Raw genomic sequence first — 72,089 nt, forward strand, 5'->3', positions numbered from 1 at the left:
TTCCGCTTCAAAGTATCAACGCTCATTGGAGGAGATTGTCGATACATGTACATCAGTTTAATGACGAGGGAGCACAACCTAACAGGACATCCCACATTGTTGAGATATTAGATGGGATGGATCGACATATGCGAGAGCATATGATAAACAAGTTTTTGATATGATAGATCTATCTCAAAGTATAGTTCGAGACCCTTCGTACAACACATAACATAGAGGTCGACTTACGGGTAGAGATGAGCAAAGTGGACGCCGCATATCTTCTTTCGGAGAAGCATCCACTTCGGGATCTAGGGTCTCTCAACCGATTGCAACATCTCAAGGGAGAGGAAGACGTGGAAGAGGGTCGAAGGTTTGCAATACTCAAACGACCCATGATCACTCTCCAGTTCCACCCATCCGTGATACTTATATTGAGAAATTACCCGTGCCTCTGCAGCGTTATATTTCTCACACTGTTGATGTTCAACCTGATGGTCATTGTGGATTCAGGGAAATAGCTGCACTAATTGGGTATGGTGAAGAAGGTTGGGTTCAAGTACGATTTGAGCTTATAGAAGAGATTCAACAAAATAAGGATCTATATGATCAACTTTATCCAGATCCAAATTTGATAACCAATCTATTATTCTCATTGAATTATTTCGAGCAGTGGGCACCAGAAATATATTGGATGGACGCTATGCTTTTGGGAATTGTCATCGCATCAAGGTACAATCTTGTACTTCATACATTTGGTGAAAATATTGGGAGTTGTTTTACTCACTTGCCATTAAGAACTCCTCCAGTACCAAACCAAGAGCGTCGAGAAATAGCTATTGCTCATATTGGCAATCACTTCGTACAAGTTTTCTTATATCCTCATTATCCTGTACCACCCATTCCAACTTGGTGGTGGCAACATTCATCGTATGAAGCTAAAGGATGGGTCACTCGTTATAGGACACGCACTCATTTGTGGTACGAAGTAATAGGTGCACCACCACCAAATGTATTGGGAGCAGAATTTGGAGACAATATTGATTAAGATTTTTATTTTTATATGTTTTTATGTTTTTTTTTGTATTATTACATGTACTCTTCATTTGGAAAAAAAATATATTTGTTCCTAAGTTATGAATGTGTTCATTATTAATTGGTAGTATTTTTTTTAGTTTTAAATATAAACTAAAAATAAATAAAAGATTATAAACATATAAAAAAATTATTGAAAAAAATAAAACTGATAAAAAATTAATAAAGAAATTGATTAAAAAAATAAAATTAAAAAAAATCAATTGAAAAATATAAGTATTATGAAAAAAACAATAAATTAAATTAATTAAAAAATAAAAATTAAATAAAATTTATATAAAATTGAAAAATAAAGTATTGATAAAAAATAATAAATTAAATTAATTAAAAAATAAAACTAAATAAAATTAAGGACCTGAAATGAAGGAAAAGACTGACGCGTGACAGTTGTATCGTTGATATGGGAAGGGAATCGAATCAGTTCAGTGACGAATGGCACTCAAATACTTGTTGGATTGTTGGTAACGAGTTCGGATTTTGAATTGATTAACAGGCAATTAATAGGATCGCCCTTTTGTTTTCCTTTTGTGTTAGATTTTTTTTTTCCCAAATTGCCTTTAGCCTTTAATAAACAAGCTAATTTTCGAATCGTAATACCCATTAATTTGACTAGTCATCTATCATACAAAGTAGATGTCCCCAAGAGTTGGTACCATTGATATTTATATGTGGTATTATTGTCATGGGTCATATGATCAAATTCTAGTATGTGAAATATATCACGGATCATCTTCCATGCAAAAGATCATTCTATTGAGAAATTATACGAGATCGTCTTGAAAAAATCTCGAGATGAATGGTTTAAATAATAAATATCTAATTAGTTGTCAATTCAAATAGTACCTCAAACAAAAGATGCAGTCGCGCACGGATAGTCCTATAACTAAATACTGCATTTATATCTTGAGATGCTTGTAAGAGTAGCTGAGTATGTAGGCTACGGCAGTAAAATAGTTGATAATTGAATCTAATAACTAGATATCTATGTTCTTGAATTGTAATTTAGACGGTCTCTTTGGGACGGTGCGATGATTAAGACATGAGGTGTTGTCACATGAGGTCTTGGCGTTGAAATTCGGAGTGACCGAGCATAACCTCTCCCATGTCTTGGCCATTTGCACTAATGGCTAGTAGTCATCCGTGATTTACCTCCTCCGTGTTGACCTAGGGACGGGTTGGCGGGGGCGCTGGGGGCGAGCGAATCGCCTTTTGCCACATGAATTGCAATTTAGACGTCCCCGGGGCATGGTGCTACGGTAGGACATCCAGGTTATCACCCAAATACTCGCGGTTCGATCCCCAGCTATGACGTATTTACAGGAATTTTCCTCCAAATGGGGAGCATAATCAAAGGATGTTGGACGTCTGGGTTGGCTACCGCGCGCGTTTCCCGATTTACCCTGATGATCGATGAAAAATTTCTGTGGAACTGAACTGGTCACTCCGATCATCCTAGAAATAATCAATGAGACATTTCTTTGAAGTGCAATTTAGACATCCAATTATGATTAATAATATTCAGATTAAAATTGAATTTACATAAAATACTGAATACTAATGACCCCATTAATTTGACTAGTTATTTATCATACAAAATAGATATTTAAATAGGACTGGGCAGCCAATATCTAATTAATTATTCATTCAAGTAATACCTTTGAAAATAGCATACACCTACTTGGTGTAAGTATCTAAAAAAAGAGCCAACATAGTATGTTACTGTCAATAAACCTATATCGATTCTCAGTAATATAGAATTCTACTAGTTATTTCAACTCTTTTTTATCATCATTGATGTGGATATGATTTAGGGCAGAAGAGGAATTAGGGAAAAGGGGAGAGATATTATGATCATTTTACTGTAGCAAGCCCTTTTAGGGGGGGGCGGGCGCGGGGCTGCCACCTTCACTCTTCTCCTTTTCCTCCTCACAACGCCGCCGCCCACGACTCCCCTTCTATTCTCTACGACGCCACCACTGACTCGTCGCCTCTCCATTTCCTTTCACCCTCTCGCCGGAGCCAAGCCACCCCTCTTCTCGCTCTCGTGCACGCCGCCGTTGAGGCCTATCGTCGTCGGAACAGAACCCTTCCCTTTTTCCCGACCCTTACGCAGCAGCCCCGCTAGCCGGCAGTCATCGGGCACCGCGGCCTTGCTTGTCGGCGCCTCCTTCGACTCGTCACGCCTCCACACGTTGTAGCCTCTCTGACCAGCAGCCCCCGCGCGCCAACAGTACACGTGCCGATCGTCCTTACGTCGATTTCGTCCCGGCTCCGATTTCGTCTCGTTGTGTGTTGGCCTTCGTGCCGTTATCTCGTTCCAGCTTTGTATGTTGTGGTGTTTCAACTTTTGTGCCTTGGTTATTGTTGGGCGTCACTGATTTGACCGTATTCCGCTCCTGTTGTTATCCCGGTCTGCGTGTCGGTGTCTTATCCTGGCTTGCGCGCCGATGTCCTATCCTGATCTATGTGTCAATAGTGTATTTCGGCCTGCGTGCCGATCTCATTTCCCGGTTTGTGTGTTGATTTCGTGTACCGGCCTGCGTGCCGGTGTCTTATCCCGACCTGCAGCTCATCTTCTGACTTCATGCCGCGTCTGGTTCCGCGTCGTCAGATCCAGCTCTTCATCCTGATCGGGAGTCGTCTACTCTTTCGGGTCGCGACAACTCGAGCCGCGTCCCATCCGAGGGCGCCCCCTAGGCCAGGGTACGTTACCGTACTCACCCCTTATTTATTTCATTATTATATTATTAGTCGGTTACTCATATATTCGTTGGATCCGCCTTGAGACTCGGGGTACCGGGGGCCGGGCCAACCCGGTCGTTGGCTGCAGGTAGCGTTGACCAGAGGACTTCTGACGACTTGGTCAACATAGAAGTCATCTCAGCATACCCCCTCTGGGACGTCGCGATTCGGTCAACATTCTCACCACCTCGCCCGACGGTCCGTCTGACTCAGGTTCCGGACGGGATCAAATTTGGCGCCGTCTGTGAGAATCTCCTTCGCCTGTTCTGGAACGTGAAGATGGACAATGTCGGGAGGTTCTCTGCTATTATCACAATCCCAGAGGATCCCGATGAGCATATTATCTTCTATCCTCACGCCACCGATATTCAAGAGTCGAGGGATCGAGTGGAGCTTCAGCTGGCTGACAGGTTAGTTTTTCCATTATGTTTTTACCCTGGCTCCACGGGTATTCGGGAGTTAAGGGACCGAGACAAACCCTTAGCCGGTTGGCACGGCTCCCCGATCAGGTACGCTACAAGCTCTGCTCCCTTTTTACGATTATAGGAACTGATATAGCTCCCTGATAAGAGAGTAAGATTCTAGTTCCTTGATCAAAGACTAGAGCCTTCGATTTTTGATCGGACACTAGGGGCCCAGCTCCCCACTCATAGACCTGGGACACAACTCCCCGCTCATACACTTAGGACACAGCTCCCCGCTCATACACTAGGGGCACAGCTCCCCGATCATTGACTCGCAGTACCACTTCCCGATCAGGATTTAGGGGCCTCACTTTTTGATTACAGGCTAGGGGTCTTACTCTCCGATCAAGGACCAGGGGCCCAGCTCCCCGATCAGGTGTGTTATAGGCTCTGCACCCTTCGCCATGAGGCTATGCATCCTCTTACTGCTATAGGCTCTGCACCCTTCGCCATGAGGCTCTGTATCCTCTTACTGCTACAGGCTCTGCACCCTTCATCATGGGGCTCTGCACCCTTCACCATGGGGTTCAACATCCTTTTACTTATATAGGCGCTTCACTCTATTATTGTTATATGCTCTACATCCTTCACTTGTTTGGCAGCCTCTTACATCTATAGGTGTTGCTCCCTTCACCCACGGTGTTCTGCTTCCTCATATGGCTATGGGCTTCACTCCCTTTGACGGTCAAGGCTCAGATTATTCTCTCCTTGATTCCGCGGATATTTGGGAGTCGAGGGATCGACACTATTTCTCTCACTGACTGTATGAGCATCTGGGAGTTGAGTCAGTCGGTTGACATCACTTCGCGATCAGGTTGACATCACTTCGCGATCAGGTATGATAAAAGCTCTATCTTTTCATATTGCTACGGACTCTGCTTCTATGAGCTTCAAGGCTTATCCTCCCCCATTCGGGGTCAAGATATCGCCACTGGTCTCGGACCAGAGTATCACCACCGGTCTCGGATCGGAGTATCGATAACGATCTCTCGGTCGAGCTTCCAAACCAATTCCAGGTCGGGCTCCCAGACCAATTCCTGGTCAGGCTTCCAAACCAATTCCCGGTCGGGCTTCCAGATCCAGTCCTGATCAGATCTCTAGATCAATTCCTAGTCAGGCTTCCAGAATGCTTCTTGGTCAGGCCTTCAGATTGTTTCCTGGTCAGGTCTCCAGATCGAGTTCTGGTCGGGTCTCCAAATCAAGTCCTGGTCAGACCTTCAGATCAAGTCCGGGTCAGGCCTCCAGATTGCTTCTTTGTCAGGCCTTCCGATTGTTCTTAGGTCAGGTCTCCAGATCAAGTACTGGTCAGGCCTCCGGATAACCTCCCAGTCGGGATTCCAGACTCTCGCCCCAGTGCGAGTTATAAGTGAGCACTGCTCTCACGCCCAACGACCTTCCCAGTCGGTTGTCCCAGACTCTCGCCTCAATGCGAGTTATAAGTGAGCACTGCTCTCACGCCCAACGACTGTCCAGGTTAGCTGTCCCAGACTCTCGCCCCAATGCGAGTTATAAGTGAGCTCTGCTCTCACGCCTCCAGACTCTCGCCCCAGTGCGAGTTATAAGTGACTCCAGACTCTCGCCCGAATGCGAGTTATAAGTGAGCATGACTCTCACGCCCAACGACCTTCCCGGTCGGTTGTCCCAGACTCTCGCCTTAGTGCGAGTTATAAGTGAGCTCTGCTCTCACGCCCAACGACTTTCCCGGTCGGGTCCCAAACTCTCGCCTCAGTGCGAGTTATAAGTGAGCTCTGCTCTCATGCCTCCAGATTCTCGCCCCAGTGCGAGTTATAAGTGAGCATGACTCTCACGCCCAACGACCTTCTCGGTCTGTTGTCCCAAACTCTCGCCCCAGTGCGAGTTATAAGTGAGCACTGCTCTCACGCCCAACGGCCATCCAGGTCGGCATTCCCAGACTCTCGCCCCAGTGCAAGTTATAAGTGAGCACTGCTCTCACGCCCAACGACCGTCCAGGTCGGTTGTCCCAGAAGTGAGCACTGCTCTCACACCCAACGACCGTCCAGGTCGGTTGTCCCAGACTCTCGCCCCAGTGCGAGTTATAAGTGAGCACTGCTCTCACGCCAAACGACCTTCCAGGTCAGCTGTCCCAGACTCTCGCCCCAGTGCGAGTTATAAGTGAGCATGACTCTCACGCCCAACGACCTACCCAGTCGGTTGTCCCAGACTCTCGCCCCAGCGCGAGTTATAAGTGAGCATGCTCTCACGCCCAACGACCTCTTGGTCGGCACTCATCACTCCACTCACTTGCCGCTCTGCCCGACACTCATCACACTCGCCTCACTTGTCGCTCTGCCCGACACTCACCAAACTCGCCTCACTTGCTACTCGCTCTGCTCGCCGCTCTTCACTTGTCGCTCTGTCCGGCACCCATCACACTTGCTTCACTCGCCACTCTGCTCGGCACTCATCCTTCGCGTTTCGCTCACCACTGTTGCTCGGATGGCACTCACCGCTCACTTGCCGCTCTGCCCCGCACTCATCATACTCGCCCCGCTCGCAGCTATGCCCGGCACTCATTATACTCACCGCTCACTTGTCGCTCTGCCCGGCACTCATCATACTCACCCCGCTCGCCGCTCTGCCCGGCACTCATCATACTCGCTCTGCTCGCCGCTCTGCTCGCCACTCAGCGTTCGTGTTTTGCTCACCGCTGTAGCTCGGTCGATACTCATCGTTCACTTGCCGCTCTGCCCGGCACCCATCATACTGGCTCCGCTCGTCGCCCTGCCCGACACTCGCCATTCACGTTTCGCTCATTGCTGTTGCTTGGCCATTGGCTCGACCACTCACTGGTGCCCCTCGGCTACTCGTTTTACACCGATCGGCCTATCGCTTAAAGGCTTTCTCGTTTGCGCACTCGACATCACTCGCCCATTCTTATTCTGCTCGGTAGGCATTCTCTCTATAGCCCGGTCACGATTTATTGATGCTCGGTCAATATTTTTCTCGATCGCGATCACGGCTCTGCTCATCCATCATTCTCTCTATGACTCTATCACGATTTGCTGTCGCTCGGACGACATCTTCTCGGTCGCGCGTTGAACATCGCTCTCCCATTCTTAGTTCGACTGATCAACATTATATTTGTTTCCTGGTCGGCATTCTCTCTACTGCCTAGTTGACATTTTTGGGTCGTCCGATCGGGATTTACTGTCGCTCGATCGTACGCTTGACATCGCTCGCCCATTGACTTTAGACCTGCTCGGTATTCGCTCAATTCCCTGCTGGGCACTCGCTCGACATTGCTTTTGCTGCTCGGTCAGCACTTATTCTTTTCGTTATAAAACGAGCCCAGTGATAGGAGTTTGCGTTCAACAGTGGTTATATTTTACGTTGGACTTGGTCTAGTCAGTCGGACTTGCGCCTCCTTCGACTAGACTTGAAGGGGAGGCTTGTGATGTGGATATGGCTTAGGGTAGAAGAGGAATTAGGGAAAAGAGGAGGGGTATTATGGTCATTTTACTGTAGCAAGCCCTTTTAGGGCACTGTTCACAGAGAATGGGGGGGGGGGGGGGGCGGCTTCGTTCGAGCTTTTGGGGGGGGTGCTTTCTGCCCGCCGCCAGGGAGAGGGAGCTCTCCTTCCTCCCTCCCACTCATCTCCTTTCCCTCTCCTCAACGTCACCTCCTACTCTCCTCTTTCTGGATTTTTTCCATCGCCTCACACAAGGGGGGTGCTTCATGGAGGAGGTCGCTGCCACCGCCAACAGGAAGAGGACCTTCCTCGTCCTTTGCTCCTCGCCGGCACCGCCGCCGGCTGCCACCTTCACTCTTCTCCTTTTCCTCCTCTCGACGCCGCCGCCCACAACTCCCCTTCTATTCCCTGCGACGCCACCACTAACTCGTCGCCTCTCCATTTCCTTTCACCCTCTCGTCGGAGCCGAGCCACCCCTCTTCTTGCTCTCGTGCACGCCACCGTTGAGGCCTATCGTCGTCGAAACATAACCCTCCCCTTTTTCCCGGTCCTTACGCAGTAGCCCCGCTAGCCGGCAGTCATCGGGCACCGCAGCCTTGCTTGCCGGCGCCTCCTTCGACTCGTCACGCCTCCATGCGTTGTAGCCTCTCTGACCAGCAGCCCCCGCGCGTCAACAATCCACATGCCGGCCGTCCTTACATCAATTTCGTCCCAGCTCTGATTCCTTCTCGTTGTGTGTCGGCCTTCGTGGTGTTATCTCGTTCCAGCTTTGTATGTTGTGGTGTTTCAGCCTTTGTGCCTTGGTTATTGTTGGGTGTTACTGATTTGATCGTATTCCGCTCCTGTTGTTATCCCGGTCTGCGTGCCGGTGTTTTATCCCTGCCTGCGCGCTGATGTCCTATCTTGATCTATGTATCAATAGTGTATCTCGGCCTGCGTGCCGATCTCATTTCCCGGTTTGTGTGTTGATTTCGTGTCCCGGCCTGCGTGTCGGTGTCTTATCCCGACCTGCAGCTCGTCTTCTGACTTCATGTCGCGTCTGGTTCCGCGTCGTCAGATCCAGCTCTTCATCTTGATCGGGAGTCGTCTACTCTTCCGGGTCGCGACAACTCGAGCCGCATCCCATCTGAGGGCGCCCCTGGGCCAGGGTATGTTACCGTACTCACCCCTTATTTATTTCATTATTATATTATTAGTCGGTTATTCATATATTAATTCGTTGGATCCGCCTCGAGACTCGGGGTACCGGGGGTCGGGCCAACCCGGCGTTGGCTGCAGGTAGCGCTGACCAGAGGACTTCTGACGACTTGGTGAACATAGAAGTCATCTCAGCATACCCCCTTCGGAACATCACGATTTGATCAATATTCTCACCACCTCATCTGACGATCCGTCTGAATCAACTTCCGGACGGAATCGGTCATAATTTATCTCTCTTCAAAATAATAAAGAGTCACTTTGAAAGGACTCGAGGTGACAATTTCAAATTTTTTTTTCCGTTGCCAGATTCAAAATCCCAAAAATATAATTATAATAAAGCCACACAAAACCAAACAAAAACATATATAAAAAAGGTGTTTTCATTTAAAAATTAGAAAAGAAAATCAGTTATGATTTGCTTTAAATTTAGGGCGCTTATTAGCCAATCAAATGAAAAGCTAATTGACAATCTTTCTGGTCACAAGCTAATTGTGTATTTGTGCGTGTATATATATTATACATACAGATATAGAATCTAACACTTATTTTATAACTTTTTAGTACCAATCAATTTAAATAAAACCAGTTTGATCTAATTTGAAAGCTTGTCAATTTCAATTTAAAATTTCCATCTATTTTGTTAGTTTTGATTTAAATTATCTGAACAAGCCAATACAGGGAACATTATCAACCGCTAACTGGCAGTCGGTTCTAACTGTTGTTGCACACACAAATATTAAACTTAAACGGAACCATAAAGAGCGAAGGAAACGGCCAAAGGAATTGAGCACAAACCCTTTAGAAACAACAAACACTGGAGGCCTGATTAAACACGAAATTTCTCCAATCAAATGAATCCAAGACATACAAAATATCTATTGAATAAATATCATCTTTTGTCAGAAGATACTCTTCAAAAGGATTTCCAGTCTAGTGTACTAACCATTTTCACTCACATGTGCAATAGCTAGTCTGCAACTGCAAGATCACAGCTTACCTTTTATAAGATTATGGTTCAAACTAATCATAGAACTCTCAAATCTTTAAAATATCTCAAATATTAGTTTATCAAAATTCATTGCCCTCTAAAGGAAACAGCAAGGTAATATAACTTGATAAGATATGATGGCACTTGATAGGATTCACTAAACAAATGATTCATTAAATGCACATTTAATTTGACAAAACTATCTTCAGTGTAAAACCAGAACGGCCTGAGAGTCGGTCGAGTATATGGGATCCAGCTCAGCATACAATTGGCCAGTCTAAGAATTGGTCAGACTTTTGAGAGTAAGTCTCTTTGATGGGCAGTCATAATGTTAGTCGGATTTACAGGGGGAATCCCTACCTCATATATAAGGTAATATACAAGATAATTCTCACTACAAACCCGGTCAGACATATAGCTGACCAGACTTTCAAATCCCTAGTTAGCATTTCAAGGACAAGCTTCGGGACATACAAACAATTGGTCCAAGGTACAGATCACATCTTCAGGGATATGACTCTCCATTCTTCAAAGGCAAGTCTCCTAGTATATGATCGTTCAGTCAAAGAATTAGTCGGACCTATGGGATTACTTTAATATCATATTCCCAGCACCAAGTCATATAAGACATAGCCAAGAGACCCAGGAGTCGGATGACCTTATATGACTTAGTGCCCTACTTATTATATATTGATATGTCAGTATAATATATAGTTGGTCGTCTAAAGATCAAGGAGAGAACATTGTCAGAGAATCACAACAACTCGTTTGAGAGTAACAGTTATTTGTTAGAGAATATTCTTCTATTGAAATATATGCATTCAATGGAACTTTCCTCGGAAGTGACTATACACCTTCCATCATCCGACACATTATGACAACATATTCTCTTAACCATCTCATTAAGGGCGTAAGTTATAAAAGACAATTCAGATATAAGTAACGAAAGATTCCTCGGAGAATGACCGTACATCTCTCAGGTTGTACGCTTTCCATTACTCGACAACTTTTGACACCTAACGTTCTTCGCCACCTCATTATTATGGAGGTTATGAGAGGTGGTATAAAAAATAGTCCTCTTCTTTAGTTAGGTACGTGACACAATATATTTTACATACCGCACGCATCTACTATTTATCTTCTCTACTTTTCGCTCGACCACCGTACTGACTTGAGCGTCGGAATGTCTGCGTCAGAGACCTCTCTAATTCTCGCTCTAATAGTTTCTTTGTTCTCTCTTTAGTGTACGTAGAGAGGAAGGAGGTACCACAAGTCCTTTTTAACCAGTTCAAAGTCTTATTCCGATCAACCTCAAAGTCACTTACTTAGCACGTCTTCTTTTCTGATTTTATATAGGATCAATATTAACGTCAAATCACCGATGATTCGTTCATTGATAGTTCACGCAAGATCAATATCTATCAGTGAGAAATATAATCCTCGTGTGATTGATTATATCATTACAATCCATTCGTCCTTAATGATTATTCATTATTTTACTATTAAAAATATACTTTCTTATTAATACACATGATATATATATATATATATTAAAAATGATATATTTATCGTTGCCACTAATAAAATGTTCACGAATACCAGAATTTATTCAAGTTTCTTAGTAAATATAAAATACATTAATAAGCAATGCTTGACATATTGAGCTTGGCATTTTGAAAAAAAAAATGTTTATGAGCACAATTCACATCAATTTACAATTACATTAACCTATCAAAACTTCAACTATGATCTTAATTTTTATTTAAATACTTTCAAAATAATATTATAATTTAATAAAATAAATAAATAATATTCTCAAAAAAATAGTACCTATAATTTCAACTTTCATTGTTTTCTTTTAATAGCATCGACCCAGATTATGGATAATAATATATCATAGGATAAAAAAAAATATAAATACAGGTTTTTAAGACCTTTAAAAAAAGTAATATATTTAGGGGTTTGCTTTCTTTGATATATATAGGATTTACACGAATTTAATATTTTATATTTATTATAAAACTAATTAGTAGCTTATTTATTACAAAAAACAATATTACTTGCTAGGGAAACACATTGAATCATTATTAATATTTAATTTCTTTTCCCCCACATTTCCAAATAACCTTAAAAGTTACCATTATATTCCCATCTCTATATAACTAAAGTTTTACATTATTTCTACAAGACAAGTTTTTCGTTCTATCCACTACGAAAGTGAAACCATGGCTACGCCAAATATTCATTATTCTTCCATTGCCATTGTTAATCTTTCTCCTTGATAATAATTATTTGTTAAACTCTATGAATCTTTATTATTATTAATATTTCTTTATATTTTTAAATATTTTCAAAATGCTCATGTAATTAATTATTATTTATTAATATGAATTTTGGGCAGGAGTGACTGCTATTGGAGTTTGTTATGGAAGGCTTGGCGATAATTTGCCACCACCTCCAGAGGTACGGTTGTGGCTCTGTTCGAGTCCAACCAAATCGATCACATGAGAATCTATGAACCGTATCATGATGTGCTTGCCGCCTTGGCTGGATCCAACATAGGTCTCATAGTCGGGGCACTCCATCAAGACATGCAACCATTGGCCCTTGATATTTCGGCGGCTCAAACTTGGGTCGGAACCAACATAGTCCCCCACATCAACAATGTCAACTTTCGTTACATCAACGTAGGCAATATAATGAGATCATTCCGAGTGATATGGCTCAATTCGTCCTCCCTGCCATGTCCAATGTCCAGAGTGCGCTCGTCGCGAACAACATTACCACTATCAAAGTTACCACTTCGGTGGCCACCACCGTGCTCGGGGTTTCATATCCACCTTCGGCTGGGGATTTCTCGGACGCGACAAAAGAGATCATCAGCTCCATTGTGCATTTCCTCGCAGTGAATGAGGCTCCGATCCTTGTGAACATGTACCCTTACTTCGCGTACAAGGATAACTCCAATGATATTTCATTGGACTATGCCTTGTTCAATGCAACCGGGGTGATAGTTCAAGATGGACCTTTTGGATACCAAAATCTATTTGATTCAATGTTAGATGCGGTCAATGCGGCATTGGAGAAGGTTGGAGGGGCAAGTGTGGGTGTGGTGGTCTCCGAGAGTGGTTGGCCGTCCGCAGGTGACTTTGGAGCATCAGTTGACAATGCATGCATTTATAATCATAATTTGATCAACCATGTCGTGAAAGGGACACCAAAGAAGCCTGAGGTTGCAATTGAGACCTACTTGTTCTCGATGTTCAACGAGAATCAAAAAGGTCCGGTAGATTTGGAGAAGTTCTTTGGTCTCTTTTTTCCGAACAAGACACCGGTTTATCAGTTGAAATTCGCCTAAATATGAGAGATGAGGAAGTTTAAGTTGTAGAGCATTTGCTTTGCCCATGGCCATGTTTGTGTACTACATTTGATGGACATTAAATAAGATTGATCTTGGATCGAATTGAATTAGTTTTTCATCATAATTTAATTTTTTTATAATTATGTTTGTGTGCTAAATCCATGAATATTAAATATAATTTATCTCAGTGTGGTGTAGACTGAAATGGTTGTTTAATATCCATAATTCAAATGGTTAATGATAATGTTTGTATACTCAAGCTAATGAAAATTAAAGGATATTGTTTTGGATTTGATTGAAAAGGATGTTTAATATTCATAATTCAATTTGTTGATGTTTATGTTTGTGTACTAAATGGATATTAAATATAAAGTGGTATTTAGTTAAATAACTAAAATGAGTATGAATTTAATAGTAAGGTAGAATGAGAATAGAAATTAAATTATAGATTATTATTTTATGAGAAAAAAATATCATGCTCACTCTACTCATATGTATAAATGAATACTTGCTTGATCAATGATTTAATATTTGTGCACTTAAATTATAGAAATTAAATAAGATTGATCTTGGATTCAATTGATCTGATTGTTCAATATCTATAATTAATTACAAATGATTGTATTAGTGTACTAAACCTAATGGATATTAGATAAGGTTGGTCTCTAATTCGACTTAAATAGTTATTAATATATTTGCATACTAAACCTAATGGATACTGATCCGGATGTAGTTTAGGGCATGAGGGAAATTAGGGAGATGAGTGATCCGGTGGCAAGAGCCCGGGACCCCCTAACGAGGGGTCAACGCCACGTGGAGGTCAAATGGCCAAGTAGCCCGCCGGAGAAGGGTGAGCCGACCGGACTTTGAAGAAATGGATAGGGCCGATCGGCCGACCAATGGACATTCGGTAGTAAAAGGCGCCCTGACCGGGTTGGGGTTCCGACGCTCAATGAAACAATGTCTCAGAGCCGAGAGGAAGTCACTCGCCTGGAAGTCTCCCCGGCATCTCAGCACAAGCGACAGGCGAGATGTGAGGGGCGTGCCGTCCGGCCGGCGCAAGGGATGAAGGCCGTCCGGACGATGTTCTCCATCCGGCCGTCCGGACGTACGTCCCGGCCGGCGGTAAAGGAGAACAGGAACATCTCCTGATAGCCGTCAAGTCACATGACTAAGCCATACTCCTAGTCTGACAACGGGGTGTCTTGTTGTTCCATCGAAGGCGCGATGGGACTGTTGCAGTATGGCGTCAGGTAAGTTTTCTGACAGGCACACACCGAGGCATGGGTTGCGGATACGCACGCGCCTCGAAAGGCGTGTAGGAGCTTTTTCATCGCCCTATATAAAGAACCTTAGACTTCGCCGGAGGTACGCATTCTACAAGCATGGGAACTCCTTTTTCCGCTACTTACCTGACTTGAGCGTCGGAGGGTCGCCGCCGGGAACCCCTTCCCGGCCCGACTTCTGTGCAGGATCGCCGGAGCTTCGGAGGCCTGTGCCATCGACTAGGAGAGCGCCACGTGCCCAGCGTCCCTTGGTTCAGCGATTCGGACAGGATCAATTTGGCGCCGTCTGTGGGAACGCTCCTGCATCCTATTGGAAACAATGGACGAGGCTGGACGACAACACGCGGTGACACTTTCGACAGAGGAACTCGACGCTCTGATCGAGATAAGGGCCGCCAAGCTTGTGGAGCAAAAACAGAAGGCAGCAGCCGAGCGGTCGGAGCAGCAAGCAACTTCAGCGTCTGGCGACCGAGCGGAAGCACCACCTGCCACCGTCGCATTTCATCGGGCTCTGTTCCGCACCCCTGAAGCCGTGGCAGCCCACCGGGATAGGGGATCTTCTTCGGATGAAATGCCTAGACGAGATAACAGAAAGGGGAAAACCCCCCGAGCGGACGTGTCGCCCGAGCGAATCAATCGCCAATTTTCAAAGGCTATCCTACGAGACCCTCTGCCAAAGCACTACGCGCCTCCTACGATCGGCGAGTACAATGGAACAACCGACCCGGATGATCATCTGGGTAAGTTCCATAACACAGCTACTCTCTATTAATACACAGATGGAGTAAAGTGCCGAGTTTTTCTTACCACTCTCTCGGGCTCGGCTCAACGGTGGTTTCGGAGATTGCCGGACGGATCCATCACAAGCTTCAAAGATTTCCGAACGGCCTTCCTCCACCATTTTGCGAGCAGTCGACGCTACCAGAAAACGAGCGTGAGCCTGTTCGTCATCAAGCAAGAAGCCCGTGAATCGCTTCGAGCTTACATCCAGCGGTTCAACCAAGTGGCGATGGACATTCCAACGGCCACCTCAGAAACCATGATGAATGCCTTCACACAAGGCCTGGTGGATGGGGATTTCTTCCGATCGCTCATCCGAAAGCCGCCCCGGGACTATGATCACATGCTACACCGGGCGAACGAGTACATCAACGTGGAAGAGGCACAAGCGGCTAGGAAAAAAGAAATTCCAACCGAGCGGGCTCCTCCAGCCGAGCGGAAACAACCCGCAACCCATCAGCCGCCCAGAGGACCAAGGGCCGAAGCAATTCGATCCCCCCATGCCAGATCCCACGTGCAAGAGGTATCCGCCGCTCGGCCCAAGCCAAAGAAGAAATGGACCCCGAGGTTCTGCTCCTTCCACCGGACGGATACGCACAACACAAGGGATTGTCGAAGTCTTCCTTTCGTGTCTCATCCCGTACCCCGGAATGACGGACGGCGGTCTCCCTCAGTCGACAGGCGGCAAAGAATTCATGAAGCCGATCGGCACCGTTCCCCAAGGCAGGAGAATCGCCGAGCGTCCAGAGAACGGTCTCGACCGTCTGCTCGGGAAGAGGAAAATAAAAGCAATACCTCCCGAGGCGAGATTAACGTTATTACTGGCGGGCCAACCGGAGGAGACTCTAACAGAGCAAGAAAGGCGAGCGTCCGACAGCTCCAAATCCATGCCGTTGGCTACAGCCAAGAACGGGCGAGCGGACCGGAAATCAGTTTCGGGCCAGGGGACTTGGAAGGAGTTGAAGTACCCCCACGACGATGCTCTGCTTATCAAAGAGGTAATAGCCAATTACACAATTCACCGCGTATTTGTTGACACAGGGAGCTCAGTCAACATCTTATTCAAGAAGGCGTTCGATCAGCTGCAAATTGATCGAGCCGAGCTGTTACCCATGACAACTCCGCTCTACGGGTTTACGGGTAACGCAGTTCAGCCGGTCGGACAGATCCGGCTGGCTACCTCGTTGGGAGAAGAGCCGCTCAGGAGGACAAGGACAACAAACTTTGTGGTGGTCGACTCTCCCTCGTCCTACAACGTCATTCTGGGATGACCTGCGTTCAGCGAATTCCGAGCGGTCGTATCAACCTTCCATCAGAAGATCAAGTTCCCCGTGGAGGACAAAGTGGGAGAGGTACGAGGAGATCAGTTAGCAGCTCGGCGATGTTACATCGAGATGGTCCAAACAGAAGCCAATTCCGCTCGGAAGGCGCCCCGGATCGAGGTAAACGCCATCACCGAAAAGCCAACCTCTTTAATTTATGAAGAAAAAGAGGAAGCGCAGATTCACCCATCCCGATCGGAGGCCACAACCTTTATTGCGGCCGATCTGGAGGAGAAGCAGAAAGAAGAGCTGATCCAATGCCTCCGAAGAAATCATGATGTCTTCGTCTGGTCGACACATGAGCTGCCCGGAATTTCGCCGAACATAGCGCAACACGAGTTACATGTCCGACCAGACGCTCGGCCGGTAAAGCAAAGAAAAAGAGATTTCAGCGCCGAGCGGAACGTCATCATCCGAGCGGAGGTGGAGAAGCTTCTGGAAGCCAAACCGGGCAACAAATGGAGAGTGTGCATAGATTTCCGGGATCTCAACAAAGCTTGCCCGAAAGATTTTTATCCTCTGCCCCGGATAGACCAGCTGGTGGACTCTATGGCCGGCTGCGAATTAATCTGTATGCTCGACGCTTACCAGGGCTATCACCAAGTGCCGCTCGCCCGTGAAGATCAAGAAAAAGTCAGCTTCGTGACGGCCGACGACACTTGTTGCTATAATGTAATGCCGTTCGGATTGAAGAATGCGGGAGTCACATATCAGTGCTTAATGAATAAAGTATTCAGAGAGCAGATCGGGCGGAACCTAGAAGTTTATGTGGACGACATTCTCATCAAATCCGTCCGAGCGGCAGATCTCTTCAAAGACATGGAGGAAACCTTCCGAACGCTGCGCAAATATGAAGTCAAGCTAAATCCCCAGAAGTGCCTGTTCGGAGCAAAAGGGGGGCGTTTTCTGGGGTACATAGTGACCGAGCGGGGAATCGAAGCAAATCCCAGCAAGGTGAAAGCTCTACAAGATATGCCGCCCCCAAGAAATACAAGGGAAGTGCAGCGTTTGGCCGGTCGGATAACCTCTCTATCCAGATTCATCTCCAAAACCGCCGACCGGAGCCTTCCTTTTTTCAAGATCTTATGCAAAGCTACAAAATTTTACTGGGATGAAGAATGCGACCGGGCGTTCGAAGATTTGAAGGCATATATGAATTCGCTCCCGGTATTAGCCAAGCCGACTATTGGTGAGCCACTTTGTATTTATCTATCCTCGACCAAGCAGGCAGTCGGCTCAGCATTGGTGAGGGCGAGCGGAGAGGAGCCTGTGTATTTCCTTAGTCACATTTTAAAAGATGCTGAATCTCGCTACACTGGGCTCGAAAAGCTAGCTTTCGCTCTGGTCCTCGCCGCTCGGCGCCTTCGTCCATATTTCCTGGCGTATACTATTATTGTCAAAACCAATAGCCCGCTCGGACGTGTTCTACTAAATCCCGAGGCATCCGGACGGCTCATCAAATGGACGACAGAGCTAAGTGAATTTGACATTCAATACCAGCCCCGCTCGGCGATCAAAGCGCAATCCTTGGCCGACTGAGGTGCAAAGGCCGGAGCTGGAAGCTATGTGGAGAATATATGTGGATGGGTCGTCCACTCGGCTCGGAAGCGGAATCGCAATATTGCTGCTCTCCCCACAAGAAGAAAAGATGCACCTATCCGTCCGGCTGGATTATAAAGCTACCAACAATGAGGCGGAGTATGAGGCCCTCATAGCTAGCTTGCAGGCCGCCCGGCATGTGGGAGCCGGTCGGGTGACACTCCACTCGGACTCGCAGTTGGCCGCTCAGCAGCTCTCTGGTACTTTCGAAATCAATAGTGCTCGGCTCAAGCTCTACGCTGAAGCCTTCGAGAAGCTCAAAGCTGATTTTCGAGAAGTTATTGTTCAGAAGATACCCAGAGCAGAAAATCAAGCGGTCGATGAGCTAGCCAAGCTCGCGAGCTCAATAACGTCGGTCGCCATTCAGCAGCCAATTGAAAAAGTACTGTTGGTGGCGCACGTCGACCGGATGGAAGGCCTCACATTTCCAAGCGACTGGCGGACGCCCATCATAGAGTTCCTCCGCTCGGGCGCCACACCATCCAATGAGTATGAAGCCCAGCTGCTAAGGAGGAGAGCAGGTCGGTTCACACTCATCGGCGATCAGCTTTATAAAAAGGCTTTCTCACGCCCGTTGTTGAAATGCGTGAGCTCGGAGGACTCGGCTTACATCCTCCAAGAAGTACATCAAGGATCGTGCGGAGGACATCCGGGCGGACAAGCACTAGCTAAGAAGATCCTGCTGGCTGGATACTTCTGGCTGACTTTACAAGCAGATGCCGCTCGGACAGTGTCAACGTGCCTTTCATGCCAAAAGTACCATAACTTCAACCACCGACCGGCGGAAGAAATGAAGGCATCAACGGTTTCATGTCCGTTCGATCAATGGGGAATGGATATTGTTGGTCCATTCCCGATGGCGACCGGGCAGCGGAAATTTTTGCTAGTGGCGGTTGATTATTTTTCCAAGTGGGTGGAGGCCGAGCCGCTAGCCAAGATCACCGAACAGATGGTCAAAAAATTTATCTGACAACACATCATCTGTCGGTTCGGCATCCCTCGCCGATTGGTCTCAGACAATGGACGGCAATTCACAGGGAAGATGCTAGGGGATTGGTGCAAAAGCTACGGCATCGAGCAACACTTCACGTCCGTGGCTTATCCCCAAAGCAACGGTCAAGCCGAAGTGGCCAATCGGGAAATTCTTCGTATTCTGCGCGCTCGGCTCGACCATTTGGGAGGAAGTTGGCCAGATGAGGTGCCGGGCGTCTTATGGGTCATCCGAACGACTCCGAAGGAAGGGACGGGCGGCACACCGTTCCATTTGGTGTATGGCGGCGAGGCGGTCATTCCGGTTGAAGTCGGTGTTGAGTCCGTCCTGAGGATGAGCTATGATGATGGTAACGCCGAACGGAGGAATATTGAGCTGGATTTGGTCGACGAGGAGCGAGCCAAGGCGTCCGTTCGGCTGATGGCGTACCGGCAGCGGATGAAGCAAAACTACAACCGCCGCGTAATCCCCAGATCATTCCAGGTCGGCGATCTCGTCTGGAAGAAAGTCAAGCCGGTCGGCGACGTCGGCAAACTGGAGGCACCGTGGGCGGGCCCCTTCAAAGTTATTGAAAAGCTCCGCTCGGGCGCATATTATTTGGAGGATGAAGCCGGGCGGCAGCTAGATCGACCGTGGAGTGCAAATCATCTCCAGCCTTATCGAGCTGGATGAAAGGTGCACGAATGTAATTCATTTTTGTGTATATGCTAGTCGCCTGTGTACTTGTAATGCAGGAAGCAAAAAGATGAAAACACATTGAGCATCCTCCGCCGAACGGCTTACTGCGTGAAGACCTCGTGCCGTTCGGCCGGGGCATATAAATATACGAGACGAATGCTCGAGGACGAAGACCCCGCGCCGTTCGGCAAGGGGAATTGTATCCGAGCCAAAGGCTCTATATTGAAGGCCCCGGACCATTAGGCCGGAGGTATATTAAACGAGCCGCACGCTCGATATCGAAGACCCTTCGCCCCTCGGCAAGGCATATATAATCAATTAAAAGTTAACCAGGAAGACCGTCGAGCGCCGACGTTAAAAATCGAGAGACGAGCCGGCGTCTATAAATGTCCGAGCGGAAGACCGTCGAGCTCCGACGTTAAATATCGAGAGACGAGCCGGCGTCTATAAATGTCCGAGCGGAAGGTCGTCGAGCTCCGACGTTAAATATCGAGAGACGAGCCGGCGTCTATAAACGTCCGAGCGGAAGACCGTCGAGCTCCGACGTTAAATATCGAGAGGCGGCCCTATAAGCGTCCGGCGGAAGACCGTCGAGCTCGGCGTTAAATATCGAGAGGCGAGCCGCGTCTATAAATGTCCGAGCGGAAGACCGTCGAGCTCCGACGTTAAATATCGAGAGACGAGCCGGCGTCTATAAACGTCCGAGCGGAAGACCGTCGAGCGCCGACGTTAAATATCGAGAGGCGAGCCGGCGTCTATAAACGTCCGAGCGGAAGACCGTCGAGCTCCGACGTTAAATATCGAGAGACGAGCCGGCGTCTATAAACGTCCGAGCGGAAGACCGTCGAGCTCCGACGTTAAATATCGAGAGACGAGCCGGCGTCTATAAACGTCCGAGCGGAAGACCGTCGAGCTCCGACGTTAAATATCGAGGGACGAGCCGCTATAAACCTCGAGCTGAAGACCGTCGAGCTCCGGCGTTAAATATCGAGGGACGAGCCGTCTATAAGCCGCCGAGCGGAAGATCGTCGAGCTCCGGCGTTAAATATCGAGGGACGAGCGGCGTCTATAAGCGTCGAGCGGAAGACCGTCAAGCTCCGACGTTAAATATCGAGAGACGAGCCGGCGTCTATAAACGTCCGAGGGGAAGACCGTCGAGCTCCGACGTTAAATATCGAGAGACGAGCCGGCGTCTATAAATGTCCGAGCGGAAGACCGTCGAGCTCCGATGTTAAATATGACCGTCGAGCTCCGACGTTAAATATCGAGAGACGAGCCGGCGTATATAAATGTCCGAGCGGAAGACCGTCGAGCTCCGACGTTAAATATCGAGAGACGAGCCGGCGTCTATAAATGTCCGAGCGGAAGACCGTTGAGCTCCGACGTTAAATATCGAGAGACGAGCCGGCGTCTATAAACGTCCGAGCGGAAGACCGTCGAGCTCCGACATTAAAAATCGAGAGACGAGCCGACGTCTATAAACGTCCGAGCGGAAGACCGTCGAGCTCCGACGTTAAAAATCGAGAGACGAGCCGACGTCTATAAACGTCCGAGCGGAAGACCGTCAAGCTCCGACGATAAATATCGAGAGACAAGTCGGCGCCTAAAAACGTCCGAGCGGATAGCCAGTCACATGATGCAATCAACGATAGCCTAGTTATACGGCTGAGCGGCTCGCTTATCAAAGATGTATGGAAAAACCCTTTGGAGGTAAGGCACAAAGAAAAAGTGGGTCAGTGGAAGTTAGGGATATTAGCATGTAAATGCCGAACGTTTACGTTCGAAAGCCTAGCAGCTGCGCGGTCGCATGATAGATGTCATTAAGACGATCGAATTGAGCCGGACAAAAGCGTGGCGCCGAGCGGAAAGGATATAAAGAACACTTTAGCGTGACGACGGAAAAATGCCTTGCTAAAACAGAAGTGAAAGGAGCAGAAGGTCATCTATTACTCATTAGGTGAATCAAATAAGTCATTACAGAGATAAGTTGGGCCAAACGAAGGGAATACAAAAAAGTTCATAAAAACGCTCCTCACACATCAAAATCAAAAAGAGCGTCGAGGATGGCGTCCATCACGCTCGCGAGGTCCTCGGGGGGGATGGTCAGCTCGGCAGGTAGGTGGCCTTTGGTCTTCAGATAGCCCACCGCCGCCTTGATCGCCTCCTCGAAAGTGAGGGATATCTTGTCGGTAAACTTCTCTCCGAAGTCTTCCGAGCAGAGGAACGCCTTCCTCCCTTCTTCGGAGCGAGCCGACTCCCCCTCAATATATTCTTTGAGCGCGGCGTGGGCAGCGTCGCTAGCGGCCTGAAGATCCTTCAAATCTCCATCAAATCTTTGGAGATCGGCCGAGCGGCTCTCCTTCTCGGTGGCTAGCAGGGCGTCCAAATCTTTGATGCGTTGTTCCAGCCCCCTGATCTCCACCTTCATGTGGTCCATATCATTGATGGCCTGTTGCTTCCGAGTGGTCGCCGTTTTGATCTCCTTATCTCGTTGCTTGATCATCGTTTCAAGCCGAACGACCTTGCTCGCCAGATCGGAAGCCCTTTTCCGTTCGGCATCCAGTAGTTTTTTGGCCTTCTCCAGAGCGGTCGTCGACGGCCTGGCACCCCCCACAGCTTTTTGTTTTTTCAACTCGTCCTCCAGTTCGGCCAATCGATCGCTAATGGCGATCTGCTCCACCCAGTTCTGTTAGCAAATGTGGACAGGTTAAAAACATAATTCGAATATGTAAACAAAGAAACAGAGCATACCCCGGTGGCCTGTTGTAGATTGTTGTCGCCGAGTTGCCCGGGAGTCATCTTGGATATTCGACGCCGAGCGTCCACCCAAGCTTGGGCCAGAGGGCCTGTCAAGGTAATCTGCTACTTGGGGACCACAGGCCGATCAGCAGCAGCCATGTACGCCTCCGAAGGAAGGCGCAGAACGGTTTTAATTAAATTTTGGCCGCTCGGCTCGCTCTGGGAAGCGTCGGCCTTACCGGACGGCCCACCGGTGGACGAGGAGGGAAGCTCGCCCAAGCGCCTGATACGGCGCAAAGTTCTTGAAGGGCTGGACGGCGGCACCTCAGAGCTGGCCCTCGGAGAACCATGAGGAGTCGGAGTACTCTCGAGGGAAACCGTCCCGGACAGCACCGGTGCATCCGCGCCCCGCTCGGGCTGTGGCTCATCAAGTGTAGTCGAGGCAGATGCGGATTCCGGTCGTCGGCGTTTCCGAGCGCGTAGCGGCACATCATCGGCCGAACGGCCCTCCACCTCGGCTTCGGTAGGAGGTGCTATGTCACCCGCGGCCTCATCGTGAGAGGCAGGGGCGTCTGAGGCTTCGGGGACAGTTGGTGTCCCCTAACCTTCTTCGCCGGCCGGATCAGTTGGAGTAAGGCCTCGTTCGGCGGCCTCCTTGTTCGTCACCGCCTCAATCTGAGCGGCCTTCAGTTTGAGCTTCTCGGTAGCTTTAGCGCGCCACATAACTTCAGCTGCAGGAGCAAAGAATAAATCAGTTAGAACAAAACAAACGGGAAGATAAGGAAACACTACAAAAAATAAGGCATTTTGGGACGAATTTTACAAAAAAAATTCGTTGCAAAATTTTTTGGGACGAAATCAGGGATGAAAATTTTTTCGTCCCAAAATGTTTGATGCCAACTTTTGGAACGAATTATGATTTGTTGCAAATTCAGCAACGAATTTGGGGACAAAATTGGCAACGAATAAAATTTTCGTCCCCAAATTTGTCGCAAAAAAGGAACGAATAATTTTTTTGTTGCAAACTTAGCAACGAATTTGGGGATGAATTCAGTTTGGAGGAAATAATTTTTTGTTGCCAAATTTGTCCCTATTTTTACAACAAAATTGGGGACGAATTCAGTGACAAATTATTTTTTGTTGCTAAGTTTGTCCCTAATATTGCAACGAATTTGGGGACGAATTCGGTGACAAATTTTTTTTGTTGCCAAATTTGTCCCTAATTTTGCAACGAATAATAAATTTGTTGCAAAATTTTAAGCATTTGCGACAAATTTGGGGACAAAAATACTAGTTTAATTAATAAATAAATTTTCGTCCCAAAATTCGTCCCAGAATCTGGGACGAATTTTGGGACGAATTTGTGGATTCGTCCCAGAATTCGTCCCAAATTCTGGGACGAATCCACATATTCGTCCCAAATTCTATATTCGATACAATTACGATAGAGTGGGAACAAATCGTTTTCGTCGCCAAATTCGTCCCTAATACTAAATTTTTTTTCCAGATTAAATTTCTTTTTGCAATTCAATCCATAGATACATAAACACCAAATTCAAATAACATTTATATACATTCAACACATCTTAATTTCACATACAAGAGTAATAATTGAACTCGATCAACTCATAATTCAACAAATATAAAGATCTCAACAAATTTTACAAGATCTATCTTGTTCAAGCTTCTAGAAAATATTATAAAGTTCAACAATCAAATGTTATATAAGTCCATCATCCATCCAAGGAGGTAAATAAACTAAAAATACATCAAGTCATCTTCGTCTGCCCAAAAGCTTTGCACCCCTTCAAATCTCCTTTGCCTACATAACAACAAACAAATAAACCAGATCATGTGTAACAAGAAAGATTATAAATATAATACGAAATGCCCATGTAACAAGAAAGATTGGAAACAAGACATAACTGTGAAATTCCTTAAACATTCAAATAAATGTCCTATTTACCAACGATATGAACCATCCATGTCATAAAATTATAAGAAGTATCTTGAAGCTAAGTAAAAACATCGTAAATATGATACAACCTAATATAAATGGCACATCAAATTGTTATAATAATACCTATTTCACCATATCAATCAATAGCTACAAATATTCTATGTCCATGTGATCACATGGAGAGCATGAAAGATATTCTTAAAATTTCCTAACATATGAAAATAGCTCAAATGAAGAAAACACAAACTAATTAAACTTAATTTTTTTGTGATACAAGTGTTTTAGTAATCATGGTTACTTGGTTGTTAGGTAAACTCTAATCATAATTTGCAATTTGAACTAATAAAGCAGTAGTAATAAATTTCAATAAATTAAAAGCAATTAGAAAATAAATAAATAAATAAATAAAATTAAAAGTTTAACATGTTACTTAATACTTACTTTTTTCTGGACCTTTAGTTCGCCTCACCAACCCTGTTAAAAACAAATTGACAATATTAATTAAAATAAAAATTAGAAAAGTTAACAAGTCATTGATTAATGTGTAAAACAGTAAACATGAGACAAATAATCATCATACATAATTATGAAAAATTTCTTTAAATAAGCTAACAAAACTTACCCATCGTCAAAAATTAAAGTCATCATTATGATTATCATCATCCTCCTCCTCCTCCTCCTCCTCTTCCTCATTCTGCATTATACTTGAATTCTTGTTATACATCCAACTTCGCTCATTCTGCATTTTACCTGAATTCAGCTATTTAGTTAAACATTATTAACAGAAATAAATCTTATCATTGAAGACAAAACAACAAAGAAAAGCTTATCAAAAAGAAGAAATACAATTAATCAACTATAAAATAATTATTTAAAGCTAACTTTATATACAGATCATTAAATGCATATTAATGAACTTAGAAATACCGAAAAGACGTGAACAAATACAGTTGTCTTCAACTACACTGAGATCATGCCAAATTGAAACCTGCACAAGCAACATTATCAATTATTATAGTATTATTCTAACAATTTTAATAGAGTTGAAGCAATTGTAATTAAATTGAAATAATAATATTTTAATGGAACAAAATTTGGAAAAAAACAAAATTACTCTCTATATTAGAGCAATTGTGGATCAGAATTGACATTTTTTAGATGAAAAATAAAATATTTTGATAAGGATATTTTTGAGATAAAAAATAGAATAGGGTCGCTTCTGTTTTTTCCTTTAAAAGAAAATCTTTTTAACAATAATAATAATAATGAGCACCCTTTGAATTTTGTATCAAAGAAAAAAAACATGTCAACTCTATTGTAATTTGTCCCTCCATTAATTAATTCCAATCTAAAAACTATCCTACAAGTATTTGTAATGATAAAGAGGATCAGTACACAGAAAATCAAAGGTAAATTTATACCTATGGTATACTGGAGCTCCCCATACATTTAGGATTCGAAACCCTAGTATCAAAATTTTGCCCTAGTGTAGTTGAGATTTTATTACTTCCACACCCCTAAACTGTACATCTATATACAAGAAGAACTACAAATCTTTATCCAAAAACAGCCCTAAACCCTATTTCACAGATCATTGGTCATTGACATCTAAGTGATCAAGAGTTGCAGTGCTTTTCTTTGTTAACAAACAAGAATGAAGCCCTAAATTTCACAGATCAGTACTCCACCATTCCAAATCTTGCGACATCAGTGCTAGCAGCGGCGACTCGCGGCCAACTGCCGCCAGCCACGGCCAGGCGCGGCCAGGCGCTGACAGCCGCGGCCAGCCGCGGCCACGCGCGGCCACGCGTGGCCAGGCGAGGCCAGCCGCGGCCTCGCGAGAAGAAGTGGGCAGATGTGGGAGAAAGGAGAGGGAAGAGGGGAGAAGGGAGAAGGGAGAGGGTTACCTGTGCCGCAGCCGATCGGGAAGGAATCAGCCGCCGCAAGAGTTGCAGTGAAGGGATGAGTGAAGGGGCAGATGGGTGGGAGGAGATTTAGGGTTAACTTATAAATTAAAAAATTTCTTTCCATTGCTTATTTTTTGGGACGAATCTAGGAATTCGTCCCCAAATCTGGGACGAATTCCAGAATTCGACCCTAAATCTGGGACGAATTCCAAAATTCGTCCCAGAATATAAAATTTTTTAAAAAAAATAAAAAAATGATTTGGAAACACTAAATATGAACTTAGAGATATCGGATTTCCGTGAAATAAGTTTCTATGGATTTCTAATTTTCTCATGATCTTAAAAATATCTTCATCCATAATTTTAACATACTATATTAAATGCGGCAAATTTTTTTTATTATGAATTAGGTCAAATTCGGGTTAAAAAATCACCATACTAAATATATGAGGTTAAAATTTTGGATGAGGATATTTTTAAGATCATGAGAAAATTAGGAACCCATAGAAACTTGTTTCATGAAATTCCGAGATCGTTAGGTCAATATATAGGCCTTCCAAATAAATTTTCTTTTATTTTTTATTTTTTTAAATTTGGGACGAATTCCAGATTCGTCCCAAAATCTGGGACGAATCTAGAAATAAGTCCCAAATTTTGGGACGAATTCCTGGATTCGTCCCAAATTTTGGGACGAATTCCTGGATTCGTCCCAAATTTTGGGACGAATCCAGGATTCGTCCCAAATTTAAGAAAAATAAAAATTAAAAGAGAAATCATTCGGAAGGCCTAAATATGGACCTAACGATCTCGGAATTTCATGAAACAAGTTTCTTTGGGTTTCTAATTTTCTTATGATCTTAAAAATACCCTCATCCTTAATTTTAATCTCATATATTTAGTGTGGTGATTTTTTAACCCGAATTTGACCTAATTCAGGTTAAAAAACACGAAACACAATATATAATTTTAAAATTAAGGAAGAGGATATATTTATGAATAAGGGAAAATAAGAAACTTATAGACTCTTGTTTCATGAAATTCTGACATTTGTAGATCTATATTTTTAGTTTTAAACACATATTCAAACATGCGTTACACGCTAACATACTTAATTAATACCAAACTATCTATGTTTCACTAAATATGGACCTAACGATCTCGGAATTTCATGAAATAAGTTTCTATAGGTTCCTAATTTTCTTATAATCTTAAAAATATATTCATCCATAATTTTAACATATTATATTGAGTGCGGTGAATTTTTTATTACAAATTAGGTCATATTCATGTTAAAAAATCACCACACTTAATTTATTAGGTTAAAATTCAGATTTAGGATATTTTTATGATCATGAGAAAATTAGGAATCCATAGAAACTTATTTCATGAAATTCCGAGATCATTAGGTACATATTTAGGCCTTCAGAATGTTTTTTCTATTATTTTTTATTTTTTTTAAATCTGGGACGAATCCTGGATTCGTCCCAAAAATCTGGGACGAATCCAAAAATTCGTCCCAGATTTTGGGACGAATTTCTGGATTCGTCCCAGATTTTGGGACGAATTTCTGGATTCGTCCCAGATTTAAGAAAAATAAAATATGAAAGAAAATTTATTTGGAAGGCCTAAATATGGACCTAACGATCTCGGAATTTCATGAAACAAGTTTCTATGGATTTCTAATTTTCTCGTGATCTTAAAAATATCTTTATCCATAATTTTAACATAATATATTAAATGCGGTGAATTTTTTATTATGAATTTGGTCAAATTCGGGTTAAAAAATCACCATACTAAATATATGAGGTTAAAATTTTGGATGAGGATATTTTTAAGATCATGAGAAAATTAGGAACCCATAGAAACTTGTTTCATGAAATTCCGAGATCGTTAGGTCCATATATAGGCCTTCCAAATAAATTTTCTTTTATTTTTTTAAATTTGGGACGAATTCCAGATTCGTCCCAAAATCTGGGATGAATCTAGAAATTCGTCCCAAATTTTGGGACGAATCCAGGATTCGTCCCAAATTTAAGAAAAATAAAAATTAAAAGAAAAATCATTCGGAAGGCCTAAATATGGACCTAACGATCTCGGAATTTCATGAAACAAGTTTCTTTGGGTTTCTAATTTTCTTATGATCTTAAAAATACCCTCATCCGTAATTTTAATCTCATATATTTAGTGTGGTGATTTTTTAACCCGAATTTGACCTAATTCAGGTAAAAAAACACGAAACACAATATATAATTTTAAAATTAAGGAAGAGGATATATTTATGAATAAGGGAAAATAAGAAACTTATAGACTCTTGTTTCATGAAATTCTGACATTTGTAAATCTATATTTTTAGTTTTAAACACATATTCAAACATGCGTTACACGCTAACATACTTAATTAATACTAAACTATCTATGTTTCACTAAATATGGACCTAACGATCTCGGAATTTCATGAAATAAGTTTCTATAGGTTCCTAATTTTCTTATAATCTTAAAAATATATTCATCCATAATTTTAACATATTATATTGAGTGCGGTGAATTTTTTATTACAAATTAGGTCATATTCATGTTAAAAAATCACCACACTTAATTTATTAGGTTAAAATTCAGATTTAGGATATTTTTATGATCATGAGAAAATTAGGAATCCATAGAAACTTGTTTCATGAAATTCCGAGATCATTAGGTACATATTTAAACCTTCCGAATGTTTTTTATTATTATTTTTATTTTTTTAAGAATCCAGGATTCGTCCCAAATTTTAAAAAATAAAATATAAAAGAAAATTTATTTGGAAGGCCTAAATATGAACCTAACGATCTCGGAATTTCATGAAACAAGTTTCTATGGATTTCTAATTTTCTCGTGATCTTAAAAATATCTTTATCCATAATTTTAACATAATATATTAAATGCGGTGAATTTTTTATTATGAATTTGGTCAAATTCGGGTTAAAAAATCACCATACTAAATATATGAGGTTAAAATTTTGGATGAGGATATTTTTAAGATCATGAGAAAATTAGGAACCCATAGAAACTTGTTTCATGAAATTCCGAGATCGTTAGGTCCATATATAGGCCTTCCAAATAAATTTTCTTTTATTTTTTATTTTTTTAAATTTGGGACGAATTCCAGATTCGTCCCAAAATCTGGGACGAATCTAGAAATTCGTCCCAAATTTTGGGATGAATTCCTGGATTCGTCCCAAATTTTGGGACGAATCCAGGATTCGTCCCAAATTTAAGAAAAATAAAAATTAAAAGAAAAATCATTCGGAAGGCCTATATATGGACCTAACGATCTCGAAATTTCATGAAACAAGTTTCTTTGGGTTCCTAATTTTCTCATGATCTTAAAAATACCCTCATCTGTACTTTTAATCTCATATATTTAGCGTGGTGATTTTTTAACTCGAATTTGACCTAATTCAGGTAAAAAAACACGAAACACAATATATTATTTTAAAATTAAGGAAGAGGATATATTTATGAATAAGGGAAAATAAGAAACTTATAGACTCTTGTTTCATGAAATTCTGACATTTGTAGATCTATATTTTTAGTTTTAAACACATATTCAAGCATGTGTTAAACGCTAACATACTTAATTAATACTAAACTATCTATGTTTCACTAAATATGGACCTAACGATCTCGGAATTTCATGAAATAAGTTTCTATAGGTTCCTAATTTTCTTATAATCTTAAAAATATCTTCATCCATAATTTTAACATATTATATTGAGTGCGGTGAATTTTTTATTACAAATTAGGTCATATTCATGTTAAAAAATCACCACACTTAATTTATTAGATTAAATTTCAAATTTAGGATATTTTATGATCATGAGAAAATTAGGAATCCATAGAAACTTGTTTCATGAAATTCCGAGATCATTAGATCCATATTTATGCCTTCCGAATGATTTTTCTATTATTTTTTAATTTTTTTAAATCTGGGACGAATTCTGGATTCGTCCCAAAATCTGGGACGAATTTAGGATTCGTCCCAAAATCTGGGACGAATCCAAGATTCGTCCCAGAATCTGGGACGAATTCTAGATTTGTTCCACAATTTGGGACGAATCCTGGATTTGTCCCAGAATCTGGGACGAATTTTGCAACGAAAATAATGTTCGTTGGGAATTTGCGACGAAAATATTTTGTTGCAGATTTCGTTTCTAATTTGGATCAAATTTTGTGTTTGTCGCCAAAATTGTTGCGATTTTGGGACGAAAATTTTTCGTCCCAAATTTTCGTCCCTAAATTATTGTTTTTTTGTAGTGAAACTTACTCATGCTGCAGGGCAGATCGGCTGTGGTAGAGGACAAGCCGAATATGTGCATTACTCCCGGGAGGAGTAGCTTGTCAATATGATAACGCTGGCCAACTAGCCGTTCGGCTGCATGAAGGTAGGCCGCGTCACCTCTAAATTTGTCGAGCTCCGGTTGCGATGGCATCGCCGTCTGCCACTTGGTGCGAAAGGTTGGCCGCTTGGAAAAACGTATATAGAAAAAATGCTCCTTCCAATGTTTGTTGGAGCTCGGCATATTATCAAAAAGGACGAAGCCTATCCTAGACTGGAAAACAAAGGTGCCCCACTCGGCTTGCTTGGGATAAAAAAAGTAGTGGAAAATTTTTGGTTCTAAGGGGATGCCGTTCAGTTTGAATAAAACTATCACTCCGCTCAGCAGCCTAATAGAGTTGGGAACTACCTGGCCGAGCGGAATGCGAAAATAATTGCAAACTTCTAAGAAAAACTTGGGGGGTGGAAAACGCAGTCCGGCCAGAAATTGGTCTCGGAAGAAAACAATAGTGCTGGGCGGCGGATCGTGAGGCCAATCGGCCGGTGTGGCTAACACTATTTGGTGGTCGATCGGCAGGTCATAGGCTCGAGTGAGGCGCAAGGCGTCCTCCTCGTCGAACCGGCTTTCCATGTTCGAATACCAAAGACCCGGAGCACTGCCGGTCGGCTGCGAGGTGCTAGTCATGGTCGACAGACAAGGATACGGGACCAAAAGGGAAGGTTCAAGCAAGGAATGGAGGAAAACCGACCGAAGAAAACGATTAACAGAAAGAAGAAAACGTTGGGAACGAGAAGGAGGGTCTTACGAGCAAGAAAGATGATCGACGGGGGCCTGGGGGTTGCCGAAGAACTGAGGACCGAGGTCGCCGGAGAAAAAAACGAGCAGAGGAGCGCCGGAGGAAGATGAAGCAACGAGGCGGCGGAAACGGAGTCGCGGGCTTTATATCGCCGCCCGGGAGCAACCTCCACCGTCTGATCCAGGTCGTCGATAACGAGGTCATCATCCAGCCGTCCATTTCAAACGGCGGCTGTCCCATCGAAAGCGACGCCACCGCCATACTCTGACAAACGCATGATCGCCACGTGTCAGCTGGATACTGGCCGCATTTAATGAGCTCCCCTTACCGTGCGCAGTGCACTTGATGAATAGTAGGGGAGAGCATAGGACATGGAGTCCAAGAGACCACAAGGCACGGACCGGATATCGCCGAACGGGCGAGCATCATTAGACCTGGCCGAGCGGCCCAATGCAATTATCGTTGTTCTGCCAGATCGGCAGTCCAGTCAGTCGGACTTCACCTCCTTCGACTAGACTCGAGGGGAAGGCAAGTGATCCGGTGGCAAGAGCCCGGGACCCCCTAACGAGGGGTCAACGCCACGTGGAGGTCAAATGGCCAAGTAGCCCGCCGGAGAAGGGTGAGCCGACCGGACTTTGAAGAAATGGATAGGGCCGATCGACCGACCAATGGACATTCGGTAGTAAAAGGCGCCCTGACCGGGTTGGGGTTCCGACGCTCAATGAAACAATGTCTCAGAGCCGAGAGGAAGTCACTCGCCTGGAAGTCTCCCCGGCATCTCAGCACAAGCGACAGGCGAGATGTGAGGGGCGTGCCGTCCGGCCGGCGCAAGGGATGAAGGCCGTCCGGACGATGTTCTCCATCCGGCCGTCCGGACGTACGTCCCGGCCGGCGGTAAAGGAGAACAGGAACATCTCCTGATAGCCGTCAAGTCACATGACTAAGCCATACTCCTAGTCTGACAACGGGGTGTCTTGTTGTCCCATCGAAGGCGCGATGAGACTGTTGCAGTATGGCGTCAGGTAAGTTTTCTGACAGGCACACACCGAGGCATGGGCTGCGGATACGCACGTGCCTCGAAAGGCGTGTAGGAGCTTTTTCATCTCCCTATATAAAGAACCTTAGACTTCGCCGGAGGTACGCATTCTACAAGCTTGGGAGCTCCTTTTTCCGCTACTTACCTGACTTGAGCGTCGGAGGGTCGCCGCCGGGAACCCCTTCCCGGCCCGACTTCTGTGCAGGATCGCCGGAGCTTCGGAGGCCTGTGCCATCGACTAGGAGAGCGTCACGTGCCCAGCGTCCCTTGGTTCAGCGATTCGGACAGGATCAATGAGGAAGGACACTTTCGTCTTTTGGGCGTACTTAGGGCTTGAGTGCTTATATGGAGCACTGCTCACACGAGTAGAACGGGGTGTGGGGGTTTCGCCGCCACAGTAGAGAGGAAGGAGGTGGAGCGTTCCTCTCTCGCCGCCACTTTCGCGAGGCCGCCGACCAAGCATCTTTCCTATTCCTTCTCCTCTTCTTGAGGTCATGTCTATCGTCGGTCCCTCTTCGCGCCGACGACGTTGACGCCCTCCCTCTCTTCCCGCGGACAGCATTGCCTCCAACCCTCTCGCCGATCGTTGCCGCCAAAGGACCAGACCGCCGCTTCTACTTCTCCTCCTCTCACCGCAACCACCACGAGCAGAGAGGAGGAAGCTCTCCTTTTCCTCGCGCAGCCACAGGGGTCGACTCGCTGCTCACAGGGTCCAACAGTTGCCGCCGCTGCCTACAGGGGTTGTCGCCGCCCCTTCTAGCACTGTCATCGCCGGCTACAGCGGCTGTTGCCGCCTCTTCCGACTCCAGCATCCGATGCCACCTCCAGCCGCTGACGACACCTTCAGCGACTACTACAGTCGTACCGAGTGGGCGGCATCGTCGCTCACTGAGCAGTCGCCGTCCGAGAGCTCAAGTATCGTACTATGTCTATATTCCGGCCTGCGAGCCGAGAGTGTGTTCGGCCTTCGTGCCGCTGTTGCATGCCGGCCCGCGAGCCGAGTCTGTAGTCGGACATTGCATCGTCCTACGGATCCATATCACGTCCGGCTTCGAGTCACCGGAGCTAGCTACTCGCCTAGTGGACATTCAGCTACTATTCAGGGTCGCGACAACTCGGTCAGTATCCCGACCAGCTCACTCATCCGTCCGAGGGCGCCCCCGGGGCTAAGGTATGTCACCGTATTCATTTTGTACTTATTTTATTGTCCTATTATTATGTGGATGCTTATATGTTCGCGGGACCCACCTTAAGCATCGAGGTACCAGGGATCGGGACAACTCGATCACTGGTTGCAGGTGTTGTTGACCAGAAGACATCGGATGACTTGGTCAACATAAAGGACAGATCACCATCCGGGTCATGGAGAGGCGGTCAACATTCCGGACATGACATTCCGACAGGTTCATCTTCTCAGCTTCCCGACATGATCAAATACAAAACAAGACTTGTGTGGATTCTACCGAAATGATCGTCCAATAGTTTGTAAACCTAATGGATATTAAATAAAATTGATCGATAAATAAATTGTTCCACTTGAAGACTTGAACCTTTGTCTCAGACTTGGAGTAGGCAAATAACTTGATATCTACGAAATATGAACACAACCAAAGCTGGGGCGACAACATATTTAGATATATTAACTAACATTATGAAAGAAGTGTGTGCCTGTGAACCTCCTCCTGACGCTTAGCAAGAATATCAATCAATAGCTCCATAATTTTTTTGTACATGGGCATGTAATGATAATTGATCATAGTTCTTGAAAGTCTAATCTTACTATATGTGTATCTGGGGGTTTCATAGATGCCAACATTGTTTTAATCAGGTAAGATACGCTCGGTTTGATCTTCTTCGGGATCTGAAGTTGGCAACAAAACTATGTGCATGATTTTACGAGGGTAAAGCTAGAGGGTCTCCGTAGTGACAATTGTGCTTTGCTGCTTCTCTGCTTGTAACAAGTACTGCATTTTCCTCGTCTATTATTTCTTTAACAAGTACTGATTCTCCGTAGCAATCACTTGGATGATCCACATTCTGATAATCAACAATAGTTGTCCCTAAATTTGTTTCGAATGGGGAATACATGTCCAAGATGACAACGAATATTGGCTCCTTACAACTACCTGAGCAACATATTGAGCGTGTTTTACCACAACTTGTGTAATGGAAAAGCACAAAATGCTAACATCAGCAAACAATTTAAGTGCTTGTATAATAAAAAAAAAGCAAAGGACACATCTATTCACACCTCAATAAAAAAAAATTTACCCATTAATGCATGAAGAAAGATCTAAGCAACATTTGCAGAGATATATAAGTCGAATGAATTGTACTCCTTGTAATCGCTCGTGAGTTATTCGAAGCTCGATTTGATAAAAGCTCGTTTGAGCTCGTTTAATGAGACTCGTTAAGATAAACAAACCAATCTCAAGCTTCACAATATTCGGCTCGTTAACTCGTGAACATATTCGTTAAGTTCATAAATCAACTTTTAAATTAAAAAAATAATAGTTTTGATATTGAATTTATAGATTTTACATTCTACTTATGAAAAATATAGACAAATATATTAAATTTATTTATTAGAATAAAATTATAAATTTTAACAAGAATATTATAATTTTTTAAAAATATATAATTTAGTTTTTAATGAATATTTAAATTTATAATTTATAATTTATATTTATTAAGCTCGTTTAGGTTCGATAAAAGCTCGAATAAGCTCGTGAGCCATGAATATATTCGTTAAATAAAGCTCGAGCTCGGCTCGATTATAAACGAGTCAAACTCAAACATCCAAGAGTTCGGTTCGGCTCGATTACACCCCTACTTGTCTAGAAAAGGTACGAGTTGACACAGCATTGACTGCAGGATCACAAACTAGTTATTTATCCAGATATCCTAGGTACATGACTATATAGCTACAGAACATGTTGCAATATCTTCATTATAGCAATATTACATCTGTTTTGTTGTCTATTGGATGAGCACTCTGTTAAACGTTTGAACACCTTCCATACTAACAACCTTGTCTTACCATCATAATGTGTGACAAAAAATTGTAGTGTATACATCTATATCATCAGTTCAGCATATAAGGTCACTGAAAGACATTCACATTCACATAGCAACAATCATCAAAAGAGGATTCCCAGTCACAAGTCTATTCCTTTCCCCTTTGAATAATAAGATTAAGGACTTTGTTCTTATTAACTTTTATAACTATTTGCATGTTATGAAAAGTGATAAAATTAAAGCATAATGTTCATGTCAAATGTGACCTGAGTTTTACTGGGATCAAGCTAAAGTAGTCCACCGGCACCTGCAACCCTGGCTTTTGCACTAGATATAGATGGCAGACCAGAGCCCAAAGCAATTTGCAGAGCGATAAAGAACATTTAAGAATCGAGTATGTTGCATGCTTTGACGCACATTCTCTCATTCTCTTTGAGTATGTTCTATACTATTACACACTTATTTATATTTTCAGCATAATTATTCTCTTTGTCGGAGATCTGCTCTTTGTTTGTTTTGCTATTGACATGATGCATTTTCAGAGTGAAATGGAGTTAAGATGTGCTTCAAAGCGATCCTAGAAGAACAACGCTCGACCGTGTGGTTTCACACGGTGATGTCCCCTGACCCGAGAGCAAGCATACCCTAGCCGTGTCTCCTGGCACGGTCATGCTCCTTTACCATAAGCTAATCCTGGGCAGGCAGTGTGGAATCCCACGGCCCTATCCCCCATCCAGAGCACAATCAAGGGCAGGTCGTGTGGTTACGACCGTGCCATTTTCTAGAGCTGAATCAAGGTTAGGCCGTGCCAAATGGCATAGTCCCAGGTTTATAAAGGCGAAACAAGGTCAGACCGTGCCATTTTCCAGAGCAACTTCACACCCTGGCCAAAAGGCACGACCGTGACACGGGTCGTATCCTTCTTTATTAAAAGGGAATTCTTACCCTTTTCAAGGGGAGGAAGGTCTTACCTTCAGGAGGACCGATCTTGGTCTAGATTTGATCATTCTTTGCACTCCAATTGAAGATCCGAAGTTGTCTCCGCCCTCTCCTTCGTCTCCGGAAGCATAGGATTGGATCCGAAGATCTCTCGTCGTCTTGGCTAAGCTTTTCTCCCTCTTCTTCGTAAATTGATTTTTTAAGCTTACAATTTCTATATCTTTGGATTCATCTCCTCTGGTTATGCAGTAGATTCGTTTGTTCTAGGATTAAGGTTGTAGTTGATGTGTAATTGATATATACTCTTTGAATTTGTCAATTTCCTATCCGTATGGCATGTTTATATTTTGTATCTATTTGATTGGATGTGTGTGTGAAGAATTTGTGCTTAAATCTCATGTTTGATCAAATGATTGTATTGATTTGTTCACCCTGTAAAGGGGATACCCTACATCGTATGACCGAGGACCCTAGTGACAAGGGTATTTGCATTTTCTTACTGGCATAACAAATCAATTTAAATATAACAATATATATGATATGTGTATATGCAAACCCACACCCCAAAAATAAAAATTGTTGCACATACACCAAGATCAGTCTTTTTTTTTGTACATATACCATATCCTTATAGGGAATCATCGTGTTTTTTTTGTTTTCTATAATACAATAAAAAATAGAAATTATGATATAATGTGATCTAACTTCTATTGCCACAAGCAAAATTGCTATAAAAAAAAGATGAGATGAGCTATATGGATAGGTGGATACAATTGACGTTAACGAATTAATAATATAATTCCATGGTGAATTTTCAAAGTGGATTTTTTGTCATGTCCAAATTCTTGGTAATTACATGAAGCTTATTTATCCAAACTATTTTTGTAGAATTTTCTTTCGAAGTAATTAAATGATTCATAGTTGAAGGAATATCCATATGATCTGATTGATTGCGTAAGCCAGCGGTAGCAATGGAACTAGGGAAAGTATACAGAAAAGATCGTTTCTTTTATAATATTTAGTTTTAGTTAGTGATCTTGGTTCGATGAGTCCTTTCTTTTGTGATGAACTATTGGCATCAATCCTACATTTTGTCTCTATGGATTGAGGAGAAAGGGGGTTCAACGGGAAGAGGGTTGTACCATGAGAGAAGCAAAGAGGTCAACCTGCTTCAAATATACAACATGGAGGCAATACAATGGAGTTGGATTCTCGTGTCGATCCAAATGAATCAGTCTTTCCACAAATGTAAATCTGTGTCTGCTAGGCAAGAGGATAGTAAGTTACAAATTCTATCACGATAGGACATGTATTTCTATTACTATAAAATTAATATTTCTATAACTACGAAATTAATAAATGGCAAGGTGTCCTAACCATCTATATTCCTATAATCTGACATCTAGAGTATTACCTTGAAATGGAGGATAATTCTCCACAATGAATCATTGAATTAGGTTTAATTGGTTATTTCTAATCCTATGTTAGTGCCCTGCGTAATTTAGTGAGCGTATGATCGGAGAGCCCTAGTGACAAGGGTATCCTTTTAACCGGACTTCTTAGGCTACCTCTTCTACTTAGGAGCATTAGATACTAATAGAGATAGCACTCCGACATAACCATTACGGGGTAATGTCGGTATTGAATTAGACTTCATGCGTATGAGGATAGAGGATGGGGATGGCAATTCTTAGTACATTAATTAGCGTCACAACGAAGCCGATTCCTAAAATGCTTCCCTCGACTAAGTTTCCTCAACCAACTCTCTTCTCAAGTTCTCTCTTCTCTTGACTTCTTTCTTGACTTTAGTGCAACAATTCACAACACTCGATCATTTAGCTAATTCATCGTGCAAAGTTTCTAGTGCTTAAACTCAATCCCTGTGTTTGATTTCTTTTATCACTTGACGACAACTGTAATATACGACAAATAAATAATAAGGTTAAATGGATAAATAACCTTAACGAAATTTTTCAGAATTTTTAGAAATTTTCTGAAAATTTTTTGGAGCTCGTACGACGAGTATGAAGGGATGAATCGGTGGGTTCGGAGAAAAACCTGTTTAGGTTACCCCATTTAAGTGAGGAAATATTTTAATATATATATTCTTTTCCTTTTTCTTTCCCCAACCCATCGTCGAACCCGTGTCGACCTCCTTCTTCTTTCCTCTCTCTGTTCTCTCGCAGATGACTCGACGCTAAACTCTTTCTTCTTCCTCTCGCTCTGATCTCTCTCCATCCTCTACCTTCTCATCTCCGGCGATTACCGGCCGTAGGACGCGGGCTGCCACATGAGTTTCTTCATTGTGGATCCCTTGCCGTGTCCATTCTTCTCGATTTGATCTCGTCGAGGTCACGACTGATCGCTTGCTTCTCGCCAGACCTTTTCTTCTTCCCTCAGCATTGCCGGAGTAGATCTATCCTCGGAGCTTCAAGGGTGAGCTATCTTGCTCTTTTCTGATTTCCCGCATGTAGGATCGAAAGAATTTAGATATCTCTACAATAGCATGATATTATCCACTTTGAGCCTAGACCCTCATGGCTTTGCTCTTGGGCTCTCCCCAAAAGGCCTCATGTCAATGGAGATATCTTTTCTCTAATAAACTCATGATCTTTCCCATGTGTTTTCAATATGGGACTATGTTTGCAACCTTGCAACCCCAACAATCCCCCCTCAAACAAAAGACCATAGGCTTCCCACGTCCGATCCTCGACCCACCAGGTCTTCCTGCCCCTCGGTCCACCCGACCTACTAGGACTTCATTGCCTAGTCGCAACTAGGACTTCCTGCCTGGTGTTTGGTCATCTTGATCTGAACATAGGAGCCCCCACTTTCTTTGTTCGATGTCAATATTGTACTCACATGGCTCAATCAGACCATAGCTTTTGTGCACAGTCTTCTGGCAGTCCGGGCTCTGATACCAATTGTAGGATCGAAAAGAATTTAGATATCTCCACAATAGCATGATATTGTCCACTTTGGGCCTAGACCCTCATGGCTTTGCTCTTGGGCTCTTCCCAAAAGGCTTCATGCCAATGGAGATATCTTTTCTCTTATAAATCCATGATCTTTTCCATATGTTTTTAATATGGGACTATGTTTGCAACCTTGCAACCCCAACACCGCAAGCCTCAGCGTCGAACCTTTCCCCGATTTCTCCTTTTCCTCTGGTGGCGTTGTGCCCTAGCAGGATCTTGAAGGTAAGTGTTTTACCTAGGTTGTGATTTGGGCTTATATCTTCCTCTATGCTCACTGTCCCTCCTCTATTCTGCACCCGTGCCATAGGTCTCTTCCTTCAGCTCCGATCAATCATCGCCACACAAAGTTGTGCCCTAGCAGCGATCTTTGAGTGGGAAGGATTCCAGCATGGAGGGTATATTATGTGGTTTCTTTGATCCAGCAACTCATCTTGTTGCTAGCAGCAACAATCCTTGCTGTGGATCAACAATCATAGTTGTGAGGTGAAGTAGTGCTCTGTGGTGTTCTTTGTCCACCAGCAAACAACTTTAATCAACAAAAGGGAGGGTTGTGAATTAAGGTAAGGTGTAGGGCTTTTGATCTTGCTATAGATCATGGTTTTTTGATTATTCTAGATGGTTGATCATGTGTAGATTTATTTAGGTTTAGATTTTTAATCTATTGGAATAATTAGGGCTAAGGTAACTAACCCTAATTAACCGTTGGATTTTATTTAGGTATGCAAATGGTTATGTTGATTAGGGTTTTCCCTAAATTAGTCTTGGGGATTTTATTTAGCTATTTAATTCTATGAATTTTAGCTAAATAAAAATATATGTATATTGATCGATGCAGGACTTTGATTTGAGACGAGTGTCTCGACGCCAGATTTAGCTTGATACTACCTTCTATAGAGGCGGGTACTCTTTGACTTGTCTCTTGATAGTATCTTATGATATGTGTAGTATATATATATATAACTAGGGGTAATTGGTAGATTTATCATTTCCCTAGTTTTAGCTTATTTGATACCTGTTACATGCTTCTACTGTTAGTTGCTATACATTAGACTTGTATGCTCTTATATCCTGCCATATGTATCTATGTTCATAGAGATAGATATATATAGTACTTCTGTATACTGGATTAGTTGTTATACATATTTGATATGTGATCTTGGATTCATGTTACTTATATCATTATTATATATGTGTTTACCTTTTCAGCACATATATTATGGATGAGGATATGTTCATGATTGACATGTTGTAGCATCATGCACCATCCTGCATGATTGCATGCTGGACGATTGTCCACTCCATTATTGTTGAGCACGTCGCCGGCTACATGGCTTGCACACAACGTGACTACTGCATGGGTAGTGGCATAGCACTCAGGATGTGTATGGCAGTTTGCTCTGTCAGGCTCCGTTGATCCGCTCATGAGTAGTGTGACGCAGCATGGTAGCAGGCGGGGATCCCTCCTCTGGATTGTTTCAGGGAGATGAGAGCATTGCGCTCCCTCACTATGTTTGAGGTAGGAGTAGAGGTGTACTCTGACAACATCCCATCCATTTGGTCACTCAGGAGCAGTGATGCCAAAGTGCACAGTTGTCATAGCCCTACCCACTCGGTCTCACCATCGCGTGTGAGATGGCTGACTGGTGTCAGGGGTGACCATGTCATATTGCATCATATGCACAGATTGCATTTATTGTATCTGATTGTTGCATATTGGATGTTGCATTTTGGTGACTGCATATGATTGACATGCATATAGGATACATTCTTATTTGGTCAGACTAACTTTACCTATTGAATGTTCACAGTTATATGCTCAGATAGAACTTGCTGGTGATTATAGTTTATTTCAATTTTGCATTGTTTATTATTGTTTCATGAAATTGTATTACATGCCTATTGTTGGTTTCTACAGTTTATTCAGTTATGCATTTTATTATATGGTTTAGAAGACCGTACTTTAGGTTATTGCTGGTAGTTATATGTTCCTATACATATCTATTGGTTACCTATAAAGTTCATTGAACTCACCCCATTGATATTACCATTTCAAGTTGAGACCGTCGGGAGATTCCAGTCGCTAGCCCCTTTTATCGTGACGGATTATACTTTTTAGACTTTTAGTTTCTTGTTGAGTTTTGTTGTACTGTGGACTGTGTGGTTGTATTTGTGGACTTTATGTCAAGCATTTGGGTTTGCTACTCTTGTTTTCCGCTACGGTATTTACATTACGTCATGGAGTTTGTTTTCCTCGTTGTAGTGGAGTAGGTTATCTGTGATGATTTATATATCGTTGTGTTCTTTTAGTAATATCTGTTGTCAGCCGGAGGTTGCATTATAAAATGCGTGAATTGTTTTCTTATTCTGTATTGTATTGTTCTGGCCGTGTGGGTCGAGTATATGAATATATGTGTCTCAGGATTCATATTATCACTAGTACAAGGGAGATGTTACCGGATTTTCATCTGGCGGAAACTCCTCGGGGCATGACAACAACCGTGCACTTACGGATAGTATAATAAATTTTTAACAACGTTGTCGACGATTGTGCGTTTAACATTAGTTGACGAACACATTGAGCTAGTCTAAACATTGTTTTCTTTTCTACATTTTGATTTTCACTTTTAGTTCTTGTATTTTTCTTATTTTAATTTCATCAAATTATTTTCTACACTTCAATTCTGTATTTTTATTTTTATTTTTTATTTTTGATTTTTTTTTTTACTTTTAATATCTGCACTTGTTTTTCCTGTAATTTAATTTCTACATTTTGATTTGATTAAATCTTGTTCTTATATGCATAGATCTAACATTGTAAGAGATTTATTACCTCTTAAACTTGAGATCAATAGGATTTTACGAAGAAGAAGAAACCTACAGAAGCAACAAGAAGAATAAAAGTGAATAGAAATGGCAAACAACCCTCTCAAAGATTATGCAGCACCTGATGCTCGAGGACTCCGGTCTAGCAATCACAAGACTATCTATCGAAGCCAACAATTTTAAAATAAAGCTAATAACTATGGTGCAGCAACATCAATTTAGAGGACCGCACGAGGATCCTAACCGACACCTAAAAATTTTCTATGAAATATGTGGAACAATAAAGATGAATGGAGTAACAGCGGAAACAGTTAGATTACTCTTATTTGGCTTTTCTTTAAGAGACAAAGCGAAACTATGGCTTTCTTCAATACTTGCAAATAGCATTACATCATGAGAATTGTGTGAGTAACTATTTCATGATAAGTTTTACCCACCTTACCAAATAGCACATATGTGAAATTTAATTGCTAGCTTCAGACTGACATAGAATCACTTTATAAAGCATGAGATATATTTAAAAATATGCTCAGACTATGTCCACATCATGACTTGAAAAAATGATTAGTGATCCACACATTCTAGAATGGAATGAATTATCATATGAAGGTATCTCTTGACTCTACGGCTGGGGAACACTTATGAGCAACAGTCTTGATGAAGCCGAAGAAATAATAAAGAGCGGCCCTTAACCAATATGGCGATGATGCTTTAACTCTTATATTAGCAAAAATGGACTCCTTAATATAGAAGCTTGAGTCTATGGGAACTAGTCCCCAGGGCGTAGCACAGATGGGGAGTGCATGGTTCTGTGGCTGAAAGGTCCAGGGGTCGATCCCCGGGGTGTCACTGCCTGAGGTTAACGTCTCCGCTATACACTTTCCATCTGTGTACCTGCATTTACCTCCCTCCATATCCGTGGGAACGGCTCTAGGGGGGCCGCTGATGTGGCGGTTCCACATTTTTTTTTTTTTTTTTTTTTTTAGTCTATGGGAACTAACAGGGTGAACGCAGTGGTCGAAGTATGTGAATCATGTGGAAGTTCATAACATGCTTAAGAAGCTTGCCCGCTTAGAGCTATTTCTGCTCAATTAGCTCAAATCGAATAATGTGGCGCTATTGACAACTTCAACACACGGCAGAATAAGGTGGCGTTTGATTTATGGGTTTGGGAATGAGGGAATGGATTCATTCCCAAATCTTGTGTTTGGTTGATGAAAATGGAATCAAAATTTTGGAATGAAACCCAAAAATTTGAGTATGGATGAAACCCACCCCCTCCCTTGGGTTTGGATGAAACTCACCTCCACCCTTAAGTTTTGGACAAAAATACCCTTAGTATATTTGTTTAATTTTTTTTAATTTCACACTCTCTCCTTGTTCTCTCTCATCATATTTTCTCTCTCCCTATTTTATCATCACACTTTCTCTCTCAACATACTTTCTCTCTCAACATACTTTCTCTCTCTTCATTCTCTATCATCACACATTATCTATAATTTTCTCTCTATATTCTCTCTCATCATACACTCTCTCCCCTCATTTTCTCTCTCTTCATTCTCTTCCATCACACTTTCTCTCCCATTACACACTTTCTCCTTATTTTTTCATCATACTTTCTCTCTCATCGTACTTTCTCTCTCCTCAATCTCTCTTAGCATACTCTCTCCTCATTTTCTCTCATCACACTTTCTCTCTCATCACTCTCCTTATTATCTCTAATCACAATTTCTCACTCATCATATTTTCTCTCTCCTCAGTCTCTCATTTTCTCTCATCACACTTTTTCTCTCTTCATTTTTTCCCATTACTCTCTCTCTCAAACCACTTTCTCTCTCATCATACTTTCTCTCTCCTCACCCTTTCATTTTCTCTCGTAATACTTTCTCTCTCTTCATTTTTTTCAACACATTTTCTCTCTCATCATACTTTCTCTATCCCTAGTCTTTCATTTTCTCTCATCACACTTTCTCTCTCTTCATTTTTTCCCCATCACTCTATCTCTCTCAACCCACTTTCTCTCTCATCATACTTTCTCTCTCCTCACTCTTTCATTTTCTTTTATCATACTTTCTCTCACTTCATTTTTTCCATCACACTTTCTCTCTCCTAATTTTCTCTTATCATACTTTCTCTCTTTATTTTTTCTCATCACACTCTCTCTCATCATATTTTCTCTCTCATCATTTTCTCTCATCATATGTTTCTCTCACATTCAATTTTCTCTCCCATATAATTTTTTCTCTTATTTTGCTGTAAGGGTAAAAAAAGAAATTTAGGTTCATTCCGATTAAAAATATTTAACTAACCAAACATCATTTTTAAGAATGATACCCAAGCTCATACTCATTCTCATTCCATAATACTATGATACTCATTCCCATTCCGATTCCTAGGAGAGAACCAAACGCCCCCTAACTCATACTTCAATACATATAATCCAGGTTGGAAGAATCATCCAAACTTTTCCTACAAAAAAAACCAAGATGAAGGGAAACCCATTGGGCAATGTCAAAATTATCAATCGGTACAATAACAAACCTATCCACCACAACAGCAACAACCTAGCTATCAACCATCTCGAACAGACAAATTGCTTGAGGAGATTAATAACCTTCGCAAAGAATTTTATCGTACCAGGAAAAGGATCAGACTGGAAACTAATTCAAATACCTGCATATAAAATAAGTAAATGTATGCTATCGGTCAATGTTTCTCGTGTTGAACCTTGAGGTAAAAGCTGTTTCATATGTTGGACATAAAGGGGTTTCAAATGGGTGAAACTTGAATTTCTGAAATATAAAGAAATTAAACATGAACCTAGATGGCAATTTCAGAACTATAAACACAACGTTTCATAAAAGCAAATGCTGACTTAGCATTATTAAGGATGCAGACAGATTACAATGGTTTATAATGGTAAATCATAAATGAATGTCCACATCTAACAAAACATATATTTTAAGATTAATGATACTAAGCCACACAAGTAATTCAACACAATCTTTGAGATTCAAACCAATGCCAATCTTCGGATTCCACTCTAGCTAAAAACCATCTACATCACAGAATGTTAGTGCCAGTAATATGTCCTGCCGTTATATTTACAGTAATATCTTGTGCTAGCCAGACTAGAAAACGTATACCAACCTTGCTACATTAGTCCAACTGGTTACTATCATGAACAGAGTGCATACCAACACTCACAATGAAAGAAGTCATATAAGTGTAAGATTAACCAGTCAATATTAACTTACTGATCCTATCAGTGCAGTTAAGGCTGTATTGTAAAGTAATTACTTGAATAGATTTGCACTATCTCAAAAATGAAGAATTTAATGATAGACCTAGAAATCTGTAAGTACCCAAATGTCTTCTATAATTGCAACGAAGATAACAACGGTCCACAAATTCCTTGTTATCAATCACAATGCAAGAGTGTAGAATTCTTCATCGATAACTTGGTTTGAGTCCCTTAAGGCTTGAGATTCTAGTGATCAAATTGTGGAATCAAACTGATAGATAATGGTGAGGAAAAGGAGAAACACTAAAAAAACAAAAAAGTAACTGAATCAGAATCACCATTGAGAGCATACATGAGCAGTGCACACTTTAAATTTGACAATAGATCAAGGATCAGGATGCAGCGGAAGAACTAGTACTCTCCAACCTATAACAAGTAGTATAACTGAGTAACTAAAAAGAAAAGAAAAAGAAAAAAGATTAACACATGCAGAAAGGAGACAATTTGACCCTTGAAGAATCTATAATTTTGTTACAAATGTTATCTAACATAAACATGCTGATAAAGTTTAGTATAATCTATTCTTCATAGTAAGGTCATATTGAAGACTAATTGGCCGTTCTTGACCAAATGTTCCATCATCAAAATCATCTGTAGAGTTCTCCTGACATACCAATCTTTCCCTCAATGGATTCAACCCTAGACCACCCCAATTATCATGGTCCTTTTTTATAGTGGTGGAATCAATACAAGCATTAGTATTATCTATATTTAGACCAACATCTTCAGAAGAAACTTCAGCTATTCCCCCAGCTCTGATTGGTGATGTGAGAACATTAAAATTATGTTCATCATCCAACCCAGAGCCGCCAACCAAGGCTGCACTATCCACATCATTAACAGGCCCCATGTCTGATTGATCAAGTGAATCTTTTCTTTGTCTTTTCCATTTTTTAGTAGATGAAGTGCCATCATCCTCAAAATCCTCTTCTTCTCTATCCCTGTGTAAATAAACCCACAATTTTCTTTCGCTATCAAATTGCACACAAGGATCACGTTCATAATGCAACCTATCTAGAGCCCCACTCACAACTTGGTTCACTTGTGCATCAGAGATGTTTTCAACAACGTATTGAGAGTCCCTTAATAGGGTACAAACGTCTGCTCTAGTTCCAATTCTACCAGGAAGTCTGGCTGCTGCATCTCGAACAAGACAAAGAATTGTCACATGTGGTGGTCGATCAGGCTTAAGCATGAAATGATCCCGAGCTTTTGAGGTTGGTTTTCCACCGCCCCTTTTTAGTGGAGCAACAATAGATTTTTTCCCATCAGCAGCTGTATAGGAAAAGGCTCTATCTGGAATAGAATACCTTAACAATTCCTCTCTGTGAAAATATGCTCTTACTTCATCAGAGCTGGGGTTAATAGTGTTCAGACTCTTTTGGGCTCTTAGATCTTTGAACCTTGCTTTCTCATCCACGTTCAAAAGTAATGAAGCAGGAGGAGGTGGGAGACTTCCAATCTGCTGAAGTGTAATTTGACTACTTTTAAGCCAATTAGCAAAAGAATCAACCAGCTTTACCAGCATCTTGTGAGGAATTCCCCATGCATCTGCTAAAGTTTCTTCTTCTCCATTATCATTGTGTGAGGAAGAAGCAATAGGACCTACCCATGACCAACTTTTGTTTGATTTCTCATATGATACGAAGGGTTTCCAACCCTTTGCCCCCAAAGGTGCCGTCTTAGATGAAAAAATCTTCAGAACTCCTCGGACTAAATCAGTAAGTGGTTCCTGTGTTTCAAGAATGTATGGATCTCCTGGGTTTAATCTAACTCGATCAACAATCTCTTGAACTGTGAGAGAAAGAAACCCAGTATCCTCTCCAGATCCTGTGGAATGTTTGCCCATATTCTCAAATGATTGCAAAATATGTATGTCAGTTGCTATTTGATGTACTTTGTGCTGACCATCTGTAAAAATTTTAGGTCCACTGTTGTCATGAAGATGGGAGGCTATCCGTGCAGTATCTTCAATAAGAGGAGTAATCATTGCCTTCCTTATAGCTGAAAGAAGATGTACAATAGAGAATGAAAACCCTGTGTGAATAGTTGGGGTGATAATGGTAAATGGTTTCTTCTGTGACTTAACTTTAGCTTCGCCATCTCCTGAAACCTTCCCTGATATTACCAAATCCGGATTAATGTCATTCAGCATCTCAGTTTCAACATCTATTTTCCTTTTACCCTTCCTGGTACCAACACGGTCATCAACCTGTAGGTTTGGACTGTCCTGTAGGTGGACAGATTCATCTTGCTCACTCAAGAGGTGAGCATTAACTGTCAGTTTAGATTTCTTAGACAAAGAGTTACAACCTATAAGGGGCATATCCGATCTCTCTTGAGCAGCATCAATCCTTGGACCATCAGAAACCTCCATCATGTTCACTAACTTGTTGATTAATTTCTTGCTCCCTCGTGACTTGGGCATACCATGTAAACTCTCCTTATGTTCATCCATCACCCCACCACCATAATCATCAGCATACAAGGATTGCTCTGGAGAATGATGCATATCAGCCATTGCTTTATGCCTCTTTTCTGCATTTCTCAGCTTTGCACTTGGGTGCTGTGCCTTTTTTGTAGGTTCTCCATTCTTCCCTTTCACAGCATTTGATTCTGGTGTATGTCCCCTTTTATTCACATCAGGGAAGCCAGCATAGACTTTGTTATCACCTTTCATGAGCTTGTTTGACTTCCTAGTAGCAATCGGGAACCTATCATCCTCAACCTGCTCAGATGAATCAGATTCTGTCTCCTCACTTCCAGATATCATACTGCTGTCTCTCAAATATGTCACACCCTTATTCTCATATTGAGTCTCATTTTTTTTCATCCTCCCTTGTGATATCCTGGATCTAGAATCCTTCTGAATAGGTGAATTAACCATCTGTACTAAAGAATGTTTATAAGATTTATTTTTTAATTCATGACCAGCTCCAGATTTACCAGCCCTGTATTCTTTGCCAATCCTATCTGATTTAGCTGAATGACTCAAGGAAATGGCTTCCTCATGTATCTCATTTAGCTGCATGGAATCGATTAGCTTGTGTTTTCGGTCACTGCGGGTTGAAGGATACACCCAGACTCTGTCAAAATATTTAGCTTTGGTGTGTTCAGAAGAATCATGAATATAAGAAGTTATTTCTTGGCCTGAGTTCCATTTTCCCCCACAACCATGGCTAAAATTGTTATCGATTTCAGGATCTTCATCATTGTGACTGTCTGTATCGTATCTTTTTTGTTGTCCTTGTTTCTTTCCTGATATCAGCATATTAGTTCTGGCTACTGCATGGCTATTTCTTGCAGCCCAGTCCCCTTGTGAAGCCACAAATTCTTCTTCCCTATCATCATGGTCATTGCTAATATGATCTCTAGTTCTTTTGGATGCTTTCACATCATACCCAGCAAATTTATTCTGTTTTGATCCATGCTTCAATGCTGAAGGATATCCATGTGATGATCCAACGCATTCCTGTGCTAAAACCTTAGAAGGGGCAACTTTTAAAACACCCTTTGAGTACTCTTTTGTGTCCCTTACTGACTGGTAAGTCATGTCAATCTTATGGGGCATGATATCAAATGCAGGCTTCACAAACTGCTGGTCTTTCTTAAACCGCTTATTCAAATGCCAATTATCAGAATCCCCACTCTCTGAAGCCATCTCACAACTAACATCATCATTTCCAACATAGCTCAAAGGCCTCTGACTCCTCGGGATATTAAGTAGCCGAAGTCTTTCTTCAATAGCATATCCACTGCACTTCCTCCATGCATCCCTTGTGCGGACAAGAGTTCTTACCATAGAATTATGATATTTACACAGGTGATGGTAGTATTCATGCCGCTGTAAAAAACTAGAACCTCGACGGTAAAGAACAATCCTCGGATCACAGAGCCCTCCTTTCAACTGAATGAATAGAGTATCAAGCGGACTCCCAAAGTGAAAATTTTCCCTTGAAAACAGCTCTTTGAGAGTGCGCCCAAACGTCTCCTGATCCATATCCGGGAGGTACTCAGCCAACAAAAAACGCTCGTCCTCCGAGAGGCATTCATTCCACGTCTCCAAGGACAGCACTGTCCCCAAGGCAGAGAGGTCGTAGAGCTCGAGGGGAACGCTAAAACTCTGGTTCCCCACCTGACACAACTGAGTTCCCGGCTCACCAAGCTCAGCCGGATCAAACTCGTCGGATTCCATGCCGGAGTCCACGTCTGAAATTTCCGAAGCATAAGACACCACCTTCGCACTCCTCGTACAGGCCTCCTCCTCTGTATCCTGGATCGAACCGCTCCCTCTGCTCACGGGTGAGGATTTTCTGTCCCTCCTCGAAACCCTAGAGTCATCTTTCAAAATCGCCATTGATCCCCCGCTCAAGATGCAATCTTCAGCCCGCCAGCAACCGAACAGCACCGGAAACTATCAAAAAGTATCAAGATAACCGAACGGACAAACGAGATGAACCAAAACCAATGAAAAGGAGGCTAAGAAAAAGCAGAGAAGGAAAACGAACACGAGGAAAGAGGGAAATAAGATCAACTCACCGGAGGAGAGGAAGCGAGACAAAGCAAAGGATTTGGATTGCGGCGTTGAAAGTGGAGTGAGAAGGGCGGAGAAGAAACCCTAAAGGAAATAGGAGAAGACGGGTAAGAAGAGAGGGGAGAGGAGGCGAAGCGGTTAGAATAAGGAGAAGGGAGGCGATGGATGGCTCGAGGAAGGGAAAGAGAGCGGTGTGTGTGCTTGGGACGGCGACCCGACACGGAGATGGTTCATGGTAGCGTTTCAGTTAACCCGAAACTACGGGACGTTACAAGATAGTAGCGTTGGAGATTACTTTGATTTCTTTTAAAAAATAATTGATGCGTCTTATCTTATTTATTTATTTATTTATCTATCAATCTATTTATCGAATGCCAAATTAGTTATGTAATTAACGTTCCCATTTCATCATGGGATTGCTTTAGTTTGCACATCGCCCGTTATTCGAGTATAGAAAATTTTTACAGTCTACTAATTTAGGACGTACAGTGCAAGAGTTGCATATATTTATATAAAAGGTGCAACTTATAACAAAAACTATTAATATATAATTCAACTGTAGCGTATATTAAATAGGCATGCATTACAATATAAAACATAAATATTGTACTTATTATCCAAAGTGTACCCTCCTACTTACACAAATATACCTATCTAGTATGCCTGAGTATACTATATCTTATATATATATATATATATATATATATATATATATATATATATATATATATATATATATATATATATATTGAATACCGGTCCGATCAGAATAAAATTTGTTGAAGCGGAACAATCAACATTTTACCATATAAATTTTTTTACTGCTCGTGTAATGGATGCATTAAAAAAAGATTAATGCAATCGAGTGAAATGTTGCCCGTTACATAGACGATCAATAACGCTGCCATTAGTCTGATGTGGCAAAAGGCAATTCGTTCGTCTCCAGCGCCCCCGCCAACCTGTCCCTATGCCAACACGGAGAAAGTAAATCACGGGTGGCTACTAGCCATTAGTGCAAATGGCCAAGACATAGGAGAGGTTATGCTCGGTCACGCCGAGTTTCGACCCCAAGACCTCATGTGGCAACACCCCATGTCTTAACCATCGCACCGTCCCGAGGGGACTACGCTGCCATTAGTCTGAGCTCTTATATAAGGAGGCTGCGACTACAGGAAAAAGGTTACGCGCATAGAAAAGTAGCAAAAGCTCTCCACCTACGTTTCCTCCTCCTCTGTCGTGCAACTTTTGCTCGGCGAATTGCCCGTGATAGTTCGGGTACCACTCAATTCGCCGTGACCACCAGTGCTTGGTGGAATCACAGTTCACCGTTGTATCCTAGGAATAGATGTCCCGAGAAAACCTCAAAGTACAGCCAAAGGTGGGGCAAATCTGTTTCAAGAAAACTGCGTTCGTCACAAGTCTCAGTTTACTCAGTTCACTCGTTCGACCGCTTTCTAGGCTTCGCTCTACTGTTCGGCAGCAACTCGCTCGGCAAAAGCCTACAACTCGCTCAGCAACAACTTGCTCGGCAGAAGCCTGCAATTCGCTCAGTCGGCCTTAAGCTTCGCTCGGTCGGCCTCTTCACTCGGTCGGCCTCTTCGCTCGGTCAGCCTCTTTGCTCGGTTGGTCTTAAGCTTCACTCGGTTAACCTCTTCGCCCGGTCGACCTCCAGTTCGCTCTGTCGCTCGTCCTTTCACTCGGTTGGTCGCTCTGCTGGATCTGCCCAACCGACCACTTGGCTGCTTCGCTCGGTCTATCAGCCCGACCGACCTTGATCTCGCTATCTCGCTCAGCACTTGATCGCCAAGCTCGCTAGGCTAAGCTACTCAGCCGACCTTCAACTCGCTCGATCTCTCTGCTCACCCGATCGACTGTAAGCTCGCTCGGTCACTATGCTCGGCCAGTCTCAAGCTTGCTCGAGAGCTAACCCGCTCGACCACTGTACAGCCTTCATATGGCACTTGGCAGATATCGACCAGACACTCTGAGATTATCAATTGATAAATAAATAAATTTAATTTTATTTAAATTCAACTAATATCGTATAAATCTCCAGTAACATGTTTTCCGCCAATAATATATACGTAGTCTTCCTCTTATTTTATCTACTAGGTAAATTCAAAAGACAACTTATACGCACTCAATACACAATTTCATTATTTGCTAAGGTGTCATTCGACCAATTATTTGGAAGATGGAATGGCACGCATAAAATTAAAGTGTAATGACACTTTCTAGTTTTTGCTTAGAGAGCATGATCTCATCTCCACGGGATTGTATAGTTAGTAAAAGAGTGATAGATTTATTATAATTATAATTAAATAGAAATTAATTTTTGACGGATACATAATTTTTAGAGAAAATTTTTTTTTCACCTTTTAATTATTTGATAGTCAATTATAAACTGACTCTATAATTTACTTTCTTTCATATAATTTAGGGATGGGTTGTAAAAGACATTTAGAATGAATGTAATCATCTTTTATTATAATTTTGTAATATAATTAGAGAGCATGATCACACATAAGTGACAAAGCTTGTAAGTTTTTTTTCCTTTTCCAAATGAGAGAGCATTTAAAGATATCCGAAAGAAGAGCACCAATTGCCTCACACTTATATGTTTAAAGAAGTCTCTCCCGTCTAATGACATTTGGGACCTTAGATATATCCGACCTACAATACCATATGCATTGTGTAAGGTTGTCATATGACCAATCATTTCATATTTAATACTTACGTAATGAGAATGGACAGACACCTATCACTCTATATCCAAGCATGGCTTGACCATGTCGACCACCATGTCTTGAGCAGATAAATTTTCTGCTGAAGATAATTGTCTTTTTTTCCCCCCTATGGATTCTCTGGTACCATGTCTGCTCATTTCTATTTCATTAGATTTTGAGTGACTTAGCATTTAAGAATGAATTTTGAAAATATCATATGTTAACTTTATAAGGAGACAAAGCTATTCACGTCTAGAAGTACTCCGTAAGCTAAACCAACTCATCATGCTAAATCAGTATCTTCTAATCCTAAAGGTGCACTAAACTGAAACTTAGGGCGAATATAACGCTCAATTTAAATTGTCATTGATTTATTTTTGGCTAGTCTTGTGCTTTATTATTTTTTTTAAATCAGGGAAATGTATGAAAAATACCGTCTTAAACCCTAAACCCTACATAAACTCTCTCCCCATTGTCAAATCTCCAACATATACTCGAGGTCTACCACCCATCCCCAAGCCACATCATCTCTGTCGACAAATCACATTTAGTGTGCCATTTGAAATATTGCAATCAAAATGAATATTTTGACAACTATCCACATTTTTTAACTTTTGTTATTCTAGGGGGGGATAATACAATCCAACAATAACTGAAAATAAAAGTTTGCTAATCAAGCAACATCTCAAGCTTATTTCAGGCCTGCTTACAACTCCAGAACGAACTAGAACTAAATGTTCCTATGCAAAATTCCACTCAATGTCCGCATTTACAGATCCGGATTACTTTAGTTTCATAAATATGAAAAACAATGAGAAATCTTCTGGGCAGTTCTTTGTTTGGAAAGGAATACTACAAAATCTGGAAGCAATATCCCTTCACAAGATTCAAGGTAAATAAATATAGGTAATGGACACAAATTCTTGCGACTTACTCGTTCTCCCCGTTACTTTCAGAGCTGACAGGTTCACTGGTTGCCCAAATGTAAAATAACGTCTTCCAAAGGAAGTTAAACAATAACGGTGGTCATCCGTTAATTTTTTGTCAATGGAGTTAGTTTGTGGTGCCCAAGACCAATGCTTTCAGTTCAGGCATTTTGCTTTCTAGTAACTCCTGTTGGCTTAGGATCCTGTCATATGAACAATCGTCTTCCTGCACAGAAGAAACAGGTTAAAAAATAAGATTAATTAGCAAATAATTAAAGAAGATGGCCAACTTTTGTTTATAGCAAATAATTAGCAACAATAGGAATATCATTAAGTCGGAAATGCATGATCATAGGTCAAACCAAATGTTCTCAAAATAGTCGGGAATCTTAATATTTGCATTGTTATCAATCAGATGATAATCAAATTGTAGCCAGTATAAGTTCTTTTCAAAGTAAAATGTGCAATTCAGAGCATAAAAAACCTCATCCCTAATCATGCTTTCTCCGAACTTGTGATGGATCGTTGGCCTGGTGGGGTAAACATGGATTTTTCTCTCAGTTTCGTTAATTTACCTAGTCAAATTAAAAGCAATAAAAAGACTGGTTGCTCCTAGTAAACAATCTTAAGTTGTTTTGATGATTTAAATTAGAAAACACAATCTGAAGTCTAGCCTACCTCCATTCAAGGAATTGTTAAAAAATTGTATTGTGAAATATCATCAAAATAATCTTGAAACAGAAGTACTGTGGTAAGGTAAATAATGGAAATTTTAAATAGACAGCCATGATGAGCGTTAGAAATAGGCCGTTGCAAGAAAATAATAGTGAATATTGATAGTGTCACTTTGCCTTCATGTTACAAAAAAATATATCAGAAAGAGAGTGCAAATTTTAAAACTCTAATTAAGAAACTCACATCTCCAGTAGCAGCAGATTGCAATGCCAATAAAGTCACTGTTATCTTATGATACTCCATCAAGTCCTTGTATGCAGAATCCGGTAACTTCTCCTGCCAAATTTTGGAACACTAATTGAACACCTATAAGCCAAATTATGGAACACTAATTGAACACCTATACAATATACAACTTAGATTGTGATTTATAAAGATAAACATGAATGTTCAAAAACTCAAACGCTGCTTCCTTGGGTTCATTATGATTAAAGGGATGCAGTCAAGACTGAAGAATCATATCTCCATTTCAGTTAAGCGTCTTTTGCTTTTGACAATTTTCAATGCAGAAGTTGGCAGTCTTCTCTCAGCATTTGGCTAAGGATTTAATATGAATACTAGTATACAATATTTCCTTTTTCAAAATTGACCTCTTTGGATATTGAATTGCTTCATGGTCTGAAGGGGAGCCTTGGCGCAACGAAAAGTTGTTGCCACGTGACCAAAAGGTCACGGGTTCGAATCCTAGAAACAGCCTCTTACAAAAAGCAAGGTAAGGCTGCGTATAATGAATCCTTCCCTGGACCCCGCATGACAGAAGCTTCGTGCACCAGGCTATCCTTTTTTTTTTCATGGTCTAAAGGTTCTTTTGAATGTTTAATGTGTTGAAAGGATGAAATTTTAGTTTGTATTTATAACTTTAGGATGAAAACATATGCCTCTGTTTTCAAATAGAATAACCTTGGTTCATAAATTTCTCCAAACATGGCTGCCACGGAAATGAAGCAATAAAGTACGGTTAAGATACTTAATTGACAAATGACACAATGAAAAACATGTACTTTAGTTTTTCTTTCCAGTTGATGAATATAGTCCACGGTTTTCTTACAATAGATGGGTGACTCAATAAAATATGATACATTTGAAAGGGTTGCAAATTTCATAATTGAAATGTTCGCTTGGTTAGAATATGATTGAGTTTGCCTAATTAGGATGCAAATTGTTAGATAAAATATGAAGGCTTAGCCTAGTCCAGGGCATGAAGCTCTCATGCATAAATTTAACTTATGCCAAGAGGCTATAAATATAGTTGTAATCTTATTAGTGCAAACAATGACTAAGAAACCAGTTTGTAACTTCAATGTGTCTTTTGACCTCAACTAAAAATGAAACCAATCCAGAGTTCATGAGTATTATCTGTATATATTAATTACCATATTATCTATATATATTAGTTAATATATATCTGTCAATTAACTAATTGTCAATTAGCGTCAATTAGCCTAATTATAATTTCATAAGGTAGATTCCTAGTTTGTATATAAATATGTCTCACTCTTATGAATTCTTTTATCTCAAATAACATGGTATCAGAGCAACTTCAACATTAGAGTTCCATCTCTACCTCTTTACCTCTCACGTGCTTGTATCTCTGTGGTGCATCACCACTTCACTGTCGCCCACGTGCACACAGCTCCACCGATCGATCACAACCTCCTCACCGGGACTCTTTCCTTCCCTCCTCTGTCCACGCACAAAGTTGGTTGTTGCTCGTCGCCGCAGGTCGCTATGGCGCCTCCCCTTCCTTGGTGTACAACGCATGAGGCCGCTCCTGTGCTGACCTATAGCTACACAAGGCGCCGCCTCTCCTTCCACGATGTCATCAACTCAGATTCAGGCCGCCAAGCAGCCACCATGTCAGCCCTATCCCCGGCGACCGTTGTCGCCGCCGCTCTCTCAATACACGTCATCAGAAGCACTGCCGGTGTAGCCAAATCTCGGCCGCTAGCCTGGACCTATCGCCCTACTTTCCTCAACGCAAGCAACACCTAAGAGCGCTTGGGTTTGTCTATACTTGTTAGTTTGAATATTCCTTCGGATTCTTCTCTTATTTGACTTCCTTTGAGAATAAGTCTTATAGCTGAATAAAAGCCTTCTATTGTGACAGATGTGGTGTCTATAATGTCTAAAATCACAGACTATAAGCTAAATGGTTCGAACTATTTGGATTGGAATAAGATTATTCGTCTTTATCTACAAAGTATTGACAAAGATAGTCATGATTCGAAGCAGACATGGCTCAAAGAGGATGCTCGCTTGTTCTTTCATATTCGCAATTGTATTGATAGTGAGGTAATTGGTTTGATCAATCACTATGGATTTGTTAAAAAACTAATTATTACTTGAAATTTCTATACTCTGGAAAAGAAAATCTCTTCCACATGTATAAGGTTTGCAAAGCATTTTATGGAAAAAAAAACAAGATCAACCTTGATCAATTATTTTATAGAATTCAACATATGAGGAGCTTAATATGTTGCTACCTTTGACGCTGAAATGAAGATTCAACAATGTCAACGAGAGCAGATGACTATCATAAGCATCCTTGCTGGCCTAACTCCTGACTTTAAGTCTACTAAGTCACAAGTTCTCACAAGCTCTCTGGTTCTAAGGTATCATATTTACAAGATGTATTTAGTCGTGTTGTCCGTGCAGAAAGTACTGCACGCGTTCCAATTAGTGGTGCTTTGGTGAGTTGCAATACTAATTATGTACCTGGATGGAAACATAGGAGGTGATTCACAGGACTTTGAAACTCGAACACCGAATTCGGGTGGTATTATGTGCAACAACTGCCCTACGAAGTTTGAGCGTAGAAAGTTTCAGTATAAAAATCAGCAAAAACACTTGGCCCATATTGCAACCACTAATGATGCCTCTGATAAATCGGTTCTTATCTCTGCGGATGAATTTGCAAAATATTAGGGATCACTCAAGTTTTCATCTTATCACTACTATTGCTAATTCAGGTAAACAAAACGTATGTCTTCTGTTCTCATCTTCTAAATAGATCATTGATTCTGGTGTCACAGATCATATGACAAGTAATTCTAGTTTCTTTTCTACTTTTTAGTCCAAAGCTAACACTCCTATTATTACTTTAGTTGATGGGTCTCCATCATGTGTTTATGAGTTTGGCACTATCAATCTTACCCCTTTGCTTCCTCTATCTTCCATTTTATATTTTACCTAATTTATCTTTTAATTTAATCTCTATTAGTCAACTAACTCGTAATCTTAATTGTTGCATCTCATTTTTTCCTGATCATTGTTTATTTTACGATCTTTTGATGAAGAAGTTGATTGGTAAAGGACATGAATCTGCAAGCCTCTATATTCTTGACACATTGCTCTCAAATTCTTTTGCTTGCTCGAGTGTTACTTCTTAGGTTGGGGCATTCATCTCTCCCTTTGCTCAAAAAGCTTTGTCCGTAATATGGTAAGGTGTCTTCATTAGATTGTGAGTCGTGTCAGTTTGCAAAACATCACCGTCTTATTTTGATTCCTAGAGTAAATAAGTGTACTACTATTCCTTTTGAATTAGTTCATTCTGATTGATCATGTCTGAGAACGTTGACAAATAAACCATTGGTGAGTTAGAGGGGATGCTAACTCGGTCACCAATCGTCTAGGGACAAGGATTGGAGGGGAGATTTGCTGGAGCTGGATAGAATAAGATGAAAGAAAGAGGGTTAGAATAACGGTCAGGGGTTCCTAGCGTAGCTACTCTGACGCTCAAGTTTTTGGCAAGGAGAGCAAAGAGTTGTTTAAGGTTTTGAATGTGTGTGTGCGCATACCTGAGCTTATAGGGGTGGGCTACCTTTTATCGAGCGACAGTTGAATCCTACATTCTCCGCGTATCCCGAAATTCGCATGATTTGTTATTTACTTCCTGAAATAGTCAAAAATCCTAAGATTCATGCGATCGTTATCTTCTTCTTGAAATAGTTTGAAATCCCGAGATCCACGCGATTATTATCTACTTCTTGAAATAAATGACGACATTGTCTTCTAACTGAGAACGTCATGGAGTCAGGGGTGTCGTTAAGTCGAGAGGCGGCTCGAAGACAACATGGTGATTGGGATCGTCATGAAGTTGAGATTCCACCGAGTCTTGGGGCAGCTCAAGGACGAACAACCCGAGGTCAGGGACTACTGGTATTTTAGATCGTATGGACTCGGGGGATAACTCGACTTTTCCTCTACTGAGCTTGCTACCTCAGTAGGATTGTTAATCTCCTTATCCACGTGGTGCCTTCTGATATCACTAATATTTGGGTCCTTGTCCTATTTTGTCTAAACCTGATTTTAGCTATTTTGTTACTTCTGTGGATGATTATTCTCGTGTAACTTCGTTATATTTAATGAAAAATCATTCTCACTTATTTTCTTTGTTTTGTGTCATCCATCCGTACTTTGCAAATAGATAATACCAAGGAATATACGTCTAATTTATTCTAATCTTATATGGGTCAAAATGATATGCTTCATGAAACCTCTTGTGTTGATACTTCATTCCAAAATGGTGCGGTTGAACGTAAAAACAGACATCTTCTTGAAACTGCATAGGTCCTTTTATTTCAAATGAATGTTCCAAAAACTTTTTGGGCTGATACAGTTTCTACAGCATGTTCTCTCATTAACTGCATGTCACGGTGAGATCCCTTATAAAATCCTTTTTCCCAATAAGTCGTTTCCCGTTAACCCTAAGATATTAAGTAACACTTGTTTTGTTAGGGATGTTCATTCACATGTCACTAAATTAGATCCCAAGTCTGTGAAGTGTATCTTCCCTGGTTATTCTCATCTTCAAAAAAATTATAGGTGTTATTGTCACAATACTAACAAATATCTTGTCACATTTGATATTACCTTCATGGAAGACACACCTTATTTCCCATCCTCGCCTATTCCGACTTGTCAAAGGGAGGAGGATGATTTATTAGTGTATTCTATCACATCCTCCGCACTCATCCCGCATCCGGCTCTTATCAAGCCTCCTATTATTCAAGTCTATTCTAGACGTCAACCTCTTGATTCATGTCTTGCATCTACTACTTTGTCATTAGATCGAGTCTCGAGCGATGATCTTCCTATTGTGTTACGCAAAGGTAAACGGAGTGTACTTATCCTACTTTTATTTCTTATAACAACTTATCGTCTTCCTCTGGTTCTTTTATTGTTTCACTTTCCTCTTGTTCTTTTATTGGTTCACTTGACTCTATCGCTATTCCTAAAACTGTCAAGTCATATCTTATCCTATTTAAAAAGATGCAATGATAGAGGGGATGAATGCTTTAGATGGCAATGGCACTTGGGACTTTGTCAATCTACCTTCAGTGAAACAAGCTATTGGATGCAAATGGTATTCGCAGTTAAAGTTAAACTGGATGGGTCAGTTGTCATATTAAAAGTCCGTCTTATCGCTAAAGGATATACTTAGACCTAGGGATTATTTTAACATTTTTTTTCTTGTTGCAAAGTTGACTTCGATTGTTTATTTCAATGGTCGCTACTCATCATTGGCATTTACATCAACTTGATATCAAGAATACTTTTCTTTATGGTGATCTTTAGGAGGTGTATATGGAGCAACCTCCTGATTTTGTTGCTTAGGGGGAGTTTGCCGTCTTCGAAAATCTTTGTATGGTATGAAACAAAGTCCTCATGCTTGGTTTGAAAATTTTAGTCAGGCTGATGGAAAATTTGGTACAATGAAAAGCAAGTTTGACAATTCTATGTTCTACAAGTAGTCAGGAGTTGATATCATTCTATTAGTTGTGGATGTGGATGATATTGTTATCACTAGAAGTGATATTACGGGAATCTCATTTCTTAAATCTTTTATTCATATTCAGTTTCACACGAAAGACTTGGGGTGCTAAAGTATTTCTTGGGTGTTGAAGTTATAAGGAATAAAAAAAGGTATATTTCTATCTCAGAGAAAATATGTCCTCGACCTGAAAAATTAGGGGCAAAGCCTTGTAGCAGTCCAATGACTAAGAACATGCACCTCACAGGCCATGGAGACTTTTTGAACATCCTGATAAATATCGAAGGTTGGTTGGTAACTTGAATTACCTTACCGTGACTTGTCTAGATATTGCATATTCGATTAGTGTTGTTAGTCAGTTTATCTCATCTCCAATCGTTCATCATTGGATAACGTTAGAGTAAATTTTATATTACTTGAAAGGAGCACCCGGACAAGGTATCATATATGCAAATCATGGGCGCACTATATTTAATATTTTTCAAATGTAGATTGGGCAAGTTCCTAAATGGATAGAATATCTACTTCAAGTTATTATATCTTTGTTAGAGGAAATTTAGTCTCTTGGAAGAGTAAGAAGAAAAATATTATGTCACGATCTAGTGCAGAGTCAGAATATAGGGCTATCACACAATCTATGTGTGAGATAATGTAGATATATCAACTCTTGACTCAAGTATGACTTAAAATTTAAGTACTAGCAAAACTGTGGTATGATAACCAAGTTGCTCTTTATATTACATTGAATCATGTGTTTCATGAGCGAACTAAGCATATTGAAATTAATTGTCATTTTGTTCGTGAGAAAATTTTAAAAAAAAACTTAATTTCTATAGGATATGTAAAGACTAGAGAACAACTAGAGGACATCTTCACAAAAGCTTTAAATAGGGTTTGGGTTGATTATCTTTGTAACAAGTTGGGTACGATTGATATCTATGTTCCAACTTAAGGAAGAGTATTATTTGTATATATTAGTTATCATATTATATGTATATATTAGTTAATATGTCTGTCAATTAGCTAATTGTCAATTGGAGTCAATTAGCCTAATTATAGTTTCCAAAGATACATTCCTAATTTATATATAAATATGTCTCACTCTTCAATAACAATTATTAATTCATTTTCTCTCAAATAACAATGAGAAAATAAGAAGATCACTGATCCAAAATAACTGAGCCACATGGGTTACTATTGTATAAATAAAACAAAGGCAATGCATAAGTCTACCTTCAGCCGGGAAATAGCAGCAGATATGGCCCTTCCAGGAGCTTGAAGAGCTTTATTATAGACCTAATAACATTCATATAGATTCAAGTAACACGAACATATAATACTACTAAAAAATTCAAAACATATTTACAACACCACACCTGCATATACAGCAAAGCAACCACCTTAGACAAAAGTTGAACTGGGTCAGTTTCAATAGAGACTTGTGATGTCAAATCCTGATTAAAAATCTCAGTGTCAGAAGCATCATGAATTACATGATTCACACTAGAAACATGATAAATGGTGAATCTCCCAAGAAATAGAATATCAATAAGTTCAGCATCCAGTTGTATATGAAGAAAAGGATAATTAAGCTAGTTCATGTAGAAAAAAAACATGATAAAATCAAACATGACAAGCGACCACTTGTTGATGATCATATAGCTGAAATAAAGGATTCAAATCTTGATGGCGAAACCATAAAAGCTAGTGTTTACTGGTTTTATCATTAACCAATATGCAACTTCTCCAAAATGTGATGATCTCAGGTAAAGCTGAGATGTCCTCTCAACCAAAGTGGATTATATTCCCAGTCTGCATGTGGATCAAACCAATCAAATAAGCAAGCCAACAGGATACATCTAACTCAGTTAATGGAAGAGATGAGAAATCAAAATAAGTGATGTAGATGTAGTAATTAGTCATCTCAATTTCAAATTGGGCTTGGGTATAACAAATTTAGCAATTACTCCACAGTCCATTGAATGCTGAGATGTAGTAGGTTCACATGGTGCACAAGTTATTAGTTATCGCTTTGTTTCATGGATAATAAGAACATCAGTTTGTTTTAGCTGGGTTTGCATATTTAGCTTATGGATGTGACCCTCAAACCAGTAGACCAAGTTGAGATTAGCAAAAAAAACTAGTAGAGGGTGCAAAAATGAAGATTTCAGGAGCCCTAGTAACCAGGAAAGCTACTGAGCCCTCCATTTAATCCCTGCATGGCTGCTCTAATAGTTGGCTCGTCATTTACCCGTTTCAAGTTGACACTCGGCAAACCCATATCATTTATAATTTATTTATTTTTTTCTGAAACAGTCATCAGGACACTAGGATTCATATGTCTCATACTTGTACCAAGTCAAGTAGCATAAGTTGACCAAGACCACTTCCACTTTTGTTTCTCTTATGCTCAGTTTACACCTAGAAGAGCAAATCAATTATGGAAGGGAAGAGATCCATTTGTGCTAATTTGTTCTAAGTTTATTGAGTGGAAGGGCGAAAGAAGGGAAGGGTCCTCGTCTTTTCAGGTGAAGGCATGCAGTGGCATCTAGATGGGAATGAAGCATAACAAGCGTGTGGTGGGTGGCGGACGCATGGCTGAAAGTAGGCGTGGACGTGTTTCAGATGGCAAGTAGACACATTGTGAGTGCAAGCAGGTGGTAGAATGGCGACCAGCTACGGGATACAATGAGTGACGAGAAGAGCCTCATGAAGGAGGGAGGTAGGAGGATTGGAATGTGATCACATGACAGGTCAAGGGATCAAAAGTGTTTTCCATGAGATTTTGGGCAAATCAGATTTTAGCCAAAAATGAATCTGCAGATGGATTTGTTTTCCATCCTTTGGATAATTGTGCACCTAGAAGACTGGGGAGAGTGCTTTGATTCTCACCATCTGCCCCTCCACCATCCGTTCTTTGAAGTAAAGAGAGCATTACTCTCCTATTCCTCCCCCCCCCCCCCCTCTCTCTCTCTCTCTCTCTCTCTCTTCTTTTATAATAAAAGCAAAGTGGTAGCATGTTAGTACCACATTGAGATTGAAATCTTGACGATGCACAATGGGAGATGGAAACCTAAAAATTGTACCAACCCATTTGTGTTATATCTAAATGATCAAAGGTTTCATATGACAGTGGCAAAATATTTATCTGAAAAAGATGCATGGAATCATATAACAACAACAACCAAGCATTATCCTACTAGGTGGGGTCAGCTATATGGATTTTTTTACGCCATTGAGCTTTATCTCCAAGCCCGGAAAAAGGAGGAGGGTTGCGTTAAGTTGCCCGCCAACGTTAAAACTATGATAAATATTCAATGAATGAATTCATTAAACTATTGTGCATGGAATCATATATAAAACTAAAATTATTCATCGGATAGGTGCCACCTTTGAACTTAGCAGTCATAACTAGTAAGATTCTTAATGATCAAATGCTTTCTACAAGTGACTAACAAAAGTAGCAAGTGGATTATTGCACATTAGCATATTGCAAAATCATCGGATGTTAAAAAAAAAAGGGGTGCCCTAAATTCCTAGTACAAAAAATAAAAAATAAAAACTGAATGTACCTTACGATAAGAGTGCAATAGTGTCCTTTCCAATTTTTTATCAAGCTTCTTTACTAGTAGGCCACTGCATGATGGCATAGCAAATACTCTGATCATCCAGAGGACATAAAAGTTCAAATTATAATCCAAAATGAAGTAATTATTACCTTTCTTCCACCAAATCTCTTAATGTGGTGATGAATGTATCTAATCTCTGCCAGTGTCAGAAATAAAAGCAATTAATATGACTGCAACTGTGATGCATCACAAAGTAACATTGACTTTGGAATTTAACAATTGGAGTACACAGAGCACAAGCAATTGCAAATTTCATACCAAAAGTAAGTTGATCTAACCAAAGTAACACCGACTTAGGAGACCAATTGCAATAGATGGTGATTTGTTTACAAAATGAGTTACATGAAATTATACCTTCCAAGCAATTTCTTGATTGTTCCTAAACAAAACAATAAGCACTTGCCTGTACTAACATTATCAGGAACAAAAGCAGGCATACAATATCATCATTTGTTTTATTGTTTAGAAGTAAGAAAACATCCTTTCTCAAGATTTATAGACAACCAGACATTGATCAGCTCCACTTGTCTACTTATTCAAGTCCACTTATGTTTCATAAATTGAAGCTTTTGCCAGTTTGATTCATCAAAACAGAGGGCTAGTGTCTACTGTTGAATATTTACATAGAAAATTATGTATGATTTAAGAGTCAATTCCAGACATCTAACCGAGGACTCTAATTTCAAAGTCAGGAAAAATGCTGATCAACTACCCGACATAAATAAACTAAACATTTAGCAACTAAGATAACAAAAGAATTGCATTGTAAAGATGGAATGAGACTCCTGTTATAGTATATTAGAGAACAAAAGCTACACAGATAAACAAGTACATGCCAAATGTAGGAACTAAAATTTTTCAAATGAAGGACTAACTTTTCCCTCAAGTGCTTCTACTGCTGTTTGAGCCTTAACTGCAAAAGAAGCTGGCAACCCTTTTGCCTGCACTAAGAAAACAAAATTGGAACACTGGGCAAATGATTACTATTTAATAGATGCAGATAAACCTTATCCAGCCTGTGATATTAAAGATAAATAAACAACTATAGCTTTTTGAGTTATTCCAAACCAGAGAAACACGATCTGCACAAGTGAGAGATACTGATTCCATATTATCGCAATCCTCGATATTAATGCCATTCATCAGATTGTTTTCTTTTTCCTGAAAAACAAAAAAGGAAAAGTTGTCATATCTATGCACTAAGCGCCCGTCTTATTGCTGGTTCAGTCTTTGAAAAAGTTGTTAATATTTTCTGAACTGAGAAATGGGATATTGATAAGAAAAAAAATAATAATCAAGTTTCTGTCTATGAGGAAAAGCAAAAGTGAAAGAATCTGTGATTAATTAAAACAGGAGCAGTGCAATAATAAAGGATCACAACAGAGGGATTAGTGCTAAATAGCTTTTCTTGTAAGGACACATTACGACTAGTGCTAAATAACTTTTCTTGAATCAAACTGAAAGTAAGTTATAAAATATCTAAGAGAAGTACTTCATTCCAAGGTCAACTCCACCAACTGTTTCTTGGATACGATGAGAAACACATGGCATAAGATAAACCTTAGTAAGATGTAGATGCAATTGTATTTATGGCTAAACATTTTCTTAATACTTCAGGTACACTTAATGATATGCAGTATAGCTTGGATATGAACACTAAGACTCCTCAATTTAAAACTTTCAGAAGAACATAGAGATGATTGGAAATAGACAGCTACTATCAATACATCATCATTTACCAAAAATATATAAATGGGAGATTCTAAAATATTTGCTAGAATGATAACATGTTCATAATAGATGCTATAAGATCTTATACTTACTAGGGTATACAAAAGTTTGTCAACAATGGGAGCAGCCATAGTCTTCAACAAATGCTTGTGTAAGATTACCTAATACCAATGTGAAGATAAGCTTGGATCAACCTTTCATTTAAAGAGATAAAAAAAAAATCTGTTTAGCAGAAGTTACAGAAACTGAAGGGTCGTCCTCAAAAAGCTCTAGTGCTTTCTCGTAAAGCTGTAGATCCAAGAAAACCTAAAAATCATGAAAAGGATGCAATCATACAGTCAGAGAGTCGCATGCACACAAAGTGCAGTAGCTGAAAATGGAAGGAAACAGAAACTTAAAAGATAGCTTATCAACTCAACGAAGGAAAGTAAGTAACAAACCTCATCTAGCTGCTTCTGCAGATTATCAAGTAGCTTCCTCCTCTTTTCAGAATTCTCTAAGATAATTGTATCTCTTCTTTTCATCCACGAGTTGACAAGCATTGGCCTTAAATGGGACGACAGATGTTTAACCAATGCAAGTGAATCCTCAGGATCTGATGAATCAAATATAGCAGTTAATATTCTGTGCAAGTGATCATTTATCAATCCATAATAGATAAGATTATTTGATACCTCCTGATTCTCCCAAATCTGGAGCAAGTAACAAGATCTTTTGCTTTATCCAATCTTCAGAAGGAACATTCAAACTATCCTCTGTTAGTTTACTCGAACCTTTTTTAGCAACAGATTTCACATCAAATACATCCAAAGACCCTGTATCCCTGTTTTTTCGTTGATTTTTTTTTGATTTACCAGGAAGGTTTTCCTGGCTGTCAAGATTGTCTTCAGTTGCCCCAGTTTTTCCTGATGCTGTGGATTTCCCTTTTTTCTTCTTTCCTCCTTTTTCTGTAACATTATATTTGCTGCCGCCATCATCTCTCTCTTTTGATTCATTGTTTGGATCTGAACTGACTCCAACCTTCATCGAACTAGCAGAATAAAGATTACTGCCAACCCCTTGACAAAGTTCATCCATTTCTTTTTCCACTCGCTCAAAGAGATCCTGTTTAGCAAGTGCTCAAATTACATATAAACAGAAAGAATCAGATAAACAAACAAGTTTCAGAAGATCTTTTTTTCCAACTATAATAACTAAAGTCTAAATCTCCAAAAACGCAAGGCTTCAACAACTGAACATTAGGTCTAGCTTTCTATGATAATCAACAAAGATTCAAGATTCAGATGTTTGAAATAATGGTGAAGACCAAAGTTGTTTGTATCCTTCCCACCAACAAGCCAATAACATTGAGTAATGCAATATTGATGCTCAGATGTCAAACCAAATATATGATAGTACCGCAACATCAAACCGCTTGATAGTAAGTCAGATCATGTTTGTTTCTCTATATTCACATATAAAACAGCAATGAAATTGAAAAGCTCATTCTAAACAGCAAGAAAATAGAAGGAAAATGAGACTAACACAGAGAAGAACACTAATTTGATGTCAATATTTAAAAAACAAAAATCATCAATACTCTGACAATGCACCCCATCACAAGTAATTGTCTACACTGTATCACAGGATCTTATCTTTGCCAAATCTTTAAAAAACGACATTGCACTAGACCTTTCCAAAAAAGGAAAGAGAAAGTAGCTATATCCATCTAATAAAGATGCAACTTTGGCATAGACTCTCTTAAGATATAATATCAAAACTGAGGTTAACAATTGTAATCTCGACAAGAACCATAAACTATAATGCACAAGAACAATAGTGTTAATGCAGTATACAAATAGAAGAAATAAACAAAATGAACTCAGGTCTGGTTTCCCATGAGGGAAGAAAACTAGGAAAAGAGAGAGGGTAGGAGAAAATTCAAAGGACAGAGAAATATTTTCCTAGTTTCAGTTTGCTTGGAGGGGATAAAAGAAATAGAGTTTCACTTTCAACAGTTTTCTTGAAGAAAAAGAAAGAAGGAAACTTATATTTAAAAAAAAATGGTAAAACATTATATATATGGTCGAAGTTGAGCTCCATTGCATGAAAACAACATATTTTCTTTCCAAATCGGGTGGAAGGGAATTTGGGCCAAAACAAAGAAAATTTTCACCAGTTTTTTTATCACTCTCTATCAGAGAAAGGATCTGAGAAAATAATTTCAATATCTTGTTTCCATCCACATTTCCTTCCCTCTTAGGAAACACGGCCTAAAACCCAAAGTAATCTAAGTAATCTAAATTCTGCAAGAATAATTTGGTGCAGTGTCATTTGTAACCTCTAATTTGCATTTAAAGTTAATGTTTCCATATCACAATCATTCTGGAGATCTCCTTCAGGAATCTAAGTTTCAATAATATGAATTATAGTTTTGCTCAAATAACAGTGTTTTGCTGCCTTTTCAACCAAACTGCCAAGATGTTTGTCATGGGGGAAATAATAAACATACTTAAAAAGTGCTAGATAGATCATGCACAAAAGTTGAAGGTTTCAAAAGCACAAACCCAGCCACCTATAAAGCAAAGGGTAACAAATTAAGACGATCAACCAAAAAGAACTCTTAGGCAATCACATCTTGTTCTCTCAAACTTAAGCAGGATCTATCTTTTCTGTTCTCATAGCCAAAGGCCCTAAGCACGATTCATCATCTGATAATGATCATGATCCAACAAACGTATGAACTAAAGAACACAGTAATCATCTAGTAAACAGTTTCACATAAATGTCAATAAATTTTCCAGTCAGAAATAATTAGTTCATGCAGGTATTCACCTAAACAGAGTTAATGACTGCAAGCACAGATCTGAACTCAAGCCAAACAAAAAACTGCAGGCACAACCAAAACAGTAAACATGAAATGAGGTAAAAGCAGCTGAATACTTCAAAGTGATGCATCCATTTTACTTCCCTGGTTAAAAATAGAATGTATAACCATAAATAAGCAGTTCGTGTACTGTCATAACCAGCAACAATAATTCAATGAGGCATGCATAGAGAAAAAGAAAACAAATATTTACAATCCCTTGGCAAAATTGTTATCAGATAATGGATTTTGGCATCTATGAAAATATAAAGAGAACCAAGATAATGGATTTTGACATAAGAATGTGACTACAGCATTCTTCATAACTCACCTTGACAAAGATGCTGCTAAAAACACAAGATTCGCCCAGTATAATTGCTTGTGAAGACTGCAGTAGAATACAAAGCATGTCAAATGTTAACAAATTCGAGACTAAAACAGAGAATTGAGTATATAACCTTAGTTGCTCTCTGCAAAGATGAACAAAGTGACAAAATTTTCAGAACATCCTGCCCACCAACGTATGGTGGTAGAACTGAAAGTACATCAATCCTGGATGAAGATGAAAATATTTCATACCAAAATGTCATCGGTAGTGAAAAAATGATAAAAGAAACTTTAACAGATCAGGCTGTCACATTTTATTTGAAGAACAAGTATGGTTTAGCATTGAGAAGGTGGAATCAATCAAGTGCGACTTTTTTTTGTTTTTAATTAGTTATATGTATTTACTTATAATGATACTGATATTACTTATAATATTACTTGAATTATAAATTTATTGAAATTGAAAGTCAAAGAAATCTTAGATTATCAATATAATTTTTAAGAAATAGTAACAAACCTATTTCTTATAAACTACTTCTCTGACTACCAGCATGAAGAAACTTAAACGTACTGAGGATGGCCATTTTTTACATAAGTTCAACAAACTTATTGCTGCCTACAAATCAGAAGCAGCATGCAAACTCATCCCAATGTGTCAGGTTAATCTTCTTCTTATTTCCCCTCATTTACCTTCTTTGGATAAGTGATAGTATTGACCACATTTGTTTTACTTATTTGTTAATTTACTTATTTACCACAATTCATCCATAAATGTAAATAAAATAAAACTAATTGACCTGAGCATTAAAGAACCATTTCACCATCCTTTCATCACCAGCATTCTGCCAATATGCACCAAACTAAGTCATGACTGCTTTCTTCGACATTGTGTTTCCACAGACACAGTGAGATGAGGCTACAGATCAAAATTCTAGACCCGGAATCACTTCAATCCTCCTATACATTGTCCTCTAGCACCAGAAATAAAAAGGAGTGTGACTTTTGACAGCAAAAGATTTCAAGATCAAAGTCCCTTGACATCCCATGGGAAGTGAACTAGAATCATAAATGGGATGACCACAATAGCAAAAGGGAGCTTGACCTCTGGCTCCATGGTTGATCACGAGCTCATCCCACTCCATAATGGTAGGAGGAAATGGCTTGGAGGTGAATCTGAGCCAGGCGTCAGGGTGATGGACGAAGGTGATTGATGCCAACCTGGTGAATTCCTCTACTTCCTACCAGAACAGTGGCTCATTTATATGGGACTGGGGGAATGTAGGTGAAACAAACTGACAAAGCTGCAGGAGTAAAACTCCCACCGACACATAAAGAAGCTCAGCACCCTCCGACTTCACATGGATGCATCTCCCAGATTAGAAAATTTATTATTGCATTGATACGCATGCAATTTTTTGTGCTTGTATTCAAAATAGTGAAGTGGAAGGGGCACTTGAAATAAAACAGACTGTGCAGGTGGCAAAATGGGTAAAAAACAATCATGTGACCTGGGAGATGAGGACTGTGACACAGTCCTCAGTCACTCTAAGTGGATAAGCTGAGGACTGTGACAATAAACCTTACCAACCCTGCCTTCATAGGCAAGTGTATGCGAGTCCACTCTGATTTTACCCATTTTGCCACGTGGCAAGTCCTCAGTCCCTCTAAGTGGATAAGCTGAGGACTGTGACAAGAAAACCTTACAGCTCTGCCTTCATAGACAAGCGTAGGCGAGTCCTTCCTTCCAATCATTTTACTAGAAATGGAACTAACATACTTCTATATGCCTTCTTTTCTGGTGTTGTCCTCCTAACTTAGAAGAGAGAGAAAGATATACAACAAATGAACAAGATGCCTGTTAAGGGAAAATGCCGCAGGCAGATAAAGGGTTCCCTATCCAAGTCTGATCAGTCCTTTCATCAAGAAGCGTCCTTAACTTAAGATTGGATTCCTACGTGTTATACCCTTGGCTTAACGAGGAAATAGCAGGCTTAGTTGAGAAAGAAAAGTACAAACAGTATATTGTATCAATAAACCATTGTTAACATGCACATAGCATTATTACTTTATTAAATAACACATTTTTGTTGTAAGCGTACAATCACATATTGCTTGAATATCATGCAAAAAAAGTAATTGATCACTTGATATAATAAATAACTATAAGCATAAAAATTTATGGAATTAGTCTCACACATGGTACTATTTCATTATGTGTTATATAGATAAAGAATGTAACAGTACTCTTTTCATCATAAGACTAATCTCTTTCAATTTGATACCAAAGCAGCTTAAAACTCCTAGAATTATAAAAGAGTCCTACAAAGAGTCTTCTTTGTTCTATATAGAGTGGAGGATAGTAGGCCACCAACATGTGATAACACATCTACAGCCTCCCCTCCCGTACCTTATTCCCCTTTCTATCCGATTGAAGACTAATGTCTCTCTCTGTCTTTCTTCTTGTTTCCCTTTGACGAATAAGAGCAATTTGGATCCTCCCAATGAGGTTTCTGATTCTTACTCTTGGGCCTACACAATACTATGTTGACTTTCTAAGCTGACGTCCATGTGCACTTCTCCCACATTTGCACTGTCAGATTCACCCTAACCCCAGGGTCCTAATTGCTGCCCTCTAAGTGTCACCCTCACCGGCCTGCTCTAAAATCTTGCACCTTGTCAACGCGAATATCATAGGCATTGATCCAATGTTATCTCCTTCATTACTCCCATAAGCCTAATGACTATCACTCCCTCATCTTTGTCAACTGCATACTTGAAAGTTGAAATTGTAAAGTTCAATAAATTGACCCCTCCCTCCCTCACCCATGTGTGAGATTGTCTCCCTCCCTATTGTTGTAGCTAACAGATTCACAAAGGTGGAATAACCTATAATCTTGATGTTGGATGATCTGACAAAACAAGACTCACTACAAATCCATGTGGCTCATGGCCTTCAATCTCACCTATTGCATGATACAAATGATGCATATTGGCATCGTCTGCTACATACAATTCAGTGGCATCCTTCATCTGAACCCTCATCACTCTGACTACATGATCACAGAAGAACATTTACCTACAGGAAGACACCTCTTCTTTGTAGTTTATGAACATATGCATTATCCTCAACAG

At 40.9% G+C, this 72,089-nt stretch overlaps 2 protein-coding genes, 1 long non-coding RNA gene and 1 pseudogene across 5 annotated transcripts in view; 1 reads left to right on the top strand and 3 right to left on the bottom strand.

The window, feature by feature from the left end:
* Positions 1-6,737: 6,737 nt before the first annotated feature.
* LOC122013507 lies at positions 6,738-13,256 on the top strand (annotated as a pseudogene).
* An 11,998-nt stretch (positions 13,257-25,254) lies between these two features.
* Positions 25,255-26,658, bottom strand: LOC122016690. The gene is made up of 3 exons (XR_006121176.1): positions 26,522-26,658; positions 25,542-25,602; positions 25,255-25,364 (listed from the first exon to the last, which is right to left on the bottom strand). It is a non-coding gene; the product is annotated as an uncharacterized LOC122016690 (long non-coding RNA).
* A 19,508-nt stretch (positions 26,659-46,166) lies between these two features.
* Positions 46,167-50,476, bottom strand: LOC122015063. The gene is made up of 2 exons (XM_042571716.1): positions 50,271-50,476; positions 46,167-50,145 (listed from the first exon to the last, which is right to left on the bottom strand). Exon 2 carries the CDS (start codon positions 50,086-50,088, stop codon positions 46,240-46,242), a length of 3,849 nt encoding a protein of 1,282 aa, XP_042427650.1. The 5' UTR covers positions 50,089-50,145; positions 50,271-50,476; the 3' UTR covers positions 46,167-46,239.
* Positions 50,477-53,537: 3,061 nt separating this feature from the next.
* The window catches only part of LOC122017918 (E3 UFM1-protein ligase 1 homolog), a 22,083-nt gene continuing 3,531 nt past the window's right edge, over positions 53,538-72,089 (bottom strand). Inside the window, exons 7-20 of one of the 3 annotated variants that reach the window (XM_042575638.1) lie at positions 69,089-69,182; positions 68,962-69,018; positions 66,460-66,889; positions 66,226-66,380; positions 66,026-66,091; positions 65,878-65,946; positions 65,123-65,215; positions 64,930-64,995; positions 64,144-64,190; positions 63,998-64,061; positions 61,802-61,879; positions 61,659-61,721; positions 54,836-54,928; positions 53,538-54,143 (exon numbers count right to left, since the gene is read on the bottom strand). In XM_042575638.1, the coding sequence (XP_042431572.1) occupies positions 54,045-54,143; positions 54,836-54,928; positions 61,659-61,721; positions 61,802-61,879; positions 63,998-64,061; positions 64,144-64,190; positions 64,930-64,995; positions 65,123-65,215; positions 65,878-65,946; positions 66,026-66,091; positions 66,226-66,380; positions 66,460-66,889; positions 68,962-69,018; positions 69,089-69,182 (1,474 nt within the window). In that variant the 3' untranslated portion in view covers positions 53,538-54,044. Of the gene's footprint in view, positions 54,144-54,835; positions 54,947-61,658; positions 61,722-61,801; positions 61,880-63,992; positions 64,062-64,143; positions 64,191-64,929; positions 65,001-65,122; positions 65,216-65,877; positions 65,947-66,025; positions 66,092-66,225; positions 66,381-66,459; positions 66,890-68,961; positions 69,019-69,088; positions 69,183-72,089 lie in introns of those variants that run through there. The other 2 variants (XM_042575637.1, XR_006121489.1) reach the window with 2 other exon arrangements.

This window comes from Zingiber officinale, chromosome 8B (assembly GCF_018446385.1).
Source record: "Zingiber officinale cultivar Zhangliang chromosome 8B, Zo_v1.1, whole genome shotgun sequence".
Classification (NCBI taxonomy): Eukaryota; Viridiplantae; Streptophyta; class Magnoliopsida; order Zingiberales; family Zingiberaceae; genus Zingiber; species Zingiber officinale.

Coding starts and splice junctions, on each gene's coding strand:
- LOC122015063 (XM_042571716.1), bottom strand. CDS start 50,088: ATGGCGATTTTGAAAGATGACTCTAGGGTTTCGAGGAGGGACAGAAAA.